At 48.8% G+C, this 69,753-nt stretch overlaps 4 protein-coding genes across 6 annotated transcripts in view; 2 read left to right on the top strand and 2 right to left on the bottom strand.

Moving 5' to 3' along the window:
• Positions 1-26,060: 26,060 nt before the first annotated feature.
• On the top strand, positions 26,061-38,413 carry NELFCD (negative elongation factor complex member C/D). 3 transcript variants are annotated; one of them, XM_082428317.1, is made up of 15 exons: positions 26,061-26,209; positions 30,887-31,002; positions 31,245-31,354; positions 32,226-32,335; positions 32,964-33,071; positions 33,550-33,702; positions 33,950-34,038; positions 34,710-34,875; positions 35,168-35,302; positions 35,711-35,850; positions 36,563-36,677; positions 37,009-37,104; positions 37,182-37,322; positions 37,614-37,743; positions 37,841-38,413. In XM_082428317.1, exons 1-15 carry the CDS (start codon positions 26,123-26,125, stop codon positions 37,873-37,875), a joined length of 1,731 nt encoding a protein of 576 aa, XP_082284443.1. In that variant the 5' UTR covers positions 26,061-26,122; the 3' UTR covers positions 37,876-38,413. The 3 variants fall into 3 exon arrangements, with proteins under 3 accessions (XP_082284443.1, XP_082284441.1, XP_082284442.1); XM_082428315.1 differs by having other exon boundaries at positions 33,908-34,038; XM_082428316.1 differs by having other exon boundaries at positions 26,081-26,209; positions 30,890-31,002; positions 33,908-34,038.
• A 1-nt stretch (position 38,414) lies between these two features.
• CTSZ (cathepsin Z) lies at positions 38,415-47,635 on the bottom strand. The gene is made up of 6 exons (XM_082428339.1): positions 47,363-47,635; positions 46,735-46,898; positions 43,051-43,230; positions 40,452-40,602; positions 39,898-40,060; positions 38,415-39,025 (listed from the first exon to the last, which is right to left on the bottom strand). The coding sequence occupies exons 1-6, from the start codon at positions 47,503-47,505 to the stop codon at positions 38,915-38,917; spliced, it is 912 nt and encodes a 303-aa protein (XP_082284465.1). The 5' UTR covers positions 47,506-47,635; the 3' UTR covers positions 38,415-38,914.
• Positions 47,636-55,435: 7,800 nt separating this feature from the next.
• Positions 55,436-66,512, top strand: TUBB1 (tubulin beta 1 class VI). The gene is made up of 4 exons (XM_082430776.1): positions 55,436-58,068; positions 60,402-60,510; positions 61,169-61,279; positions 61,390-66,512. Exons 1-4 carry the CDS (start codon positions 58,012-58,014, stop codon positions 62,466-62,468), a joined length of 1,356 nt encoding a protein of 451 aa, XP_082286902.1. The 5' UTR covers positions 55,436-58,011; the 3' UTR covers positions 62,469-66,512.
• The window catches only part of ATP5F1E (ATP synthase F1 subunit epsilon), a 3,993-nt gene continuing 614 nt past the window's right edge, over positions 66,375-69,753 (bottom strand). Inside the window, exons 2-3 of the mRNA XM_082430775.1 lie at positions 67,982-68,108; positions 66,375-66,532 (exon numbers count right to left, since the gene is read on the bottom strand). Of these exons, the coding sequence (XP_082286901.1) occupies positions 67,985-68,108 (124 nt within the window). The 3' untranslated portion in view covers positions 66,375-66,532; positions 67,982-67,984. The remainder of the gene's footprint in view (positions 66,533-67,981; positions 68,109-69,753) is intronic.

Raw genomic sequence — 69,753 nt, 5'->3', positions numbered from 1 at the left:
AATCAAAAACAATACCGCCAAAAAAAAAAAAAAAAATACCACCTAAGAAAAATATAGATTGTTGCAACCATCAAATAATTGGAAGGGGTTTGCTTGGTGGTTTTTATGACATCCGCACTGAATCCACAGTCCACTGCATAAGATGTCGGTGAATTAACACACCCTTAAAATCAGGTGGCCTCTCCTTATGGACAAAACCAACACAGCGTCTGGAAACTGGTGTTCACTTTGACTCAGCGAATGCATTAGATGTTTTCGTTATTCTTTTACAGTCCTTCCTCAAAGTCCTCTCTCACCCTGGGGCTTAAATTGGTCCCACTGAACACCTCGCATGGGCCTGGTCAGTTACATTGAAAGTGTCATGTTTGACAGACATGTAAGAAGGTAAGAAGTAACAGCTGCCCTGAGGATTTTTTTTTTTTTTTAAATGGCTTTTCTGCACCAAGAGATCCTTGGAGGAGTAGAAGTGTGTTCATTCATCATCTAGCACATAGGTTACTGCAGCAGGAGGAGTATTATTCAGACATGATCAAAAGCCATATATGTATCTCATCCAGAGAATCTGGGCTTGCAGCTGTGTTTTACTTGGTGGTGACTTTGCATTATCTTCATTTGGAAAATAAGTGAGATTCTGGAGTTATTTAAGAGATGCCTACGGAGGAATTTTAAACGTTATACTTATTGGGATTATGAGCAAGTGTCTGTGCAAACATACGTGTGTACATGCACACATGAAAGCTAAGGAGTGGACGCAGTCAGCATTTACTGGTTTGGCCCGGCCAGCGCCCCAGTGCCTTTAGGGAACCGTTGTCCTCAACTCCAGTCCAACGATGTGAATGGGGTGCCAATCAGAGAACCTGGTCCTGTAGCCACAGGGCTGGGCAAATGACTCAGACCAATCATAATTCTTTATTGGCAGGAACATCTTAAGGGGCAAGACACAGAAAACCCAACTAAAATGTCTTCTGAATGAAGAAAACCTAAGGGGCACTGATAGAACACCACACCCAACAAGAGGAGAACACACATTTTTTCAAGTACACATGGAACATTCGCCAGGCTAGACAATATTGTGGGAAATAAAGGAAACCTCAACAAATCTGAAAGAACTGGAATCACACAAAGTGTATTCTCTGACCACAAAGGAATTAAACTAGAAAGCAAGAACAAAGGGTACCTGAAATACCCTCAAATATTTGGAAATTAAACAGCACACTTCTAAATAACCCATGGGTCAAGGAAAAGTCTCAAGGGCAATTAAAAATATTTTGAATTAAATGAAAATGAACACACAACTAATCAAAAGCAGGATGAAGCTAACGCAGTGCCTAGAGAAAAAAATGATAGCCTTAAATACTTATATCAGGAAAGGAGAAAGGTATCAAATCAGTGATCTGAGCTATCACCTTAAGAAGCTAGAAAAAGTAAGCAGAAAGAAGCAAATAATAAAGAGGAAAGTAGACTAGAAACCAATGAAACTGAAAACAGAAAAATTATAGAGAAAAATCAATTCAACCAGAAAGTGGTTCCTCAGATCAATAAAATTTATAAAACTCTAACCAGATTAAGAAAAAAAAAAAGAGAGAAAGAGAAGATATAGTTTACCAACATAAAAGAAGAATGAAAGATCTTACACTATAGATCTTAGACATTAAAAGGATAAGGTAATATTTTAAACATTATACCTATAAATTTGACAAATTAGATAAAATGGACAAATTCTTTGAAAGATATAAACTTCCTAAGCTCACAAAGAGGAGACAGGTGATCTAGATATTCCTATATGTAATACAGAAATTGAATTGTTGTTTAAAATATTCAAAAAAACAAAACCCAAATCAAACCAAACCAAATGTCCAGGCCTAGATGGCTTCGGTGGTGAATTCTACCAAACATTTAAGGGAGAATACAAATTTTCACAAAATCTTCCAGAAAGTGGAAGAGAAAAAAATTGCTCCCCAACTCATTTTTGAGGCCATTACCCAGTATCAAAACCTGAAATAAATATTATAAGAAAAAGTAACCTTCAGACCAATATTCCTCATTAACTTGGATACAAAAATTGTAAACAAAATATTAGCAAATTGAATTCATCAACACATAAAAAGAATAATGCATCATGAAAAAGTGGAGGAGATTACCCTGGGAATGCAAAACTGGTTCAATATTCAAGAATCAATTAATGGGACTTCCCTGGTGGTGCAGTGGTTAAGAATCCGCCTGCCAATGCAGGGGACATGGGTTCGAGCCCTGGCCTAGGGAAGATCCCACATGCCTTGAAGCAACTAAGCCCGTGCACCACAACTACTGAGCCTGAGCTCTAGAGCCCGTGAGTCACAACTACTGAGACCGTGTGCCACAACAACTGAAGCCCGCATGCCTAGAGCCCGTGCTCCACAACAAGAGAAGCCACCGCAATGAGAAGCCCGTGCACCGCAACAAAGAGTAGCCCCCGCTCGCCGCAGCTAGGGAAAGCCCACGTGCAGCAACGAAGACCCAACACAGCCAAAAATAAATAAATAAATAAATAAATTTATTTTAAAAATTAAAAAAAATCAATTAATGTAATTCAATAAAGCAAAGAAGAAAATCCATATGACCATCTCAACGCAAGCAAAAGAGAAAGAAAGAAAAATTTTAAGTGTTTGACAGAATCCACATTAATTTATGACAGAAACTTTCCACAAACTAGGAATAGAATGAATTTCATCAACCCAATCAAAGGCAGTTACAGAAAACCAACTAACGTCATATCTAACAGTGAAAGACTGAAGCTTTTCTCCTAAAATCAACAATGCAAGGATACTTACTGTCATCACCTCAATTCAACATCATGCTGGAGGCCCCAGCCAGAGGAATACGGCAAGAACAGAAATAAAAGTCATTAGATTGATGATAAGAAACAAAACTCTTGAGTCACAGATGACATGATTGTCTATGTAGAAAATATAAAAGATTCTACTTTTAAAAAGCTTCTAGGGCTTCCCTGGTGGCGCAGTGGTTGAGAATCTGCCTGCTAATGCAGGGGACACGGGTTCGAGCCCTGGTCTGGGAAGATCCCACATGCCGCGGAGCAACTAGGCCCGTGAGCCACAACTACTGAGCCTGCGCGTCTGGAGCCTGTGCTCCGCAACAAGAGAGGTCGCGATAGTGAGAGGCCTGCTCGCCGCAACTGGAGAAAGCCCTAGCACAGAAACAAAGACCCAACATAGCAAGCAAGCAATCAATCAATCAATAAATCTTTAAAAAAAAAAAAAAGCTTCTAGAACTAATAAATGCATTTACCAAGGTCACAGTATTACAAGGTCAGTTCAATCAATTAAATTTCTATACACTAGCAAAGAACGATTACAAAATGGAAATTTTTAAAGTACCATTTACAAGGGCACAAAAAATCCTGAAATGCATAGGCTAAAATCTAACAAAATATGTGAAAGATCTGCATCCTGAAAAATACCAAACACTGATGAAAGAAATGAAATAGGACCTAAGTAAATGGAGAGAGATTTTGCGTTCACGGATTCGCAGGCTTGATTATTATTGAGATGTAAATTCCACCAAAATTGATCTATAAATTCAGTAAAATACCAATCAAAATCCTAGAAAGATTTTTGTAGAAATATATAAGCTGATTCTAAAAATTTACATGTAAAGGCAAAGGAACTATAAATGCCAAAATAAGTTTTTAAAGAAAAACATGGGACTCCTGGTTTCTGGCCCGGCATGTAAGGAGCTTAGACGTCATCACTCCATCCTAACAAGTAAAAAACTGAACACACTGAAAAAGCAACAAGTCTTAGAACCATCAGAGAAGTGAGATCACAGGGCAAATTGCTAGCTCCCAGGTTAGAAAGACACACAGGCTGATAGAATCACAACTTACTGGAGCAGAACCCTCTGTGGGAACCGGCACTGGGGTAGGTAAAGTCGAGGTCGTAAAAACTGAACTTTACTTGACGAATTGCTGGAGGCTCAGTGTAGACAATTCTGAGAGTTAAAAACTTAGGGGGACCAGTGGTAGGAGGACCCCAAGCTTTTGTGGTTTTGCCTCTGGGGGCAGTTTCTTCCTCCTTCCAAGCAGGGGGAGAGGCAAGTAGTCACGTTTAAATACCCCAGAGCATTCCGTTCTTAACAAGGCGTGCCCTCAGGAGAAACTACTTTAGCAGAGCCCAGCCTACTAGGTTTTTATCAGGCATAACCTACCTGGGGGAAGGGAAATACACAACTCCAGCCCCTCCAGCCAACCCAACCCACCTAAGAGGGGGAAGAAAAAGCCAGAGGCAATTATTAACATTCACAGTCTACCCGGCACTGGCTGACCAAAAGACTAAGACCAGGTCTAGGGCCAGAGAACCCTTCCTTTACGCCCACATCTTACCTCGGCCTTACTGAAGGAACCGCAGTTCCTTTTACCCAGGACAGCACGTTGAAAGGTGGCTTTCAACAAAAAATGAAAAGACATACTAAAAGGCAAAATATACAATTTAAGGAGACAGAGCAGACATCAGAACCAGAGTTAGAGATGGCAGGGAGGTTGGAATGATCATACCAGGAGTTTTTTTTGTTGTTGTTGTTTTTTAATCTGATTAGTATGCTAAGGGCTTTCATAAAAAAGAATGAAATAATGCCATTTGCAGCAACGTGGATGCACCTAGAGATTATCATACTAAGCTCGAAAAGAGAAAGACAAATACCATATGATATCACCTATATGTGGAATCTAAAATATGACACAAATGAGCCTACCTACGTACGAAACAGACTCACGGACATAGAGAGCAGACCTGTGGTTGCCAAGGGGGAGGGGGGTGGGGGAAGGATGGATTGGGAGGTTGGGATTAGCAGATGCAAACTATTACAAACAGGATGGGTAAACAGCAAGGTCCTACTGTACAGCACAGGGGACTATATTCAATATCCTATGATAAACCATGATGAAAAAGAATATTAAAAAAAGAATGTATATATATATATATATATATGTATAACTGAATCACTTTGCTGTGTAGTTGATTTACAACACAACATTGTAAATCAACTATACTTCAATAAAAAAATTAAAATTAAAAAAAATATGCTAAGGGCTTTAATGGAAAAAGTAGACAACGTGCAAGAACATAAGAATAATGTAAGCAGAGAGATGGACATTCTAAGAGAGAATATAAGAGAAATGCACCACAACAGAAAGGAAGAATGCTTTTGATGGAGTCATTAGTATACTGGACACAGCTGAGGAAAGAATCTCTGAGCTCGGGGATGTGACAATAGAAACTTCCAAAATTGAAATGCAAAGAAAAAAACATTGAAAAAAAAAGAACAGAGAATTCACAAACTGTGAGACAACTACAAAAGGTGTAACATAGTCATTGATGGGAATCCCAGAGGTAGAAGACAAGAACAGAAGAGATATTTGAAAAAATAATGATGACAATTTCCCCAAGTTAATATGAGACACCAAAGCACAGGTCCAGGAAGCTCAGAGAACACCAAACATGATAAAAACAACAACAACAAAAAAAACCCTAGGCATATGATATTGAAACTTAAGAAAATCAAAAATAAAGAAAAAAATTTGAAAGAAGCCAGAGGAATGAAACCACCTTACCTATAGAGGAGCACAGATACGAATTCTATCCACCTTCTTCTCAGAAACCATGCAAGCAAGAAAAGAGTGGAATAAAATATTTAAAGTGTTCAGAGAAAAAAACAACCTAGAATCCTGTACCCTCAGAAATGATCCTTCAAAAGTGAAGGAAAAATGAAGACTTTCTCAGAAAAACAAAAATTGAGAGTATTTGTTGCCAGTAGACCTGCCTTGCAAGAAATGTTAAAAGTTCTTTAGAGAGAAAGAGAATAATATAGTTCAGAAACTTGGGCATACATACAGAAAGGAAAAGCACTGGAGGATAAATAAGTGAAGGTAAAATCCAAACTTTTATTTTTCTTATTTTTTATTGATCTAATGAATCCAAATGATTAATCCAATTGATCTTAATTAATCCAACAATATCAATAATCACGTTAAACAGCAATTGTCTAAATCTGCCAATTGAGAGATAGAAATTGTCACAGTGGATTAAAAAACATTACCTACCTATATGTTGTCTGCAAGAAACCCATTTTAAACATAAAGACACATATAGATTTAAAGTAAATGGATAGGGGCTTCCCTGGTGGCGCAGTGGTTAAGAACCTGCCTGCCAATGCAGGGGACACGGGTTCGAGCCCTGGTCCGGGGAGATCCCACATGCTGCGGAGCAACTAAGCCTGTGCGCCACAACTGCTAAGCCTGCACTCTAGAACCCGTGAGCCACAGCTACTGAAGCCCACGCGCCTAGAGCCCGTGCTCCGCAACAAGCCACCTGCAATGAGAAGTCCCTGCATCGCAAGGAAGAGTAGCCCCTGCTCTCTGCAACTAGAGAAAGCCCGTGTGCTGCAAAAATAAAAATAAATAAATAAATAAAAAGTAAATGGATAGGGAGTTCCCTGGTGGTTAAGACTCCTCGCTCCCAGTGCAGGGGGCCCAGTTTCCATCCCTGGTCAGGGAACTAGATCCCACGTGCTGCAACTAAGAGCCTGCATGCCACAACTAAAAGATCACACTTGTGGCAATGAAGATCCCACATGCCACAACTAAGACCCGGTGCAGCCAAATAAATAAATAAATATTTTTTTTAAAAATTAAAAAAAAGTAAATGGATAGAGAAAGCTAGAGCCTGCTAACACTAATTTTAAAAGTTGGAGTAGCTATATTAATTTCAGATGGGCCAGACTTCAGAGCAAGGAAGATTATCAGGGATAAAGAGGGGCATTACATAATGACAAAAGGGTTAAATCTGCAAGAAGACATAACAATCCTTAATGTGTATTCACCTAACAACAGAGAATCAAAATACTTGAGGCAAACACTATTAGAACAGCAAGGAGAAACAGGCGAATCCACTGTTAGAGTTGGAGACTTTAGCATGCTTCTGTTACAAATGGCTACATTCACTAAGCAGAAAGTCAGTGAGGACAGAGTTGAACTTAACAGCACCGTCAATCAACTGGATATAAATGACATCTGTAGACTACTTCACCCAACAAGAGCAGATTACAGATTCTTCTCAAGCTCACATGGAACATTCACCAAAACAGACCACATTCTGGTCTGTAAAACAGACATTAAAAAGTAAAAATCGGACTTCCTGGTGGTGCAGTGGTTAAGAATCTGCCTGCCGGTGCAGGGGACATGGGTTCAAGCCCTGGTCCAGGAAGATCCCACATGCCGCGGAGCAGCTAAGCCTGTGCACCACAACTACTGAGCCTGAGCACTAGAGCCCGTGAGCCACAACTACTGAGCCCGCGTGCCACAACTACTGAAGCCCACGTGCCTAGAGCCCATGCTCTGCAACAAGAGAAGCCACCACAATGAGAAGCCCATGCACCACAACGAAGAGTAGCCCCCGCTCGCCACAACTAGAGAAAGCCCGTGTGCAGCAATGAAGACCCAATGCAGCCAAAAATAAATAAATTTATTAAAAAAAAATAAAAAGTAAAAATCATACAATGTCTTCTCTCAGACCCCAACTGAATTAAAGTGGAAATCACTAACAGAAATATATCTGGAAAATCCCAAAATATGCAGAGAGTAAACAACACACTTCTAAATAACACATGGGTCTAAGAAAAAAAAATCTCAAGAGAAAAAATTTTAAATTTGACCTAAATGAAAATACAACTTTTCAAAATTTGTGGGATGAAGTGAAAGCAGAGCTTAGAGGAAAATTTATAGCATCAACTAGATATATTTGAAGAGAAGAAAGACCTAAAATCAATCATCTAAGCGTCCACTTTAGGAACTAGAAAAAGAAGAGAAAATCCAAAGTAAGAAGAAGAAAAATAATAAAAAATTACTGTAGAAATCAGTGAATTTGAAAACAGTAAGTCAACAGAGAAAATCAACAAAACCAAAAGCTGATTCTTTGAAAAGATCAATAAAATTGATAAACCTCTATCCAGGCTAACTAAGAAAAAAAGGAGAAGATACAAATGACTAATATCAGAAAAGAAAGAGAGGACATCACTATATCTACCAAAGATATTAAAAGTATAATAAAGGAATATTATGAACAACTCTATGCTCACAAATTTTTTTTTTGATTTATTTATTTTATTTATTTTTGACTGTGTTGGGTCTTTGTTGCTGCACGCGGGCTTTCTCTAGTTGTGGCGAGCAGGGGCTACTCTTCGTTGCAGTGCGTGGGCTTCTCACTGCGGTGGCTTCTCTTGTTGCGGAGCATGGGCTCTAGGCACACAGGCTTCAGTAGTTGTGGCACATGGGCTCAGTAGTTGTGGCTCACGGGCTCTAGAGCGCAGGCTCGGTAGTTGTGGCGCACGGGCTTAGTTGCTCCGTGGCATGTGGGATCTTCCTGGACCAGGGCTTGAACCCATGTTCCCTGCATTGGCAGGCGGATTCCTAACCACTACGCCACGAGGGAAGCCCCCTATGCTCACAAATTTGATAACCTGGATGAAATGGACAAATTCTCTGAAAGATACAATTTGCCAAAACTCACACAAGGAGAAATAGACAATCTGAATGGGCCTATATCTATGAAAGAAATTGAGTCAACAATTAATACCCTTCCAAAACTGGGGGAGTTCCCTGGTGGCCTAGTAGTTAGGATTCTGGGCTTTCACTGCCGTGGCCTAGGTTCAATCCCTGGTCGGGGAACTGAGATCCCACAAGCCACGTGCCATGGCCAAAAAACAAAACAAACAAACAAACAAAAAACCCCAGAAAGTAGGGAATTCCCTGGTGGTCCAGTGGTTAAGACTCCGCACTCCCAATTCAGGGGGCCGGGGTTCAATCCTTGGTCAGGGAACTAGATCCTGCATGCCACAACTAAGGGCCTGCATGTGGCAGTGAAGATCCTGAGTGCCACAACTAAGAGCCGGCACAGCCAAATAGATAAATAAGTATTGAAAAAAAAAAAAGAAAGTAAAGGCCCAAGATGGGTTCACTGGTGAATTCTGCTAAGCCTTTAAGGAAGAAATCATACTGATTTTCTACAATCTCTTTCAGAGGATAGAAGCAGAGGGAGTACTTCCTAATTCATTCTATGAGGCCAGCATTACCCTAACACCAAAACCAGACAAAAACATTACAAGTTAAGAAAATTACAAGGACTTCCCTAGCAGTCCAGTGGCTAAGACTCCACGCTTCCAATGCAGGGGGCGTGGATTTGATCCCTGGTCAGAGAACTAAGATCCCACATGCCACGTGGTGTTGCCAAAAAAAATAAAAAGAAAACTACAGACCCATATCATTCATGAACATAAATGCAAAAAGCACCAACAAAACATTAGTACATCAAACCTAACCACGTATAAAAAGAATTATAAATCATGACCAAGTGAGATTATCCCAGGTATACAAGGAGGTTCAACATTCAAAAATTAATGTAATCCATCACATCAACAAGCTAAAAAAGAAAAATCACATGATCATATCAACAGATGCGGAATAAGCATCTGACAAAATCCAGTACCCATTCATGATAAAAACTTTCAGCAAATTAAGAATAGAGGGAACTTCCTCAGTTTGACAAAGAATATCTACAAAAAAAACCCTACAGCTGTGAAGTCAGACAAAGACAAATATCATATGATATCACTTACATGTGGAATCTAAAAAAAGCCTACAAATGAACTTATCTGCACAACAGAAATAGAGTTACAGATGTAGAAAATAAACTTATGGTTACCAAGGGGTAAGGGGGAGAGGGATAAATTGGAAGATTGGGATTGACATATACACTCTACTATATATAAAATAGATAACTAATAAGGACCTATTGTATAGCACAGGGAAATCTACTCAATACCCTGGAATGGCCTTTATGGGAAAAGAATCTTAAAAAGAGTAGATATATGCATAACTGATTCACTTTGCTGTACACCTGAAATTAACACAACATGGTAAATCAACTATATTCCAAAAAAAATTAAAAAAAAAAATCTTACGGCTAACATCATACTTCATGGTGATCATACCTGGCTTTCTCACTAAGATCAGATTCTAAGCAAAGATAACTCCTTTCACCACTGGTTTTCAGCATTGTACTGCAAGTCCTAGCTCATGTAAGAGCACAAGAATATAAAATAAAAAGGTATACAGATTGTGAAGGAAAACATAAAACTGTCACTGTTTGCAGATGACATAATTGTCTACGCAGAAAGAATCAACAAAAAACTCCTGGAACTAAAAAGTGATTATAGCAAGATTGCAGAATACAAGGTTAATGTACAAAAGTCAATTGCTTTCCTATATACCAGCAATGAACAAGTGGGTTTCGAAATTAAAAACACAATACCATTTGCATTAGCACCAAAAAAAAAAAAAAAAAAAAGAAGGGCTTTGGTATAAAACTAACAAAATATGTACAAGATCTATATGAGGAAAATTAAAAACTCTGAGGATCAAAAATCAAAGAACAGGGAGTTCTTTCACTGTCACTGGCCCAGGTTCAATCCCTGGTTGGGGAACTGAGATCCCGCAAGCTGCCTGGCATGGCAAAAAAAAAAAAAAAAAATCAAAGAACTAAATATGGAGAGCTATTCCGTTTTTATGGATTGGATTACTGAATATGGTCAAATTATCAATTCTTTCCAACTTGACTGAAAGATTCATTGCAATCCCAATCAAAATCCCAGCAATTTACTTTGTGGATATTTTCAAACTGACTCCAAAGTTCATGAGAAGAGAGAAAAGACCCAGTATAGCCAGTTCAATATTGAAGGAGATAAATAAGTCAGAAGACTAACATTACCTGACTTCAAGACTTAGTATAAGGCTACACTAATCATGACAGTGTGGTATCGGCAAAAGAATAGACAAATAGGGTGATGGAAAAGAATAGACAACCCAGAAATAGACTCACATAAATACATCACCTGATTTTTGACAGCGGATCAAAGGCAATATAATGGAAAAAAGATAGTGTTTTTAACAACTGGTGCTGAAACAACTGGACATCCACATGCAGAAAAAAAATTAATCTAGACACAGACCTTATACCCTTCACAAAAATTAACTCAAAATGGATCATAAACCTCAATGTAAAACACAAAACTATAAAACTCCTAGAAGATAACATAAGAGAAAGTCCAAATGACCTTGAGTTTGGTGAAGACTTTTCAGATACAATACCAAAGGCACAATTCATGAAAGAAATCACTGATAAGCTGGACTTCATTAAAATTAAAAATTTCTGCTCTGCAATAGACAATGTCATGAGAATAAAAAGACATGCCACAGACTGCAAGAAAACATTTGCAAAAGACATACCTGATAAGGACTCTTATTCAAAATATAGAAGGAACTCTTAAAACTCAACAATAAGAAAACAAACAAACAAACAACCCAGTTATAACTTGGGCCAATGGCTTTAATGGACACCTCACTAAAGGAAATATAGAGGTGGCAAACAAACATATAAAAAGATGTTCCACATCGTATGTCATCAGAGAAATGTAAACTAAGACAACGAGCTACCACTACACACCTGTGAGAAAGGCCAAAATTCCAAACACTGACATCAAATGCTGGTGAGAATGTGGAACAACAGGAACTAGCATTAACTGCTGGTGGGAATGTTAAATGGTGCAGCCACTTTGGAAGACAGTTTGGTGGTCTCTTATAAGACTAAACACACCCTTACCATACAATTCAGCAATCATACTACTTGTTATTCACCGGAAGAAGTTGAAAACTTATGTCCACACAAAACTCTGCACACAGATGTTTACAGCAGCTTTATCAATAATTGCCAAAAGTTGGAAGCAACCAAGATGTCCTTCATTAGGTAAATGTATAAATAATCTGGGGTAGATTCCAACAATTGAATATATTCAGTGCTAACAAGAAATGAACTATCTAGCCATGAAAAAACATGGAGGAGACTTAAGTGTGTATTACTAAGTATAAGAAGCCAGTCTGAAAAGGCTACATATTGTATGATTCCAAATATATGACATTCTTGAAAGGGTAAAACTATGGATACAGTAAAAAGATCACTACGATCAGGGGTTAGGGAAGATGGAGAGATGAATAAGTGAAGTATGGATGACTTTTAGGGCAGTGAAACTACCGTGTATGATACTGAAAAGGTGGATATGTAATTATAATTTGTCCAAACCTATTGAGTATACAACACTAAAAGTCAACCTAAGGTAAATTATGGACTTTGGATGATAATGATGTGTCAACGTAGGATCATTAGTTTTAACAAAGTACCACTTTAACGGGGAATGTTGATATTGGGGGAGTCTACAAAAGGTAGTGATTTTAGGGACTTTCCTGATGGTTCAGTGGCTAAGACTCCGTGCTCCCAGTGGAAGGGGCCTGGGTTCGATCCCTGGTCAGGCAACTAGATCTCACATGCCGCAACTAAGAGTTTGCATGTTGCAACTAAAGATCCTGCATGCTGCAACTAAAAATATCCCGTGTGCTGCAACTAAGACCTGGTGTAGCCAAATAAATTAATTAATTAATTAATTTAAAAAAAATTCTGGAAAAAAAAAAGGTAGTGATTAAAAAAAAAAAAAAAATGTTGTCAGTGGCCAGACCACGAAAAGCCTTATAAACCTTTAAGGAGACTGGATCTTATCCTAAGAGCATTAGGAAATGGCTGGTGAATGTTGTATTAGTTTCCTATAACTTCTGTAACAAATTATCACAAACTGGGGACTTAACACAAGAGGAATTTATCCTCTCATAGTTCTAGAGGCTAAAAGTCCAAAATCGGGACTTCCCTGGTGGTCCAGTGGGTAAGACTCCGTGCTCCCAATGCAGGGGGCCCGGGTTTGATCCCTGGTTGGGGAACTAGATCCCACATGCATGCCGCAACTAAAGATCCCACATGCTGCAACGAATTTCCCGAGTGCAGCAACTAAGACACGGTGCAGCCAAAATAAATAAATAAATAAATTTTAAAAAATAAAAAAATAAAAGTCCAAAATCAAGGTGTCAGCATCCTTTGAAAGCTCTAGGGGATTTTTTTTTTTTTTTCCTCTTCTGCCTTCACCTGGCTCCAATGTTCCTTGGCTGTGTCTGCCAAGGAATCCCTCCAATCTCTGCTTCTATCTTCACATGGCCTTCTTCTCTGTGTATAAGGAGACTTGACATTGGATTTAGGGCCCATCCAGCTAATCCAGGATGATCTCCTGGATTAAGTTAAGATCCTTAATTTAGTTATATCTGCAAAGACCTCTTTTGCAAATAGGGTCACACTCACAGATTCCGGGGATTAGAACATGGACATAGCTTTTTGGGGACCACCATTCAACCTACTGCGATATTAAACTACGTAACACACATCCGTAGGGTTGCTGAGTTAGTTAAGACTCTTTAAGTGACGTTTGAAACCTCCTCTGCCTAAACCAAGCAAAGAAAGGGGGTAGGGGAAAGAGGGTTACCGGAATATTACTGGGAAGGTCACAAAATTGAAGAAAAGTGAACAAGCTGGCCTTAGAGAGGCCCAGGGTAGCACCAAGGATCTCATCAGTGAGAATTCATGAATCATGCTTTAGATCAGGGATTGGCAAGTATTATTTTCTATGAATGACCATGGTCTATGTTAATATTTTCAGCTTTACAGGCTATACAGCCTCTGTTGCAACTCCTCAACTCTGCTGTTGTTTGTGAAAGCAGCCATAGAGAAGATGTAGATGAACGAGTATGGCTGTTTTCCAATATTTATTCCATGTTTATTAACAAAATTTTCCAACTTGATTTTTAAAAACAGGAAATGGTCTGATTAGTCTGCTGCAAGCTATATGCCCACAGTACTGTGATAGAGGCACCCACCAAGACCAGATGAAATGCTGAAGCAGTTGTTGCCCACAGAAAAAGTCAAGATGCCCCTACCAAAAAGAGAGGGCAAGATACTTCCCAGTATCCTAGTATCTGGACCAGCGAATGAGTGAAGGGATGTGCCAGGCATGGAGGACCCCATAAGAGTGAGAACCACCATAGTTGCAGCTCTCATGAGGCTCACAGTCAAACTGAGATGTACACCAATCAAAGATGTATACCATGAGTGTACAGTAATAACTGAGATACACACTCCAAAGGAGAGAACATAGGTTGACATCAGGGTTTCTCAACCTCAGCACTATTGACATTTGGGGCTGGATAATTCTTTGTTTTGGGAGCTGTCCTGTGCCTTGTAGGATGTCAAGTAGCACCTTGGACTATATCCACTAGATGCCAGGATCAAACCCCACCCTACCCTTCAGTTGTGACAACTAAAAATATCTCAAGACACTACCAAATGTCCCCTGAAGGGCATAATTGCTCCTGGTAGAGAACCACTGGTCTACAAGGAAATGTGGTAGGGCAACCTGCCTTCTTCTGGCGAGTCAGGAAGGCTACTCCAGGGGAATGATGTATGAGTTGAGGTCTGAAGCATGAATAAAAATCACCTAAACCAAGGAGAGGAGAGAATCACAAACCAAATGAGACAACAGCAAATGCAAAGGTGTCTGTGGCTGGAGAGAGCATATGGCATGCTGAGGAATTCAAAGAAGGGTTACAAGAGTGGACCCGAGCATGTGTAGTCTGGAGTTCTGTGAAGCCACTGAGAGGTTTTAGCAGAGCAGTGACAGTAAGATAGCTAAAACAAACAAAACGAGAGAGCTGAAAGCAACAAAAAAACAAAACACTTGTGGCAGTGGAACCAAAGAGAGCAAGAGAAGATATTTGGGAGGCTACAGCTACAAACTTGGTGAGAGGTGATGGACCAGTTTAGAAGAATGAAGACAGAGAAAAGTAAAAAGATTCAATATTAGAGGCATTAGGTGATGGATTGGAAATGAGGTAAAAGGGACAAGTTTCAGATGTGACTTTTAGGCTTCTGACTTGGGCAGAAATGGTGGTACCATCCACCGAGGTCAAGAGCATCGAAAAAGGACCAGGGATGAGTAAGGATGGGTGAGGGAGCCAATGATATCAACCTTGCACAGGTTGTGTCTGAAATGCCTTCAAGACAGACAAGGGGAATTGTTGATTGGGAGGTGGCTATAAAGACCTGGAGCCCAGAGGAGAAATCAGGGCTGGGGGAGATATACTTGGGAGTCATCAGGGCAAAATGATCACTAAATCTGTGGGTGCAAATATTGAGTGAGAGAGAAGGTCTAGAACCAAGCCCTAAAATCTCCAACATTTAATGGCCAAGAGGAGGAGACAGTATTGGCGAGAGAGACCAGAGACCAAGGAGTGAGACAGAAGGGCAGCCAGCAGAGTGTGGGGAAGCGTGTGTCCTATGAAGGAAGGCATGGTCAACAATATCAAAGGCTGCTGATGTCAGAGAAGAGGCAAAAGACTGAGAATGGACCCCTGGTCAGTGACCTTGGAGGCCTGGGTGACCTCAGCAAGAGCTTTTCCGTGAGTGATGAGAGTAAAAGCCAGACTGGAGGTGATTGAGGAATGAAGGGGAGGTGAGCCAGTGTAGACTTTGCTGGGGAGGAAAGAGAGGTGGAGACAGAGATTAGTGTTGGGGCTGCTGGTGGGAATGTAAACTGGGGCAGCCTCTGTGGAGAACAGTATGGAGGTTCCTCAGAAAACTAGAAATAGAACTGCCATGTGACCCAGCAATTCCACTCCTGGGTAGAGATCCAAAAAAAACCAAAAACACTAATTCAGAAAGATATTGATACATGCACCTCAGTGTTCACAGCAACATTATTTACAATAGACAAGATATGGAAGCAACCTAAGTGTCCATCAACAGATGAATGGATAAAGATGACATGATATATATATATATATATATATATGTGTGTGTGTGTGTGTGTGTGTGTGTGTGTGTGTGTGTGTGTGTGTGTGTGTGTATAAAATGGAATACTACTCAGCCATAAAAAAGAACAAAATTTCTGGTGGTGGGAGATAAATTAGGAGTTTGGGATTAACAGATACACACTACTATATATAAAATAGATATACAACAAGGACCTACAGTTTGCACAGGGAACTATATTCAATATCTTGTAATAACCTATAATGGAAAAGAACCTGAAAATGAATATAGATCTATCTATATATGTATATTCTTTATACATATATATGTATAAATATATACATCTCTTTGCTGTATGCTTGAAACTAACACAACATTGTAAATTAACTATACTTCAATTTAAAACTATTTTTTAAAAAAGGACAGAATTTTGCCATTTGCAGCAACATGGTTGGATTTGGAGGGTGTTATGCTAAGTGAAATAAGTCACACAGAGAAAAGACAAATACTGTATATCACTTATATGGTGAATCTGAAAAATACAACAAACTTTTGAATATAACAAAAAAGAAGCAGACTCACAGACACAGAGGACAAACTAGTGGTTACCTGTGGGGAGAGGGAAGTGGAGAAGGGCAATATAGAGGTAGAGATTTAAGTCGTACAAACTATTATGTATAAAATAAGCTACAAGGATGTATTGTACAACACAGGGAATACAGCCAATATTCTATAATAACTATAAATGGAGTATAACTTCTAAAAATTGTATATAAATAAAGTTAATTGCTGAAGCTGGGTGAGGCTGGGGAGGGTTGGGGAGTTCAAGTCGTGGGTATTGGGGCATTTAGAAATGTCAGTGGGAAGGATCCAGTTGAGAGGAAGAAAATGATCATGAAGAAGGGAGGGGTACGGTGGATGGTGTGAGACCTCTGAGAAGGAAAGAGGCCATGGAACCCAAAGTCCTGCTGGAGGAATTCTCATGAGACAGGGGAGCTCCCTCTCAGATAATGGGTGAAAGGAGAGAACAATAGTGAGGTTGGCCTGGGTGGCAGGAAGTTAATGAGAAGAAAAAGATGGGCAGACAGGGGTGGAATACAGTGGACCCATTCTGGGGAATGGCTACTCAGTCTCTTTTTTTCCCCTCTGGAAACTGCCCCTTCTTCAGGTCTACATGGGAAACAAAAATGGCGGAAAGCTGAAGGCCACTTTGTCCAACACAATACCGTCCCCTGGCCACTTTTGATTAGTCCAGGAATAGACACTGCATGCAAACTGGGTCAGTCAGAATCCCTGTAAACATGGTGGGACCCTGGCAGCCAGTTTGCATCATACCATAGCCCTCTCTTGTCCCAGGCAAAATAATTTTCTTGATTCACAGATAGACACCTCATCCAGTCCATGAAATTGGACGTGAAGCTAGGATATTCAGTCTTATCCTGGACAAATTTTTGCATAGTGGGGATGGAAATTTAGGAGATTTTGATGGTCACAATTTCTCACATGTAATGCATAGGACCTGGAAATGCATACGGCATTATTTTGTCGAGCGGGAGATCGAAGCAGAGGCAGAAGGAGAAGCATTTATGAGAAAGAGGGTCCTGAGAGCTCTCCAGACCCTAGTTTCAGTCTTTCCCTGCCTATATGTTCTCGCTTCCACAAGACTCCTCATAGCCTTATGATAAATTCCCTTTCTTTCTTAAGCTACCTTCTAGTTCTTGCATCCAAGTGTCCTTACCAATTCAGCAGGGGAGTAACAAGTTGAAAATTTTATTTGAAGGAGTCCCTGAGTCATTTAGTCATATGTATCCATAAGATTAGGTAAAACTCAAATAGCGTGAAATTATAAATAATTAATTTCCGCCAACAAAACTGAATGTAATGATAATATACACTGACATTATAATATTAAGAATAAAATAACTGTTGGCTTTTTCTAAAAGTTTCTTAGGCTCTTAGGGTACATTTGATCATAAGGAGGCACTCGTTCAAGCTAAGTCAAGCAAAAAGAGGAATTCATTGGAAGGACACAGAGATGGGGGCCTCATAGCAGCAATGGCTGCAAGTACAGCTGGTACTCATGAAGAATCGGGGCTGGTCCATCAGAAGTAGAGTGTACTGTCTCTCAGGAGCCAGAGCCACTAGATAGATCCCTCACCTCTGCAGTTCCCCTGTATCTGATTCCCCAGCTCTAGCCCTACACCACCTCTTGGCTGCAGCAACCAACACCCTTGAACTAGTGTCTCTGGTCCTAGTTCCAACACCTGGAAAAGAGAATTAATGGCCCCATCTTGGGGCGTGTCCACTCCAGTCCAATCTACCACGACAGGTGAAATTGGGGCTAACACAGAAGCTGACACTGTCCCTTCAGAAAGGGCGAGGGGGATGAGCAATTCTCAGCGAGGGCACGAGCTGGGCAGGTCCCCCAAGAGGGACCCTCTGCACCCACGTGCAGCACGTGGCAGCACCCACGTGCAGCACGTGGCAGCACCCACGTGCAGAAACTCTAGGGGTGCCATGCCCAAGTCTCCCTTCAGAGCGACACTTCTCGGGGTGCTTTTGTCCAGAGAAGCTGCCTTACTTTCTGTTGTGTGACCCTCGCTCCCAAACCACACCTGATTGGAGCAAAAGGTGGTCCCTGTAATGGTCAGGACACTGGTAAGAAATTCAAACGACCCGAAGCAGAAGAGACAAAGGGCGACTGGGAGGAAATTAACAAGCTCACTCAATGAGGAAGGACAGAAGTCACGGTGGCCTTGAGGATGAGTGGACCCAGGGACTCGGGATACTCTGTCTGGACCTCTGTCTCTCCACCTGTCCCTTTTGCTTCTTCCTATGGGGTGTTTTCATTCTTACCTACGGCAGACGTCATCTGTGTTCACGCAGGGAGCATGGCAGCTGGTTCCACCAGCCCCACAACTAAGAAATAGCAGCCTTTCTCCAATTTGAGCTTGAAAAATCTTCCATAAGGACACACTGTAGTGTATACCACATTTTGTTTATCCAGTCATCCATCAGTGGACACTTGGGCTGCGTCCACTTCTATTCTTCACTATTGTGAATAACGCTGCAATGAACATGAGTGTACAAATATGTCTTTGAGACCCTGTTTTCAATTCTTTCAGATATATACTCAGAAGTGGAATTGCTGAATCATATGGTAATTCTATGTTTAAGTTTTTGAGGAACTGCCATACTGTTTTCCATACTGTGCTCCATTTGACAATCCTACTTTTGCTGACTTTTTTTGTCCAGTAGCCCATCAATTGTCAAGAGTGAGGTACTGAATTTTCCAACAATTGTTGTCGAATTGTCTATTTTTCCTTTCAATTCAGTCAATCTTTCCTTCACTCACTTTGGGTTAACCAACAGAGGTTAACACGTACATATATACATTTATAATTGTTATACCTAACTCTTGTATTGACCCATTTATCATTATGATTTATCTTTAAGTCTTCAAGTCTCTTTGTCTGACATTGGTAAAGAAACCCCAGCTCTCTTATGGTTGCTGTTTGCATGGTATATTTTTTTTCTATCCTTTTGCTTTCAACCTATTTGTGTCTTTGAATGTAGGGTATTTCTGTTAAAGACAGCGCACAGCTGGGTCTTGCTTTGTCATCCAGTGTGACAGTCCCTGCCTTTTGAGGTTTTTAGTCTTTGCACATTTAATGACATTCCTGATACGACTGGATTTATGCCTATCATTTTGCTATTTGTTTTCTATTTGTCTTATGTCTCTTTTGTTCTCCTTTACTGGCTATTTGACATTAAATATGTTTTCATAAACCACTTTATCTGTTGATTTTTTTCTATTTTTCAAAAGTTATTTTATTAGTGATTGCTATGAGGGATTACAATATGCATCTTAATTTAGCACAATCTGCTTCAAAATAATATCAAATTAATTTCAGTAAAATCTGGGAACTTTGCTCCATTATGGTCTCATTCCCCCCCCCCCCCACCAATCCTTTGTGCTATTACAAACCCAACCATACAGTGTTACAATTATCACTTTGTCCAATCTTATATATTTTTTAAAAGGCAAGAGAAGAAATGGGACTTCCCTGGTGGTGCAGTGGTTAATAATCCACCTGCCAATGCAGGGGACACGGGTTTGATCCCTGGTCTGGGAAGATCCCACATGCTGCAGAGCAACTAAGTCCGTGTGCCACAACTACTGAGCCTGCATGCCACAACTACTGAAGCCCGCGCGCCTAGAGCCCGTGCTCCGCAACAAAGAGAAGCCACCACAATGAGAAGCCTGCGTACAGCAACGAAGAGTAGCCCCTGCTCGCCGCAACTAGAGAAAGCACGTGCGCAGCAATGAAGACCCAATGCAGCCAAAAAAAAAAAGGCAAGAGAAGAAATGGAATCTACTTATAGAATCTTTTACATTTACCATTTCCGGTATTCTTCATTTCTTCTTGTGAATTCAAGTCACTGCCTAGCATCGATTTCAGCTCGAAAAACTTCCTTTAGTATTTCTCGTAAGGCAGGTCTGCTAGCAACAAATTCTTTCAGTCTTTATTTATCTGAAGATGCATTTATTTCACCTTCATTTTTTATATTTGCTAGACTGAGAATTCTTGCTTGACAGGGTGTTTTATTTCAGCATTTCAAGTACGTCATTCTGCTGCCTTTGGTCGCCATTATTTCTGACGAGAAGTCAGTCGTAAATCGTATTCCCCTTGTTGCTTTCAAGCATAGGAGCGTACATGGGCAAAAATGTCAGAGATTGACGCTGTTCTTACCTGAAGTTCGGTAATGTTCATTAAGAAATGCTTCTCAGTTTGTTGAATGCCTTTGGTCAGTTTGCACAAGGCTGCAGTGGCTATTTTTGACAGTTTTGTCCAGCTTTGGGGGACAGGATTTGTTGATCCCGCTCTGTCGTCATGCCAGATGTGAGAAAATGGTTTGTTTTTCTTTCATGTGAAATGGAAGCCGCTGAGGGGTATCAAACAGAGGAGGGACATAATCTGATTTTAAAAGATCACTCTGGTTACTTGTATTCATTAATTTTTGCTTCATAAGAAATCACCCCAAATTTATTGGCCTAAAGCGACACACATTTATTATCTCATTGTTTCTATAGGTCAGAAATTGGGAAGCAGCATAGCTTGGTGTTTCTGATTCAAGGTCTCTCGCAAAGCTACAGTCAAGATGTCAGCTGGGGTTTGAATGGGAGGGGAAGACACACTTCCAAGTTCACTTTCTTGGCTGGTGTAGGATGCCTTAGTTCTTCACCACGTGGTTCTCTCCATAGGTCTGCACACACCTTGGTGTCGGTCTTCCTCCAAAGCAAGTGACCCAAGTGACAGTGTGACCAAGATGGAAGTCACAGTGTCCTTTTATGACCTACTCTGTGAAGTCTCACCCTGTCCCTGCTTTATTCCATTCATTAGAATGAAATAGCTACGTTCAGCCCACACTCAAGAAGAGGGAAAACTAAGCTCCACCTCTTGAAGACAGGAGTATTCAAAAACTTTGTGGTGGCCGGCGAGTCACTTTGGAGAAGCAGAAAGGAAGTTAAGGGATGAAAACTGTATACCCTCTAAATCGTTATACGCACCATTGCCAGATCATTCTCATCAGATTAAAGTTTGTTCATGGGATACTCTTGCTCAAAAACCATCATAGTTTTCCATTGCCTATACCCCACAGGAGGAAGGTTAAACTCTTCAGCACGTAACTCAAGGCATTCCACGATCTCACTCTATTTCCCATCCTTCTCTCCCACGGCCCTTTTCTCTTTCCTATGATCAACCAAACGGAGCCATTCCTTACTTCTCACACCTTCCCTCTTGGTCCTTCCCCTTCAAATGCCCTTCCCTCTAATCTCAACGTGCTCAAATTCTGCCTACCCCTTTAGTATCTGCTCAAAAGCATTTCTCCCAAGAAACAGCGCCTAACCATCTCAGTCAGAAATGAAATAAAATGGGCAGGAGGGAAAAAAAAAAGAAATAAAATAAAATGTCGTTATGATATCACTTATATGTAGAATCTAAAAAAATGATACAAATGAACTTATTCACAAAACAGAAACAGACTCACAGACACAGAAAACAACCTTGTGGTTACCAAGGGGGAAAGAGGGGAGGAGGGATAAATTAGGAGTTTGGGATTAACAGATACACACTACTATACATAAAACAGATAGTCAACAAGGACCTACTGTATAGCACAGGGAACCCTACTCAATATTCTGTAATAACCTATATGGGAAGAGAATCTGAAAAAGAATAGACGTATGTATATGTATAACTGAATCACTTTGCTGTACACCTGAAACTAACACAATATTGTAAATCAACTATACTCCAATATAAAATAAAATTTTTTTTAAATTAAAAAGTAAAAGAAATATGAACATAAAAAAAGAAATAAAATCTTCCTTTTCTGAATTTCAGGAAAACTTTGTCAGCACTTCTGTCACAGCAAATGTCATTTTCACCTTCATATTTAAATGATCTCTCTCCTTAGTGGATTTTCAGCTTCTTGATGGCATGGGTCACAGTCACCTTGGTCACCTTGCTCCCTCTGTGGTATGTAACCTTGCATCTAGAAGTTCAGTAAGTATTTGTTCATTTTACTTGCTTCATAAGGATACAAATTATAGCCAAAAAATAGGGGAGTTTTGCAATCTTTGGATTTTTTTCCTTTATGATAAAGTGATTCAGCAAAATTAAAAAAGAAAAAACTCTGTGGATGTTTGGAGAATAGACTGAGAAAGGCTCCTGCAGTGTCTAGGTGAGAGTTAGTGGAAACCTGGACCAAGACGGTGGCAGTGGAGATGGGGAGAAGTGGAGAGATGTGAGGTGTGTTTTTAAAGTGGGACTGATACAGGATTTGCCTTTGGACTGGATGGTGGAGGGGAAAGAAGTTAAGGATGACTTGCAGGTGTTTGGTATTGGTAACTGGAGCTGGTGGCCCCATTTCCTGAGAGGGGAAGAAGGCAGAAGCACCATGTTGGGTGCTAATGGAGATGTTGGGATGCCCATGGAGAAGCCTAATGGTGAGGTCAAGGGGCAGTTGGGTCGGTAGATACACGAGTCCAGAGATGAGAGCAGATACGAGGGATGCAGGTACAAATTTGAGTTCTCAGCATAGAGATGGCTTCAAAGATGGGGGTGAATGAGATCCCCTAGGGAGAGAGTGGGGAAGGGAAGAGTCCAGGCCTGAGTCCCGAGGCTCTGCAGTGTCTAGAGAACAAGTAGACGGACAAGAGGGGAAGAAGTCTGAGACAGAACAGCTGAGCAAGGAGGAGGAAAACCAGGAAAGCGTGGGGCTGCCGATGCCGAGGAAGGACAGTGTTTCAAGAAGGCCAGAGCTGCCTGTGCATTTACTCTCGACAGATCAAACAGACTGAAGACCCAGCGGTGTTCTTTAGGTACGAAAGAAAGGTTGACATTGGCAAGTGTAGTTCAGTGGCATGAAGGAGACGGAAGACAGAGAGGAGTGGGCTGAAGCAGGACTAGAAGATGAGGAATTTAAAGATTGGGGTGTTTATTATACACTCACCGGATAAGACCCTTCAGCCTCTATCTGTCCAGCCTCTCCCAAATGTACTCACTTCATCCCCACACCTGCCTCAATCTCAGTTACCATCAAGTCTCACCTGCATGTCTCATCCACAGCACCCTAACTGGTCTCCCAACCTCTACTTTGCACCCTTCAAACCCTTTCTCTATGGCGGCCAGAATGACCTTCCGAAGACCCTACATCTGACATGTCACTCTCGTGTTTAGAAGCTTTCAACGGCTACCCATTACCCCGGGGATAAAGCCCAAACCACTTGTAAGTTTCTAGGTCATATGGTTCCTGCTTGGATCTCTGTCTCTCTGTCTCTCTCTCCCCATTTCATCTTTGCTCTCCAGTCATTTTCTTTCACTGTCATCTTGGATTTTTTCTACTGTGCCCTCTTTGTATGGTCGTCGTCCTCCAGGTTCAAGTCTGAAGTCTCAGATTAAACATCATTTCCCTAGAAAGGCTTCCCTTGACCTCTCTCTTTGAGGTCAAGCCCTCTCCTCTCCGCACTTTCCCTATCATCAGAGACGACATTTCTTTTCTCTTTTCTGCCATTAGCACTAGATAAACAGCGTCTGTGGTTTACAGCCCATAACCCCGAGTAGACACCCCGTAAATATTTCTTGAATGGATTAAGTGAAACCAACTTCTCATTTCCAAGGAAATTCTCCACCAGAATTTTTCTGAAATAGGAAAATATCTTAAAAGACTTTAGAGTCCTTGTTTTCAGTAATGCAAGCTAATTTGGACATTTTAGATGAGGCTTTTCAAAAACAACAGGTCAACAATATCTCAGGAGGCAAGACCTATAGACTCAATTATTCTAAATCATTGCTACTTACAGACAGAATGTAATGCTTTCACTAGGGGTTGTTTGTTAATCCATTTAATAATAAGTAACTTTTTGGTTGAGAGAGAAGTGAGTTAAATAATCCCCAATTCCATAGAAGCAATTAGTTATACATACATTAATGTGCCTGCTTTCAATTCAGGTACTGTTAAAAAAAAATTCCAAGAGGAAAAGTAGTGGGAGTTTGACAGACATCCATTTTTGCAACATTTTCAGAAAGCAAATGAAAATGAACCCTGAAACAAGCCAACAGCAGGGACACTCATTAACTTAATACACTTTAATCTCGTGAATAGAAGCTGGAGCCGAGTCACTTAATCCAGAGCCGCGGACTCCCACCTCTGGACACCTGCAAGACATCCAGGCATGGGGGTTCCCACGGCACCTCCAATCAGCACGACCCAATCTGAACTCATTATTGAACTCATTAGGGTCCCGTGCAGAAACCAGCCCACCCCCTGGGCTCCCCGTCTCCGTGGTGCTCCACCCCTGGCACACAGGCTGCAAGTCTCAGGAACATCTTCCCGGGCCGTCTCCTTAACCATCCCCAAGTCTGCTGCATCCTCAGGACTTAACCTCAATCTCGCAGCAGCAGCCCCGGCCCCTTCTTAGCCCCCGTTTACTCTCCCTGAGGCCTCTTAATTTGCATTCCCAACTCCAAGTTCCCTCATCCTCATCATAATGACTAATACTTACTGAGCACCTACTGTGTGCAAGCTCCACGCTTGGTGCTCTACATACGTTAATGCATTACATCTTTCCAAAGAGTCCTCAGTGAAAAACCCAACTCCCCACCACCATCTCCCCGAGCCTACCTCTCCCACTTCATCCAGGCTTCTCGCTGGCCTGCCAGGTGCCAGTCTCAGCGGCCTTTGGGTTCCAAGGACACACGACCAGCCTCTGTCCGGCAGCTCTGCTCTCCTAGTGTTCTCTCCTTGGTCCAGCTTGCTTCGATTCTTTTGCCATATGACTCTCAGCTCAAATATAAGTTTCTTAGAGATTGCCAAAGTTGGGCTCTCCTATTATCCCAGAATACCAACCAGCACTTGTCACGCTCTGTTATTGTCTCATTTGTTTGTTCCCTCAGGTGAATACAGGCTCCCCCAGGGCGAGGGTGATGTCCGATTTGTTCACCAATGAGCTCCAGGAGTAGCATAGTGCCAGGCACTTAGGGACACGCAATAAGCAGTAGTCAGATGAGGAAAGAAGGGATGCATGAAAGCACAGTGCTGATGAGCCCTCTGTAAGTGGTGGCTGTGATCTATATATCTATACCTGTACATACATATATATTCTTTTTCAGATCCAGAATATATATATACTTTTTCAGATTCTTTTCCATTATAGGTTATTACAAGTATTGAATATAGTTCCCTGTGCTGTACAGTAGGTCCTTGTTGATTATCTATTTTATATACAGTGGTGTGTATCTGTTAATCCCAACTCCTAATTTATTCCTCCCCCTTCCCTTTTGGTAACCATAAGTTTGTTTTCCATGTCTGTGAGTCTATTTTTTTTTTTTGTAAGTAAGTTCATTTGTATCATTATTTTAGATTCCACATATAAGTGATATCATAAACCCCGTGCCCAATAAGTTGGCCCTGCCCTTGTGCCCAGGTGTCAGATGAGGAAACTGATGCTCAGAGGACCAAAATTCCCAGTGAAAAAGACCCGGAGCTGGGACCGGAAGCCAGGACACGTTCCAAACTTCTACCCCGATCCAATATCCCTGGGGCCCAAACAGGTTGCGCTCCTGGATCAGTACGGGTGGTTCCCTCTGCCGCGTGTAGGCTGCCCTCTGCGCCCCACCCCTCCGCGCCGGCCCCGCCCCTCCGCCCCGGCCCTGCGCTTCCCGCCTGGGATGAGGCGCGCGACCGTAGGGGGCGGGGCCGCGGAGCCGCGCGTGCGCTCACCGGTCCGCCATGCGCATGCGCCGTGCTCGTGCGCGCGCTCGCGCGAGAGGATGGCGGGGGCCGTGCCGGGCGCCATCATGGACGAGGACTACTTCGGGAGCGCGGCCGAGTGGGGCGACGAGGCGGACGGCGGCCAGGTGAGGGGGGTACCGGGCGCCCCCGACGAGGACTGTTGGTCTCCGTCGCCGGCGGGCCGGCCCCGCCCCCGCCGCGTGGTCCAAGCACAGCCCGCCCCGCCCCCTCCCGCTGCGCGACCACCCCCCGGGCGCGCGGCCTCTCGGGGGGCACGGGACGGGGATGCGGGGCGAGGACCCGGTCCCCCCCAGTGACGGGCTCCGGCCGCAGGGACACCGCCCCCCACTCGTGACCCGAGCTGACCTTCCGACCACCCTGGGGCGGCCTCGGGGCCGGGTCCTGGGACTTCCTCGCCCCCCCGGGAGGGTCAGACACCACCTCGAAGGTGGAGGATTGGGCATTTCACACACAGTGTGAAAAGTCGTCATAATCTTTAAAACAATCCAACTCAGCATCATGAGGGGGAAGAGTGGAACTTTGGACTTTCCCACATGTGCTTTACTGTTTGTAAACCATACTCCTGGGCGCTCTGACTGATGTAATCAGTCCTCGGCCTGAGTGAGGAGGAAAGGATCGTCCATCCTTGACCTTCAGGGGTTTTGCTGTGGAAGCTGAGGGAGGCTCAGAACCTTCTCCCCTGAAGCCAGGGGTTGCACAGTCGGAACGGGGCGCTCTCGCTCGGCCAGGGGACCCCAACCTGATTCTCATCCGGAGACCCACCCGAAGTGATGGGTGAAACCCAGCTTCCCAGGCCCCTGCCCTGGGAGGAGTTGGTCTGGAGGGGAGCCTAGGAACCTGCCTTTTAACAAGAGTCAAGGCTAGGTGTTTGGGGGACATACTGAAGTGGTATTTTGAAGGAAGAAAGCCTGGAGCGGGGCGTGCCCCGTTGAGAGGGGCTGGCGGGGCACTGAGGGCATTGAAGCCGGGGTACAGGGATGCAAAGGTGGGCGCTGTGTTCCAGGAGCTGAAAGGAGGCCTGTGTGGTTAGTTGCCTGGTGGAAGCAGTGGGTTCTGAAGGGCCTTTGAGAGCTGCTGAAAAGCATGACTTGTTCAAGAGTTGGGGGCAGGGAGTGACACTCTTAAGCTTCACGTGTTGGATCATTCCAGGGTGTTGGAGGCTTAGAGTGGAGAGATAGAGTCAGATTTAGCTAATTGAAAATCTGTGCTGGCTAGGTGCTTTCATGCATTACCTCATTCCACGCTCAAGATACTGAGTTGGGTGTTAAGCTCTGCTCATTTTGTAAATGAAGAAAGTGAGACGGGAGGACCTAGTGACCTGCCCAAGGTCATGAAACTCATACAGGAAGGAATGGGGATCCCACTTAGGTCCTTTGTCTCCATCTCCACTCCAGCAAACCGCCGGGCCACCAAAGCCTTCCGGTCGCAGTGCGTTACAACTAGGGCATATCTAAGGGCCGTCTACTCCAGTGCCTTCATTTTATAAACTGAGCACGCCAGTTGTTCGCTTTTGCTTAAGCAGTTAGGGATGGCAGAGCCAGGCCTAGACGCCCACAGACAGGAGGCTGGGGAGTCTCACGTTTGGGGAACTTTAAGCATGATCCGGATTTGGCCCACTGACCCTGATAGGCTCTCACTGATGAGAGGGGTGGGCTAGATGTTCATTTCATGTTCATTCTAACTCTGACCTCATGGAGGACAGAGAGAAAGTCAAGAAAGGTGACAGGAAGGGTGGCACGAGCTGGATTTTGAGACAGTGGAAGATCAATTTATGTGATCCAAATTCTGTTCACTTAACCCCATGGTGGGTGGATTTGGGGGAGGCAGGAAGATGTGTAAGGAGGCTGCTGTGACATTCAGGCCAGACGACAGAAGCTAAGGGGTACTGAAACGCAGATAGCTTAGTCCGGCTGCGGCTTGCCAGTGGGGAGTGCCGAGGGATGACACTGGGCAGGCAAGCGAGTGGAAGGTTGAAGTCCTGCTGGAGCCTGGATGTCTTTTCTGAGGGAGATAGGAAACTTTAAGCAAGAAAGAGACATCAGATTTGTGGCTTATTAAGGTCATGGTGGCATCAGTGTGAAAGATGACTGAAAGGAAGGAATGAGACCACGCCACTGGGGGACCATTGCTACTGCGAGCGTGCCCAAAATAAGGAAGGGCGGAGGGAGAGAGGGAAGGAAGGGCCAAGTTGGTTAGACATGTGGGAGAGAGAATTGATGGGTCTTTGGACGGGATGTGGGAGCAGAAATTGAGGACCTCTTCTAGGTTTGTGAGTTTAAGGTAACAGGTGAAGATGATGGAGTCCTTTATGAAAACATGGGTTGTAGGAAGCAGATCTGCTTAGAGGGAAAAGAGGAGGTCAGTTTGGAATCTAATGAGTTTGCTGTACTAGTGGGACATGCGAATGGAAGTGAGAATAGACAGTTGAATACTTGAGTCTAGAGCTTGAGAGAGAGAGAGAGATCTAGGCTAAATTCTGGATTTGTGAGCAGGGAAGTGGCATGACCCAGGAGAAGATGTAGTGGAAAAGATGAGTGCCCAGGGTAGAAGCCCGAGAATCCAGACACCCAAGGATGCCTCTTGGGGCAAAGGCCGGCCTTCCTTCACCAGTCTCGCTCGAGGCTCCCACTCAGATAAGGTCTGAGAGGAGACTCCCCGGTCCCCCTAGTGCAGGAGTCAGGTTCCTTCTGCCCCCAGAGCACCGCTGTCAGGGTGTGAGTCTGCGTCAGGGGTGGGCACGCTTTTCTGCAAAGGGCCAGATAGTAAATACTGTTGGCTCTGCAGGTCTCTGTCACAGCTCCACTCTGCCCATTTTATAGGGGGGAAGCAGGCACAGACAATATGTTTTTAAAAAGGGGGCTGTGTGGCTGTGTTCCAATAAAGCTTTATTTACAAAGACAAAAGGAGGATGGATTTGGCCCTGGGCCATAGTTTGCTGATCTCTGGCCTAGCTCTTACCCCATCATGTTAGGGGCAGTTACTAGTTTGTAAACTCCTTCAGCAGAAAAAGCCACCTCTTGTCTTACAGTTTCTTAGGTTTCCTGGTGGGAAGTATAGCACCCAGTATAGTGTGAGTGTTCAAAAGCATCTGCTTGTTGGTAACAGCGTTAAAGCTGGACAGGCCTTGGGGTCATTCAGTCCATTGTCATCACATCATCATCCTGTTCTGCCCTTAGATTCAGCGACTTGCCTAAGGTCGCTGCCATGTAGAACAGGGACTGGTATCCAGGCAGGCCTGCTGACTTGAGGCAAGCCAGTGAGCTTCACTTTCTGACAGCAGATGGATGGCTTGTGCCTTCAAGAATAGCTGCTTCAGTCTTTGTTGGAAAGCCTTCCATGCATGGCACATATGAAATAGTAATAGTGAAGACAGTAATAGTAGCTAACATCTACTGAACTCATACTGAGTGTCAGGTGCTGTGCTTGGCTCTTCCAAAAATTAGCTCCTGGAATCCTCACAGCAGCCAAATGGGAGTAGGTCCTATTGTTGTCTTTGTTCAGTGGAAGAGAAAAGGATGCCCAGGCGAGGTGCCTTGCATGAGACGCGGTAACCTGTATGACCGCGTACACAAGTTCGCCAGCATGGAGTCGCGACACAGTCTCACTTGGTATGATTCTGGATTCCGTTTTCTTAGCCACTCGTTACTTGTCCAGCGTACTTCATGAGATTGTCGTGAAAGTCAAATGAAATGACATACGTTGAACTTTTTTTTTTAATTAATTAATTTTTGGCTGCATTGGGTCTTTGTTGCTGTGCGTGGGCTTTCTCTAGTTGCGGCAAGTGGGGGGCTACTCTTCATTGCGGTGCGTGGGTTTCTCATTGCGGTGGCTTCTCTTATTGTGGAGCATGGGCTTCAGTAGTTGTGGCACAGGGGGCTCAGTAGTTGTGGCTCGCGGGCTCTAGAGCGCAGGCTCAGTAGTTTTGGCACACGGGCTTAGTTGCTCCGCGGCAGGTGGAATCTTCCCGGACCAGGGCTCGAACCCGTGTCCCCTGCATTGGCAGGCGGATTCTTAACCACTGCACCACCAGGGAAGTCCGTGGAACTTTTTTTTTTTTAAGAATGAGATTAACCACCAGACTCTTTTTTTTATTATTATTATTTTTAAATTTTTATTTATTTATGGCTGTGTTGGGTCTTCATTTCTGTGCTAGGGCTTTCTCTAGTTGTGGCAAGCGGGGGCCACTTTTTTTTTTAAATGAGAGATTTTTTTTTTTTTTTTTTTTTTTAACTTAATTTATTTTTGTCTGTGTTGGGTCTTAGTTTCTGTGCAAGGGCTTTCTCCAGTTGCGGTGAGTGGGGGCCACTCTTCATCGCGGCGAGTGGGCCTCTCCTGTTGCGGAGCACAGGCTCCAGACGTGCAGGCTCAGTAGTTGTGGCTCATGGGCCTAGCCGCTCTGCGGCATGTGGGATCTTCCTGGACCGGGGCACGAACCCGTGTCCCCTGCATTGGCAGCCGGATTCCCAACCACTGCGCCACCAGGGAAGCCCGGGGGGGGCCACTCTTCATCGCGGTGCATGGGCCTCTCACTATCGCGGCCTCTCTTGTTGCGGAGCACAGGCTCCAGATGTGCAGGCTCAGTAATTGTGGCACATGGGCCCAGTTGCTCCGCGGCATGTGGGATCTTCCCAGACCAGGGCTCAAACCCGTGTCCCCTGCATTGGCAGGCAGATTCTCAACCAGGTGGAACACTTTTGACATGGACAGCGTTATACGGGTTTAAGGTGAGATTGCAGGATATTTGTAGTAATGAAGAATAGCCTGGCTCTTTTTGCCAACAGCAGGAGGATGATTATGGAGAGGGAGAAGATGATGCCGAGGTCCAGCAAGAATGCCTACATAAATTTTCTACCCGGGATTATATAATGGAACCCTCCATCTTTAACACTCTAAAGAGGTATGTGAGAAAGGTTGTTTGCACTGGGAGGAGAACGTTGTGTAATAGACCCAAAAGATGATATGTGAAATTTTATACATGAAATTCAGAAGAATGTGGTACGGGAATGGAAGGCCTCTAGGGGTCCCCGCACTTTAAAAGCCTGAATAACCTGTCTTCCTCCTCACCCTGCCGTGGCTGTCCATCCCCATGCCCATCTACGTCCATTTGAGTGTCACAGCTTGTTTGTTACTCTTTTCTAGGTATTTTCAGGCGGGAGGGTCTCCAGAGAACGTTATCCAGCTCTTGTCAGAGAACTACACTGCTGTGGCCCAGACTGTCAACCTGCTGGCCGAGTGGCTCATTCAGACAGGTGCTCTGGGGGGGGCTGGGTCCTGGCTCTCCCCCAGCCCGACCTTTACAGTAGACCGCTGGGGCGTTATCATGCTGATAAATTGGAAAGGCCTTCTTTGTTTTCCTGGTTCTTTTTGTTTGTTTGTTTGTTTTCCTGGTTTTTAAGACCTCTGTCCGTAAAAACTGAACTTCTTACCCATTTTCATTGGCTTGATTTTTATCTTTGATTCAATAATTGAGGTTTACAGATAACCTGCAAATGTGATTCTCATTGAGCTGTTTTCCCCACCATGTTGTCGAAGTAGAGGATTATACAGTGTATGTTCAGTGTGTCATTTTTAAGAGGTCTATTATAGCAAGCAGGAACGATGGATAATTTAGGACTGGGCATGATTATGGCTTTCAGCTAATACGATCCAAGTGGAGCCTTACTGTAAATCCTCTGTGCTGAGTACAGATGACATCGTGGAGTAGGTGCTGCCCGGAAGCGAGCTGACTCCCTGCTGTCACGTGGTCACACATGAGTGTGCCCCTTGGCTGGCATCTGCTTTGTTCTTCCATGGGGGAGGGGGGGATGTTTTTCCATTTTGGCAATTTGTCCTTGTTCCTAGCGAGGCTTCGAAGATGTCCTAGCGAGGCTTCGAAGATGTCACTGTCCTTTCCACGTAAACAAGCATCCTTGTGTGTTTTGCCCTGGACTCCTTTTTGGGTCTTACCATCGAATATGAGTAATATTAATTTTTATAAGAGGCCCCAGATCCTAAGTGGTCAGAAGCAGTTCTGTGATATTTGATTTGCATGGAAACTTTTGATCTGTCTACTTTTTCTAAAATAACACAGTGAATTGAGAGATTGCCATTTTCCATCTCGTGGCTTTCATTTTCTTTCAGGTGTTGAACCCGTGCAGGTTCAGGAAACTGTGGAAAATCATCTAAAGAGTTTATTGATCAAACATTTCGACCCCCGCAAAGCAGATTCTATCTTTACTGAAGAAGGAGAGGTGAGGAACCTTTTTCCCTTTTTTAATTCCAGCTCCTGGAGTCTTTTGCTGATTCCCCCTGCACGGTGGAGTGTGGTGCGTTGTGTCAGTCATGTAGGAGTCGGGGGCTGAAATCAGGGTGAGACCGAACTTGCATAGAGTCCGAATGTCCTGTTAAATGCTCTACTCGGGGCAGGGAGATGTTGTGCGCTCAGAGCGCCGGGCGCTGGGTGTGAGGTGGACTCGGGGCCGCCCCGGGTCCGTCAATCGCACAACCAGAGAGCAGGGGACACATTTTTGTGGCCGCTGCATGTGGTGACGGACGAGACCGCCTGCCTCTCTGCTGAGGGCATGCAGCCCACTCACCATGAGTCGGTGCATGGCCCCTAGCCTCAGACGCCCCAGGAAGCGCCTTTCAGCGCCCTCTCGTGAGGGGCTGGAGCTTCCACACGTGCGGGGGAGTTCGGGGCTCTGGCTCGGCCGCCCGGCCACCAAATGGTCTCAGCAGCCCGGGGCCTGCTTCGTCCTGTAGGGGACCGCGGCCAAAGCTAGGAGCCCAGGGGCTCTTCCTGTGCCTGCTGACATGACGTACTCTTCACTTAGGCTCAAGCCAGGCCTCTTACCTCGCTGTTTGTTTGTTTGTTGTCAGACCCCCGCTTGGCTTGAACAAATGATTGCACATACCACGTGGAGAGACCTTTTCTACAAACTGGCTGAAGCCCACCCAGACTGTTTGATGCTGAACTTCACTGTTAAGGTAGGAAGAGTCCTAGAGTCCGAGAAAAGATGAAAGTATTTATGAATGAGGGTGATTTTGACTTGGTTGTTGGTCTGTGTCCTTTGAAAAGATCCTACGTGCTTTTTTTGTGAAGGTTTTCGTCGTTTCACTTTAGTAAGTCATAAACATTGAGAAAGAGAAGCGTAGACTCTGTGTTTGGGGATCGACGTGGACTGGGCTGTAGGGTGTGGCGGGAACGTGGCACAGCCTTGTGTCCGGAGGGGGGCCTCCAAGAGCGCCTGGGCCGTCTCCTCCGTCTCACACACGAAGAACCAGGGGTGGGGGCTTTGACTGGGACCACCAGCCTAGTTAGTGGTGAAGCGGGGATCCGAGCAGAAGTTTGAGACCCGCGACTGGTGCCAGCCCCTCCTCACCCCCGCTCGGCCAGCGGCTACCTTCCTGTGGGCGCGGGGCCACGGCTCGTCAGCGCTGGGTTTGGCTGACATCCGTGTCGCAGCTTATTTCCGATGCAGGATACCAGGGGGAGATCACCAGCGTGTCCACGGCCTGCCAGCAGCTGGAGGTGTTTTCTAGAGTGCTTCGTACCTCTCTAGCTACGATTTTGGACGGAGGGGAAGAAAACCTCGAAAAGAATCTCCCTGAGTTTGCTGTAAGCGCTTCCCTCGATGTGGCTCCGCTTAGGAGGAGGCCGTTTGCCTGGGGTCGTGCTCTTTACTGGGGAGAATGTCTGGGTCCCAGGGCGCCCTCCCAGCTGGGGACCTCCGTGCACAGCTGTCGGAGTCGGACTCTTCTGTCTGCCTCTGTCGTCGCTGTGGTCCTGAAACCCCACACTCTCTCTCCCTGCCGTCTTCCAGAAGATGGTGTGCCACGGGGAGCACACGTATCTGTTCGCGCAGGCCCTGATGTCCGTGCTGGCCCAGGAGGAGCAGGGGGGCTCGGCCGTGCGCCGGATCGCACAGGAGGTCCAGCGCTTCGCCCAGGAGAGGTGGGAGGCTGGCTCTCCGCTCACTCTCGCCCCTACCGCATTGCCCCGTGTCCACAACCGAAGACTCTGGGTCCTCCTGTTTTTGACAGATAGGAAACTTGCTCCAGTTTTCAGCTCCAGTAGAGCTGAAAAAGTCGGGCTGATTTTAAATACGTGAAGAGAGCTTGGTTTGTAAAGTTTTGCTTCCATGAATATTTGGTAAACGATTTGCTCATCGTTTAATTCACTGTATTTATGAACCTAACTGTATTTATGAACCTAAATTCCCAATATATTGGGATTCATCCATGGCGCATGGCAGCAGTCCTGAAATAGTTCTTTACCAGTCTGATTGTTAGATCGTGGTCCATATTTTACAGAACAAAACTAGCTCTAATTAGCTTCATTTTCTACTAATGGAGTCTAAGATACTGAAAAAGTGCGTGGTTCCTTTTAGGAAGCCTGCAAGCTGTACTGAACCATTCTTTCCCAGTTAGCTCTAAATGTTGTTTTCATGGGTCAGTTAGTAAACGTACCAGTGGATGAGAGAAATATGAAAAAACAAAGGGACCGCAACAGTTCAAAGCATAAATCTGAAGGAAGGAAGGAAGGAAAAGGAGAGAGAAGGAAGGAGAGGGCGGGACAGGGAGCCACCTTGTCAATGATGGGATATACGATTTTTTTTCATCAAGAGGCCATGACGCCAGTCAGATCACGCTCGCTCTGGGCACAGCTGCCTCCTACCCCCGGGCGTGTCAGGCCCTTGGGGCGATGTTGTCCAAGGGAGCCCTGAATCCGGCCGACATCACAGTCCTGTTCAAGATGTTTACAAGCATGGACCCGCCTCCTGTTGAACTCGTGAGTTGCTTTTCATTTTAACCTAAGATGGGACACCCTCAGTGCCGATCGGAAGTATATGCTTTTGGAAAGGTGGTGTTCCTTTTAATTCTCTGAAGTCAGCGAGTGCACATTCCTCTTGAAGTGTTTCTGTCCTCCCCCGGTCCTTCCTCATCACATCCTCGGCCCTCACAAGCCCTGAGGCACGTGCAGCGGTGGACGTGAGCGGGCCCTCCTGCCACGGGTGCGTGTGGACTCAGCTGCCGTCTCACTCCTGTGTTCCTTCTCAGCGTGTGTGTGTGTTTCTCTTCAGATCCGGGTGCCGGCCTTCCTGGACCTGTTCATGCAGTCCCTCTTCAAGCCAGGGGCCAGGATCAACCAGGACCACAAGCACAAGTACATCCACATCTTGGCGTATGCGGCGAGCGTGGTGGAGACCTGGAAGAAGGTGCTGTCGGCTCGGAGAGCTCGCGGACGTTTTCAGGGAGCTGGCAACCTCCTCTCCTTGGGGTTATTTGGGAATTTTGGCTGCAGGGAATCACGGGCCCAACTAGTCTCAGAAATGTCTTTTCTAATGTTTCTGCATAAAATAAGTCAAAGTGCTAAATGTCTCAAGGAAAGGCACACAGCATCTATGATACTAATCTAAACTGTAATTTGAAGTGTGACTAAAGAAACGAAACCGATTCCCTAAGCCACCGACAGACGCCGGTCTCCCTGGCGGACGGTCTCGCTGTGTGACGGGGACGCTTCAGAGACGGGGACGGGGGTTTGCAGAGAGAAGGGCCGAGGCCAGGTTACCCCAACTGCAAGGACGCGGGCACCGTCGGGATTCACCGACTTCGTGTGTTTCCAGAACAAGCGAGTCAGCATCAATAAAGACGAGCTGAAGTCGACATCGAAAGCTGTTGAGACTGTTCACAACTTGTGTTGCAATGAGAACAAAGGGGCGTCTGAGCTTGTGGCCGAGCTGAGCGCCCTGTACCAGTGTATCCGGTGAGCGCGTGGGGTTCTAAGCCTGATCCTCGGGGGCGGGGCTTTGAGCTTCGTATTAAAAGCTCAAAACATATAACAGGTTCAGAGATACTTATTCATCGCATTTATTTTCTCTTTTGTAAATACAGAGAGAGCACATTAAACTGTTCTAGCAGCATGAGTAATTTTCAGGTATTTACTTGCCGGAAGTCCGTTTGCAAATTAGACTAAGAAAAAGGAAGACCAACCAGAATTACCAAAATTGATTTGAAGAAGAGGCTCTATTTACAGTAAAAGTTAGACCAACGAAGTATCGCCTAGATAGAAATGGTGTGCGTCATGCCAATTATATAAATAAGCATTCACTAGAAAAGCTTACACACAGGGTGTCCTCTTAGGCATTTGAATATTCCTCTGTTAATTTGTACTAGTGACAAAGAAGGGTTTGCTAAGTAAAAGTAAGCTTCAGCCCAGCCCCCCAAGCTCATGGAGTGCTGCATGAATGGTCTTTTCCTTTCAAACCAGCACGGTTGGTCCACAGTCAGCTGAGCGTGGGATTCGGGTTCTCGAGCAGCGCGTCTGAGAGGATGCTGGTCCCGTCAGCCTGTTCTCACTCGTCGCGTCTCCCTGGCAGACGCGCTGAAGAGTGACTTGATGCGCTGGGTAGAGTTGGTGGTGTTTACCCTGTAGAAAACTTTGGTTAAAGGAAGCGCTCTGCCTCGTCTACCTGCAGGTTTCCGGTGGTGGCCATGGGTGTGCTGAAGTGGGTGGACTGGACTGTGTCCGAGCCGAGGTACTTCCAGCTGCAGACGGACCACACCCCGGTGCACCTGGCGCTGCTGGACGAGGTAGGGGCTGGGGGCCCCCAGCGCCGGGCCCAAGGCTCCCGCCCGTCCGCTCCATGCCTTCAGGAGACAGTCTTTCCGGAGCTGGTTATTTCTGTTCCAAATGAGGAGTTTCCTTTTAAGGAGCTAGTTTCGTTGACTCCACAGATCTCTCAGTTTTTATCAAGCGTCCCTGAAAGGATGAGGAATGGGACAGAGGCTGACCGGCCCCCGGCCGAGCGCTGGGGACCGCTGTCAGCCGCGAGCTGTCTTTGGTGGCGGTTCTCGGGGGCTGACGGGGAGCCCGGAGACCCAGCCGTGGCGCTCAGGGCGGCTCCCTTTGGCCTCTTTGTAGATCAGCACCTGCCACCAGCTCCTCCACCCCCAGGTCCTGCAGCTGCTGGTGAAGCTCTTCGAGACGGAGCACTCCCAGCTGGACGTGATGGAGCAGGTGAGCGGGCGGCCCTCGGGCTGGGCGGCCCCGCGGGGAGGCGGCCCCGTCTCAGCCTCGTCGCCCCGCCCGCGCAGCTCGAGCTGAAGAAGACCCTCCTGGACAGGACAGTGCACTTGCTGAGCCGGGGCTGCGTGCTCCCCGTGGTCACTTACATCCGCACGCGTCTGGAGAAGCTGGACACCGACATCTCCCTCATTCGCCACTTTGTGACTGAGGTCAGCGCGCGCCGGCTCCCGCGTCCCCTGGCAGCGCCCTTCTGGGCTCGGTGTCATCCTGCACCGAACTCTGGGAGCCGTGCCTTCGGAGAGTCACGGTGATGACAGTGGCACGGATACCCGTCTGCCAGGCACTTCCTACCTGCAGGAACAGCGCTTCACCTGCCTGAGCCCCGGGCGTCTTAGTGTGGGAGATGGTGGGCAGGAAGCAGGGTGGCGGGGCGTGGGGGAGGGTCTCGCGCACAGCTGCTGTCTGACTCGTCGGAGCCGCTCACGGCTGTGCTGCCCTAGGTGCTTGACGTCGTCGCGCCCCCCTACACCTCTGACTTCGTGCAGCTTTTCCTTCCTATCCTGGAGAACGACAGCATCGCCGGCACCATTAAAACGGAAGGTGAACACGACCCCGTGACAGAGTTCATAGGTAGGGTTGGCCTGAGCGTCTCTTGGCTTCGGTTTTCAATGTCATTGTTTCCCTCCCATTTCTAACCCAGTGCCTGTTTTCCTTCTGCTTGTTAAAGCTCACTGCAAGTCTAACTTCATCTTGGTGAACTGATTCAGCGCACCCTCCAGAGTCGGAGCAGAACATTCCAGGAGACCCGCTGTGGAAGAACCCTTTCCAGAAGCTGTTGTTGAAGAGGCCCCATCAGCATCTTGGAAATGGGCTCTGGTGGGAGGAGGCGGATAACTTTGTTAAGAAGGAAGATGTTAGCAGTGTAACGGCCGTCAGGAACAGTCCCCGCTCATGAGTCCAGGGCCGCCCCCGAGTCCTGTTTACAGTATTCGTTTCCCCCAGTAGCGGAACTAGGTTCCCATTCCCTCTTGGGATGTAGCCAACTGTCAGCCCCAGGGGTGGTGGAAATTCAGAAACTGAGACTCTTAGGTGAACTATTTTCAATGGCAATTCAGAAACTGAGACTCTTTGATGAACTATTTTCAAAGTTGATTTAAGTTTTCTCACAAGGCTCCACTGATTAGTTCATATTGCAATTGCTTTCATTTTCCGAGAACAAATAAAAAGCCCTTCTGCGGTTGGAAGGTGTAGGTCCCGGTGTTAATGTTGTTTTCGTGTGTAAATAAAGCACTCAGATTCAGTTCTGGTGTGAAGTGTGCATTTTATTCATCCCTTGGGCAACTTGAGATCGCCATCCCCCCTCGGCCCTACCATTGATTTCAGGGTGACAGAGGAACTGGTGATGACAAATCTGAAATGTTCCACCTCGTAAATACATCACAGACCACAGTTGCCAAATCATTTACTGAAGAAAACGGAGGTCACATCATTCACCGCCTGGTGGATCACTCTTCTGCAGGTAGATGGTGCGCTGCCGTCCTCCCGGCAGGAAGCGGTCCTGTGTGGGTGCTGGGTCGTCCCCTCTGCGACTCCCCCCCCGGGAACGCTTTCAGCCCGTGCGGCATCGCGTCAGCCGTCCCTTCTCGGCGCCCAGGGCCGTCACCGGCCGTCACGTATGTGACCGTCAGCCCCCAGTTCCTTCAAACCACGGCAGTACCACCCCAGTGCCCGTGAAGGTGGGATCCCCTCTGGTTACGGCTCATGCGGTCATTTAGGAGCCGCTCCTCTGGAGACGTCCGCCTTAAACGATGGGGTCCCCAAATGTGCAGTTCTCCTCGACGGCAAGGTTGTAGTCGGCGCCCTTGCCGCCTCTGTAGGCGCTGGTCACTATGCGCATCCAGCCTCGCTCACCCTGTGAGGAGCGGGACCTGCGTCAGCTGGATCCTGTCTGCGCTCTGCGTAGACTGACCCCCGCCCCTCCTCACTCAGCCTCAGGCTCGGGGGGCCCGCAGCGTCCCCGCCACCCGCTCGGCTGCCCCTTCCCTTTCCTGGGACCCCTGTTCGGAAATAGCTTTTGTGAAATATCTAACTTGGTTAATATTCAACACGAGGGGTACGTGGCCCTGTATGCCGAGAGCTAATTAATGTAACTAAAATGTTGATCAACTCTTTAGACCAGATGACTCGACTACCTATTAATATCCCCATTTATAGTCGTTTAATAAAAAATACTGACATTTCATCACTTCGACATAAATCACCTTCCCTGATTTCAATAACAATGAATTTGTGTCTTCAGCTGTTAATGGTTAATACTAGGTCTTAGAAATGAAAATTCTGGCAGTTAATTTAATTCCCCTGGGTTTTTGACTCAACTCAAAAAGTATTTTTGAAGAAACTCCACAGTATTACTTAGGAGAGCCGAAAGTATGGCAAGAAAAAGAATGAGATGGCTGTAAAGGAATAAAAGCTAGCTAAACGGAAACTTCTAAAGCAGCACTTCTCAGCCCCCATCCCCCTCGGGAGACATCTGTCAACATCTGCAGACGTTTTTGGTTGTCACAGCTGGGGGGCGGGGAGGAGCATCTGGCAGCTACTGGGTAGGGGCCGGGGATGCGGCTACACGTGCTGCGATGCACAGGACGGGGACGGCCCCCGTGCAGCGCAGAAGGACCTCACCCCACAGGTCTGGAGCCTGAAGCCCCTCTGCTCAGGGCCGCAGTTCTCAGCTACAAAACCCCCAGAACCATCCGAGTGAGAGGAGTCACAGTGGAAATGTCTTACCCATGGTTCGCCCCACGAATTCCGGACGATCCAGTACTCTGTCCCATGGCTGACACCCCAGCCGGCCACGGAAACTATGTGGTTTATGTAGGCCCTGTCGTGGTATTCAGCATAGATGCCACCGGTGTAGTTAGACATCTTATCCGTTGCCATTATACCGCAGCTGAGAGCAAGCAGGGAAAGAATGAGCGCTTTCAGTGGCCATCGTTGACCATCGTTAGGAAGAGCCGTGTGGACCCAACTCAGATAACGCACACCTGATGATTCTGCCCAAACTTCCGTTACTCACTTGCGTCCTCCCTACCGAAGCTGTACCAGCCGCCCCAGAGCGCTGGCTACACGCTGGGAACTGTCCATGGCTGTGTCCTTCCCTCACAATAATCCTACGAGGGGCACATGGGCTATTGAGCTTTACTTTTGAGAAAACTCACGTGGCAGCTGTGTCTCCAGCCTTGTGGGTAGAGTTGGCCAGAAGGAAAGGGTGAAAATCACCCGGGTCCCGTTTACTGGAAGCGTGCACGCCCTCCGCGGGCAGGGGTCTCAAAGCTCCTCACCTGATGGGGCCCTTCGCATAGATTTCTGCCATCATCTTCTCCCTCCCGGAGAGGGAGCCGTAGTCGCCAACTTTCCAGAGGGTGTAGTTCTTGATGACATGGCACTCTCTGAATTCAGTGCATGTTCCACACTGGTTAAACTTGTTGCACTCTGGGGACAGCACGGAAAGTCAGCGTGAGGCCATTTCCTCGTTAACCCGTGAACAAAGAAGCACGCCCAGACCCAATCTCCACTTTTCTAACTGAACGCTCCATCCATCAGCTAATAATGGAAATCTTCTTGCCCTTGGGTGTTTAATTACCCTCTTCTTTCAGCTGCAGGAGTTATAAAAAGCCTTTCCCCAGGCCTCAGTGGAAAGAAACGTTAATTAGCACATAGTAGGTGCTCAAAAGCTCCACTTTTCCTTTAAAGCCAGGAGAAAGGCCTTTGCACAATACTCTACAGCTGAGAATAGAGTGTAATTAAATTATTCACTTTTAATAAGATTGTATTGTTGGCTAGTGAATAGGCCACACGTTTGGGGAAAAAATAAGCATTTTCTTATTCTTTCGGTCTGAGGAGGTATCAATAATTAGGCCTCAAAAAACAGTGCAGCTATGAAATCTGGAAGACTCCACACCGTCTCCTGCGTCCTTCCTGGGCCCTAGACAGCATTACTTCTCACCTTGTCTATCCTGCCTCGGCCCACGGCACCACTTTTTACTGCTTTCATGTTACCTATTTCTGTTATAGTTTTGTATCTATCCAGACTCCTCCCCCAAGACATGAAACTCCTTGAGGATTAAACTGTTGGTTTAATTTGTCCCTTGGACACCAAATGCCCAGGACAACCTGAAAAAAGGTGGATCTGTGGCCACACTTGCTAATACAAAGACAGGACTACTGGGATTTGCCTGGTGTCGCAGTGGTTAAGAATCCGCCTGTCAGTGCAAAGGACACGGGTTCGATCCCTGGTCCGGGAAGATCCCACATGCCGCGGAGCAACTAAGCCCGTGCGCCACAACTGAGCCTGCGCTCCAGAGCCCGTGAGCCACAACTACTGAGCCTGCACGCCACAGCTACTGAGCCCACATGCACCACAACTACTGAAGCCTGCATGCCCTAGAGCCCGTGCTCCACAACAAGAGAAGCCACCGCAATGAGAAGCCCACGCACTGCAACGAAGAGTAGCCCCGGCTCGCTGCAACTAGAGAAAGCCCGTGCGCAGCGACGAAGACCCAACACAGCCAAAGAAAAAAAAAAAAAAGACAGGACTACTTATTGCAAACAATCAGGTGCTGATGAGTTCCATCTGGCCCTGTTGTACTAGGTGGGCTGGAGGGGCCTGGCCGAGGACAGACAAGACCAGTTCTGGGCGGATCAGGGCTCCAAGGACCACCTGGTTCCCGATTCTGAGCCCTTGGGGGCCCTCCCTGCTCCCCTTCATCCTGGACACCTCTCCTTGGTTCTCTGACCCCTGCTGCATCTATCACTTCAACAACTCACTGGACCAGTTTGGGGAGATGCTTTCTGGCTGGGCAATATGGCCTGGGAGGCAAGGCGGGGGCAGCCTGTGGGCGTGGGATGGCGCCTTCAGAAGGTACAGGGGCCTGAGCACACCTTTTACAGATGGAAGGGGGGCAGAAAAGCCCCCCGGGCTCTCCCCACACACCGCCATCCTCCTCGCTCCTGTCTCAAAAGGCCTTTTGAGTTGGTCTCAGCTCTCTGCTCTGGTTACGAGGGAGCTCAGACAGGTGACTTAAAACTAACCACTGTGGCGTTAGGGTTTGGACTTTTTCTTTCCTTGGGTTTCCAAGGGGAGCAGCCTGAAAGGACCGTGCCGACTCCAGGGCCCCAGGCCAGCTTGCATCCGCTGGTCCGTGCAGCGCCCTCGGCTCCGAATCCACCCAGATGCAGGCGGCTGGGACCAGGGTCTCGAACCAGGCCGGGCCCGCCTGCTTCCTGCCTGCTCACCACACCCGGCTCCTGGAAAACACTCTTCCCTTGATGAGCGTTCCCCTTACAAAGGGCCATGAAACCACCAAAATGCCAACGTGTCAGAACCCAAACACCAGGGCCTGGCCTGGCCGCAGGGCACGCAGGCTAGAGACCCCCATCCCAAGTCCTTTTTTGTTGGTCTTCCCACCAAGGAGGCCAGGCCCCAACTTTCCTGTCGCCCCGCCCCACGAGGCACACGGCGGCAGGGGGCTCCCAGCTCCATCCTGCCGTCCCCCAGGGCCCCGGCCACTCGCGCTGGGAAGAGGGCAGAGAGAGAAGGGGAGAGAGAGAGAGAGAGAGAGAGAGAGAGAGAGAGAGAGAGAGAGAGAGAGAGAGAGAGAGAGAGGGAGGGAGGGGGAGAGAGAGAGAGGGAGGGAGGGAGAGAGAGAGAGAGAGGGAGGGAGGGAGAGAGAGGGAGAGAGAGAGAGAGAGGGAGGGAGGGAGAGAGAGAGGGAGGGGGGAGAGGGGGGGAGGGAGGGAGAGAGAGAGAGAGAGGGAGGAGGGAGGGAGGGAGGGAGAGAGAGAGAGAGAGAGGGAGGGAGTGTGTGTGAGCGTGTGTGTGCGCGTGTGTGCGCGCGTGCGTGTGCGCACACGCGCGTCTGGGGGGTGAGCAATCCCTACCTTGGTCCTTGGCCTGGTAGTTGTTACAGGTCTCGTCGGGGATGCCGTGCCGGTGGGCGTACTCCCACACCGGCAGGTCGTTGCCCCCCTCGCACGAGCCGGCGTTGCCGCAGTCGATCACGTGCTGCACGGACAGCAGTACGGAGGGCCACGCCCCCTTCCTCTTGATGTTGATCCGGTCTGCGGGGGCAGCACCCATGCTGGTCAGCACCCACCCCACTGCCTGCCGCTCCGGGGGCCACGCATCCCTCTCTGGAGGGCCCTCCCCTCCTCCCTGGGGTCCCTGCTCTCCACAGAGGCCTCCCGGGCCCTTCCTGGCACCGATGCCCACCCTCCCCCCACTACAAGTGCCATCCAGGCAGGGCCGGGCGTGTCCTGCCTGAAGGCTGGTAGATCCCCGAGGGCACTGGGGAGCCAGACTAGGGGCCGGTCGGCGACCCCACTCTCACTCCGCACGCGCCTGGGCCCACACGCCCCACGGGGCAGCTGGGGACGGCTGAGGGCAGCCACGGCCCCCCGCGCGGCCCTGTAGCCAACACTACCACGGGCCGCCACCTCGCTTTCCACTCTCCCGGAGCCACGATCCCGCAGCCACCCACCTCGTGGCCGCATCCCGAGATCCCCCCTCCAGGTCAGAACTCACCGCAGCTGCGCCTGTTCCTTCCCTGATGACGGCGAGCAAGCGGCCAGGCCCTCCACCCACCAGCAGCCCCCTCCAGGCGCCCCCTTCCTTCCCTCCTGCATCCCCAGGCCCCCTACAGCCCTGGGGTCACCTCCTAGGCCCTTGGGCCCACAGGGCTCTACATCCGGCCATGTGACCAGCCCCGGGCCTTCTGGAACCCACGGCCAGTCACCAGCATGCGCCCCAGCCCTTCCCCCAGCGCCCCTGGACGCACCCCCCCCAGTGCTCTTCCGCGGACAGCCCTCTGCGGACCCCCTTGTGCGGGTCAGCCCCGCCCTCCACCCCCCCTGCAGGTCTCCCCAAGCTCCTTCTCAGCAGCCTCCGGCCGGCGCTGCCCCGGGCGCTCAAGCCTCCTCCCCGGCCTTGCTGACCCTCCAGCTGACACCACTTCACCCAATAACCCCTCCCGGCTGAGGGTGCCCCGCCCCATTCTTCAGCTCTTGGTGTCCAAACTGGGTCCCAACATGGAACAGGGAGCCAGCTTACACAGGCTGTGCGGGCGAGGCAGGGTTTTGTTTTATCTGCCTGAAACCTTGGAGGGTTTCCAGCAGAACAGAAAAGGGCCCCGGCCTGGGTCTGAGCTGCTGCATCAGGGCAGCAACAGGCGGGCCGGGGAGGCAGCTCCGCAGCGGCGCTTTGAAGGTGGGGTCCAGCCCTGCGGCCGGTGGTCTGAGGGTGAGAAGCAGGAGGCCGGCGGCGTGCCTCCGGGCCTGGGCCCGAGTGAGGGAGGGATGGCATTCTCCTGGAGCCATCAGGGAGGCTGGGGAAGGACTGGTTTGGGGGTGAGGGTGGTGGCAGAAAGGAGGAACACCTGAGGTTGGAGGTGTCCCGCGCGGGGACGTGAAGGCCGAGTCCAGGTGCAGGGTCCTGGGGAGCCCAAGGTCCAGAAGTTAAGCGGGGGGGTGAGGAGCCGGTGAGGGGGGTGAAGGAGGGGCCGGTGAGGCAGAGATCGGGGGCCTGTGGCTAAAGCCGAGGAAAACATTTCGGGGAGGGGGTGATCAAGCACAACCGGGCAGGGCGAGGCTCGGGGGCAACCCCCAGACCTGCCCCTGGCGGCCCCGTGCCGGTGACCTTGGCGAGGAGCTGGCAGGCGACTGGAGGGGGTCGGGTTGGCAGGGAGGAAGTGGGGACTGCAGGCCCCTCCAGGAGCCCAGAAGTGGGGTGGCGGCTGGAGACGGGTTGGGGTTCAGCGATGGCCAGGTCTGAGCATCGGCAGGGATGGCCTCGTCCAGGGGCTCAGACGCTGGACGCCCGGGGACGGGAGGGAAGGCGAGCTATGACCAGCTGCAGCACGTGGCAGCTGGGCCGGGCACCGTGGAAGTCCCCTTCTGGGGGCTTCTGTTTTCTTGGTGAAAGAGGAAGAGGATGCCTGCTGCTAGGGAGGCTGTTAGCGGTCGGAGAGCAAGAGGGGGGAAGCAGTCATCTATCTGCCCAGGAGACTTCACTCCAGCAAGTGGAGGGCTGACCTGTGAACAGGGACACGCCATCCCCTCCAGGCCCCCGCACTCCTCTACAGATGCAAATCTTGGCATGTGACTCCCTCCCTAAGATCCCTCAGGCTTCTGCCTGGCCCCTCCCCCTGGGGGTAGGGCCCCTGGTGACCTTCTCAGCTTCCCCCACCCACCCTTAGGCCCCTGCCACAAAGGCCCTCTCAGTTCCTCCAGGCCAGGGAGTGCGCCATTCCTGCCAGGCCTTTGCCCTGAGCCTCTGGCTCGAGGCCCGCCCGCACCCTGCCTGCCTGCCTGCCTGCGGGGCCCTGAAGTCTCCCAGCGGCTCCAGTGGTTAAGCCTCTTCTCCAGGGGCCCTGTCCATCTCCTTCCCAGTCAGGGGCCTCCCCACCTGCCCAGAAGAGCTCCTACACCCTAAAATGGGGCTCAGGGAGTTCCCTGGTGGCCCAGTGATTAGGACTCGGCGTGTTCACTGCTGTGGGCCGGGGTTCAACCCCTGGTTGGGAAACTAAGATCCTGCAAGCCGCGGGGTGCAGCCAAAACAAAATTTTTTAATAAAATAAAACAAAATAAAATGGGGCTCAGCCTACCCGCCCCCGCCCTCCTCCTTCCTGAAGGGTCAAAAGTACAACCCAGGAGAGATGGGGCAGGGCCACCACGAGACCCTGCCAGGTGCCCCCAGTACAGCTGGCTGGCCCTGGGGTCCAGATGCCACCCCTACTCCTCATCCTAAAGACAGCCCAGCTTCCGGGCTCTGCTCCCGGCTGTCACTCCCACAAAGGCCTAGTCTCCTGACCTCCCTGCCAGGAGCCTCAGTTTCCTCATCTGCAAAGTGGGAGCAATCACAGGGCAGCCAGGAGGCTTAAATGGGATGAGACATCGAGCGTAGGCCAGGGGCGGTAGCCACACATTGGCTTAACACAATGCCACAGGGCAGGAGTTCGAAAGATTCCGGCGTGACTGCAGGCTCCCGGAACCCCGAGCTGAATGAAGGCCCAGGCTGGTGTGAAGTCCCCCTCCCTCCCCTACCAAGGCAGGCCCAGCAGCCTTCTAGAGCGGCGCTGACTTCGGATCCCCCCCCCCGCGGCCCCACAACCCTGGCCTCGAGGTTTCCCGCCCTCGCTGCAGCCAGGCGGCTAAGGCCCAGATGAGAAAACGGCCAGCCTTGCTCAATGTTCCAAGCCCAGGGCAGGCATTCATTTCAAATATTAACTACGCTGAAAAGCAGCTTCACTTCCGCATACCCAAACACCAGCAAGGGGTTCGGTGAGTTTGTGGTTTGATCCCCAAGAGCCCAGGTCACAAGCTTCGGGACAGATAAGGCTCCTGGGAGCCGTTTGTCACAGGTCTTCAGTCCTGTGACGGCCGGGCATCCGCAGGCCCCGGGTCCACTCCCCTAGGCCTGAAGCAGACACCGCCCCATGCCAGGCTGAGTCCTGGCACAGAACTGCGGGCCCCCGGGACCCTGGGCTGCAGCTGCCGGGACTGACAAAGAAGGCAGCTGGACGGGCCCTCCTGGCCCACAGTCAAGAGGGGCCGCAGTCCCCGACCTACCCGCCATGGCACTGGTGCTGCCGTGGGCCCAGCAGGAGCCACAGTACTGGGGGATGTGCTGGTTCCTGGTGACACTGGCGTAGTTGACCCCATTCACGTTGCGCCAGTCCCAGCTCTTGGGCAGATCCGATGGGGACAGGTACTCGTGAGGCCGGGGGTATGTCCTGGGAACAGACCACCACCACCGGAATCAGCACTGGGGCCCCTGGGGGTCCGGCGCGCAGGCACCTTCCCCAGCGCCCTCTCCCCTCCCCAAACTGAGAGCGAGCGGGAGCGGGCCATCTCAGCCAGGAGACGCCCCTGCCCGCTCAGAATCTGAAGTAGGCAGGGCACACACCCGCCCCACTCCCCGCCCCCAGTGCAGGAACCAGACCGCTCCGCCAGCAATGCCCCAAATGCCAGGGCGGCGAGGCTGGCCTGCCTCCTGCACCGGTGCGCCTCGTCCAACCCCGCAAATGTGAACGAGCGCGCCCCCAAAGCAACGGGGCTGGCCCTGACCCTCAGAGGTCAAGCGAGGCTGGGCGTCCTGGCTCCTGGCACCCCAAGGAGGCGGCAGGGTCCCCAGGCGGGAGAGGGCGCGAAGCCCCGGGAGATGGGCAGCCCCTCCCCCCCCCCCAGCCGCCCCGACCTGCGCCCCAGCTGGGTGAGCTGGTCCCCCCGCAGGGGCCGGTAGCAGCCGCGGCCCGGGCGGAAGTGGAGGCCGGCCCGCGCCGCGCTCGCCGGCAGCACGAGCAGCAGCAGCAGCAGCTGCGCCGGCCCGGACGACGCCATGGCTCCCGCGCCGCTGCGGTCGGACCCCGACTCGAATCCCGACTCGGATCCTAACTCGGATCCCGCGCCGGCAGCTCCTCCGCCAGCCTCCGCCCCGGCCGCCCCGCCCGGTCCGGCCCTTAAGGTGGCTGCGCGCGGGCGGGACACTCCCCCGGGGCGGGGCGCGCGGCTGCCCCCGGTGACCCGGCCCCGCCCCGCCCGGCCGCACGGCCCCGCCGCCCGGACTCGGGTCACGCGCCAGGCCTCGGCTGACCCCAGACCCGACCCGGCCGCCAGCCGGGAGCCTCCCATCCGTCAGACCTCGTTCACTCTCAGGGGCATCCCCAGCCTTGGGTTCTTGGGACCCTTGGCCCCGGAGAGGTGCCCCTCTCCCCGCATCCCACGTGGGCCCAGGCCTCCGGGGATGGGCAGGGGGGTCTCCCCGCGGGACTGTGCTCTGGTCTAGCTTTCTGAAGGCCATTTCCCGAAGGCCCAGGCCCTTTCTGGAGAGACATTTTCCCTACATAGTGAAGGACGACAGGATCCTCCCAGGAAGTGCCCCTCGAGGAAAGTTTCACTTGGGCCTGAATCATTAATTCTACATTCCAACTCCCAAAGCTTGCTGGATGAGTTTCTGCTAACAAAGCGTTTCATCTTCAAACAGAGAAACAAAAGCAGAAGTGGGACCCTGGGGGCCTTGGTTTCGTAACTCAAGAATTTCCCCTCCTCCTGCCCCTCCTGAGTGGTGGTCACCTGAGCCGACCACAGAATGGCCTCCGTGGTCCTGGGAGAAGAGGGCCCAGGATTTTTGCTCTAGGGCCCACAGCCTTGGCTATAGGGTCCTCAGATGCGGGGACCCTGCTGTTCCCTGGACTACATGGGCATCCCCACACACCCACCCCCTCTTTCCCTCTGCCGGCACCAAACCTGCAATCAGAAACCACGGTGGCTGGCCCAGGGACTTCCAGCCATTTCTGTGACCACCCTTGGAAGCCCTGGGGCACCCACGGAATCCCAGCAGGGCTTAGTCCCTGCTCCTGAGACGCTATTGCTGAGGCAACATGTAGACACGGCCTCTAACTGTTGAAGTCTATCTGTTGAGGTGTCTTTTATCTTCCCGGAAAGTCGGCTCCTCGGAACCCTTAGTGTGAGTCAGTTCCTGGTTAGGAGGTGGGATGGGGCTGCCCACCCTCCACCCCGATCCCGTGAGAAAATGTGCAGGTTTGAGCAGTGGGGATGGGGGCACGGAAACCACGTCTGCAGAGGCTGATTTGCTCGAACAGGTGTCCTGGCCCTGGCGCCAAAGCCCTTCCCTTCCCTCGGGTGTAGCAGGTGTGGGAAGGGAGTTGCCAGCCAGGACTTCCCCTTCCTACCCCTCTTTCCTCCATGGCCACGGTGAGTCGGCCAATCTGTCCTCCATCCACGTGCGGAAACAAGCCGGCATGGTTGTCCCCGTGACCCCCGTGACATCCGTCATCCAGGTGGGGTCTTCCTAAGAGGTGGGTGTTTGGTCTCCTCCGAAGAACAAGCTAAAACCTCCTAGTTGCTGAAGAATGACCAGAATGGTCCCAATATTGCAGGGTGACAAATATTTTGGGGACCCCCAAGTCCCCATAAGCGGTCAGGGCCCAAGAGGTGCAAAGTCCGACCACAAGTTTTACAACACGGGACACAGACGGTCCCTAGGCCCAGCCTCTGATGACTGCTGTGAGGTCTGGGGCTGCATCCCTGATGCTGGGTGAAAATGATGTGCCGGGTTACAAGCTCTTCGGCACCTGCCGTGTTGGGAGACCTGGATGTTCTGCAGGCGCCCCGGGATTCTCCGAGGAGGTCCCCACGCGTCAGTGTTATGACAGGCAGGGCCGGCGTCGTGGGCTTGTGACCCCTGCCGTCAACAGGGCCCCGAGCACTTGGGGTGATGCCGGGCTGCCCAAGGCGCCCTGTTTTCGTTTTGAGCCGCAGATTGCAGAGCTGGGCCTGCCCGATGACTCAGCCTCCGTAGGCCAGGGCCTGCAGCAAGGGTCAGAGTGGGGCTTGGGGGTCAGGGAGCATTCAGCCCTGGAGAATGCAGGTTAAAGGGAGGGGCGGTGACATTTTCAGGCTGGAAACGAATAGGACATCCAGCGTTGACAGGTGGTGATACACCAGGGTTTTCCTGTCCTAGAAGCAACTCAAACTCAGAGAGTGACAGGAAAATCGGGCAGGAAGAGGGGGAGGGAGGCCAGACATTTGAAACCACAACTTTCAAGGTAAGAAGAAGTAAATGAGTTCTCCTGTGACCCACTCTGCTTCTTCAGCACCTGTGACGGGTCCAACACGCGGAGCCAAGCCCCTGGACCCTTTCTTCCCCTCTGAACTTGGCTGTGGTCCGCCGAGGCACGTCCACCTGGCCCACGGCTCTGAGGGGTGAGCTAGCCGCGTCACTTTAGGGGTCACTGAAACCACACTGGGTTCCTTAGAGCTGTGTTCTGTTGAGGGAGGGGACCATGGCCCTGACCGCCTCTGTTAGCCGAGGGCATTTGGCCCTAGGAGGTCTCTGAAGGCGCACAGATGAAATTCAAAGGCCGCTGGGACGGAGGGAGAGGAGAACCTGCTGGACCGGCCGCCCGTCTCTCCCCGAAGCAGATGCACCTGAGCGGCAGGTTGCGCGGTCCCTTCCGGACACCGCTCTGCATGCCTGTGAGGGCATCGTGACTCATCTTATCTGCCTGGAACAGAGGAGGCTCGGGCAGGGCCCCAAGGTCGGCTCCCCCCAGGCCATCCTCACCTGTGTGTCCCCATGCGGAGCACATCTAACGCATACTTGAGACTCAGACCCTTCCCTGAAACCAGGACAAAGGCCTCTCCCTGGGGAACTGAGTCACCCCTGCGCTCCCCTCCCGCTCCCTGGGCTGTGTCTACAGGCAGAGTCTGACAGTCTAGAAGGCTCTCCCGCCTGGGAAAGTCTTTTCTCATTTGACCCTAGGCACAACCCCATGAGGTGGGAATCAGATGCCGTCACCTATTTTATAGGTGGGAAGACTGAGGCTCCAGAGAGGTTGAGAGACCGGTACTCAGCCCAAGGCTCCCGGGTGGTGGGTTTGAGTCTAGTCCCTTTTTTCTTTTTTAACGCTCCGTAAAGTCTCCTGGCGAACATGTGATCCAAGGCCACGACACAAAAGCCTATTTGCTTCTAAAAATAAGGTTGAGGGCTTCCCTGGTGGCGCAGTGGTTAAGAATCCGCCTGCCAATGCAGGGGACACGGGTTCGAGCCCTGGTCTGGGAAGATCCCACATGCCGCGGAGCAACTAGACCCGTGAGCCACAACTACTGAGCCTGCGCGTCTGGAGCCTGTGCTTTGCAACAAGAGAGGCCGCGATAGTGAGAGGCCCGCGCACCGCGATGAAGAGGGGCCCCCGCTCGCCGCAACCGGAGAAAGCCCTCGCACAGAAACGAAGACCCAACACAGCCATAAATAAATAAATAAATAAATTCATTAAAAAAAATAAAAATAAAAATAAGGTTGACTTGTCCCCTCGTCCCAATAAAGAAATCACACACTTCACAGGTAAGCCAGGGCCGGCCCAGTCTCCCAACCTGCAGCATAAGAACAAGGTGAGTTTTTGTTTACCGTGGAATTGCCTCGAAGTCCTCTCCTCTCCTTCCTTTGTGCCGTGTTGCCTGCCCGCACCCGGCAGGCTACAGACATTTCCTATGGTTCCACATTCCTGAGTTGAGCCACATCCTGGATACCGCATCTGTCGTGAAAGACGCTGGCGGTGACAGAAGGCAAGTCTGGCCCGCGGGGCACCGTGGTCCTCTCGCCAGCTGCAGGCTCGTCTCCATCCACGCGGCCACTGGGTCAGACGCTCACGCTGACCCTCTGCAGTGAATGTGGGTCAAGTTCGTGGTCCCCAAATGCCATCGCCACCACACCCTCTGCTGGCCGCACAGGCTCACTTGGGAGGGAACTCGGCTCCTGGGGGTCACATTCGTGAGTATCGCCTGTCAGTATCACCTCAGAACACGCTGGCCACCGCCCACCAGGCAGGTCACATCCAGCCCACCCAGGTGCTGGCCCAGGAGCCCTTGCAGAGCGGCCTGGGCCTTTCACCCGGTCCAGTCTGCTGGCGCTCTAAGGACAGTCGGCAAACATTGCTGAGCACCTAGGATGCGCCATGCCACTGACCCAGCCCTGGGGACACAGGAGTGTCAGTCCCCGCCTGCCCAGGGCGAACATTCTGGTAAGGGGCCACGTGGAAACAGAAAGAGGCTCGAAGAAGAACGTGCTAGATACAGAGCAAATGGGGCCTGGTAGCGACAGGGCCTCGGGAGTCTGCTCTGGGACGTCCTCTTAGCCATCCAGTGAGTTGGGATTGACTGATGAGGACGTAGCCATGGAAAGTGCTGGACCTTTCAAGCAGAAGGGAGAGTGTGTGCAAAGGCCTTGAAAGGCCAGCACCCTTGGTAGGTGCGGCCAAGTGGCAGCAGAGGTGGTTGGAGAAGAGGGCGGCAGGGAGAGGTCACCGGGCTGTAAACGCGCCTCTCAGCTGCCGCGCTCTGCGATCTAAGACCATGCTTCCCGCTGCCCGAAGGCCACTGTCCTCAAGGTGCAGGGCTCCTCCTCCTCCACCGGTTCCCACCCAGCCCTCCCCGTCCCTCCCTCCCTCTCGGCCTCCTTTGGCTCCCTCCCTGCTTCCGAGCGTGGGCTTTTCCCATCAATCTGAACAACACATCAGCTGCGGTAAGAGGGGTGGTTTTACCCTGGTGGCCGCTCGTTTCCTTGGAGAGCCGTGGGCATGACCTTTTGCGTTCTATGAGCTCGCTCTGGGAGGATGGATGGAAGGTCAGTTAGAGGCCATTGCGGTCGTGGACAGCAGAGCTGGCGGTGACGGGTTAGGGATTCTGCTGAGAGATGGTGAGCGTGCGCACGTCTGTCTGGGCGGCAGGGCTGGCAGGACCCAGTTATGGACCAGAGGTGAGGAGGAAGGCCCAGCCGGAGGCTGTCTGGCCGGCCCGCCTCTTGACACCTGGAATCATCCCTAGATGTGGAGGTCGGCAGACCTGCGACCCACCTCTGGTTCTGCCGCGTCATCCTGGGACTTGAGCTGTCGGGTCCGTCTCCAAGCCTTAGTCTCTTCTACCAGATGGAGAGGAACCATCCCCTTGCCCAGAGGTGGGCTAAAAGAGGTATCAAGAGAGATGGTGGCAGAGAACTTGGTAACGGCCAGAGAGAGGGAACTCGGCAGGTGTGTCTCTCATTCCTGGAGGGGATTTCCTACTTCGCCGAGGTCCCTCGAGCCCCCCAAACAGTACTCAGCCAATATTTGTTGGATAAACGAGTGGATTTCTGAGACAGACAAAATGGAGATTTCTTGGACAAACAGGGGGCTGGAAGAAGTATATATTTGTGTTTGATTTCACATGTTATGCTTATCTCTCTTTCTGCCACTGAACATTGTGAATCGGGAGCTGCACACCTTGAGAGATGGGAGAGATACAACCGAGAAGGTTAACGTCTCCATACACCGTCAGAATCACGGCAACTCACGGGAAGTGTGTGTGTGTGTGTGTGTGTGTGTTTCCTCCTGCAAGTCAGAGATGCCACAGCCCAGGACGCTGATTCTCAATGTACCCAAAGAGATGGCACATTGTTCCCACCCTGGGCTTGGAAGCTGGAGAGGGATGGGGCGCCGTCGGCGTGGGGCACCCGAGGGGGAGAAGGTCTCAGACTCCTCCGTGGACCTGGGCAGCCTGGCTTAGTGAAAAACACTGACTAGTTTTTTAGTTAGTCCCTTTCTTCTTGCAGTTACTTATTCATCCTCCCCGAACTTTCTTTCACAGTAAGAGAACGCACGACGAAGCGGAGTACAAGCAAGTGGAACTCAGTTCATCTGATGATCTGCCCACACCCGGCTGAGTCACTCCTAATGGCCCCTCAGATGTCATTTTCTTGCTAAGACATTTGGAAAAATTTCTACCTCTGAATCACAAGCAAACACTATAATTCACCAGTCTTCTCTAAGTTATGCAAGGAAGTATGATGCACTAAGAAGTGGAAGATCAGGGGCGGATGAAATCAATGAATTCTCCGAGAACTTTGTGTTTCTCCTAATCATTCATTTGCCGAATGCAGGGCTGGGGGAACCCCATCTGACCACCGGGGTCATCTCCAGGGGAAGTCTGGCAGCAGCCGATGTGGCGTTTCTGGATGACACTTGGTTTTCCTTATCGTCTTGGTCCTGTTCCCATAATAGACCCGAGTGTCATCCAGGAAGGGGCTTGCTGCCACCCCATCTTCTTGAGGACTGCTCCTCGCGACGAAGGGCTGGCCGCTGGTTCCTAATCATTTCAGTGTCCTTGGGCGAGTGGGGTCTCCCCCCGTACACAGGGCAGTTTCGCTCCTGCCCTCTGCCCCGCTGAAGCTCTGCTCAGGGTCTGTCACCATCACCTGCCTTTGTCACAGCCCTTCTCAGGGGAGATGATTTTGTCATTCATCACAGATGGCCACTTTTAATCACTTGCTGTGCTTCAGGGCAAGGGGTCACCTTCAGCCTGACAGGAGAGCAGACCTTGGGTCTCCCGAGGGCCCACGTTCACCTGTGTGGCGGGAAGGGGCCAATTCTCGGGGACTGAAAAAGGCACTGTGTCATCACCTCCTCACTGGCTCTCGCTAACCTGGCAGCCAGAGAGGCGCACATTCCCCAGGGAGCAGGTACCTTCATGAATAAGGACAGAGGAGCAGAGACAGGCTGGTGTCAGACCTGCTGCGTGTCCGGCCACTCTGTGCTACCCGGACGTGTTAAATCCAGATGGAGGGCTCTGTGTGCCCACAGCTAGCTTAGGCCAGATACATAGTAGGTGCTCAGTACCCAGGGTGCTGGTGCGTCTACGCAGTCAGCTGCATCGCCACCTTCCATCCTGTGAAGCTGACTTGGAAAACACTGCCCGCCCAGGGGTGTTGAGGGCTGCTCAGTCCTCAATGCAGACCTGGGCCTCGGGACCGTCGTCTCGCTTTCCAGCTGAGACGGCTCAGGTCTGGGGAGAGGTGGGCCCTGCTGAGGCGCAGCCTCCCTGACTGGCATCCGCCCCCTACCCCCAACCCCCGCCCCTGGCAGCATCCCCAGCTTAGCACATGCCGCCCAGGCTGAGTAAACACTGCTGGCCGCGCCGGAATCAAAGCAAACAGGGTTCCTCTTCTTCCCCCTTTTTGCCAGCTGCCCCATTAACAGAAAAACCTTTTAAGCGCTCATCTGGAAACCTGGCAAACTGAGGTGACCAAGAGAGGTGTGCTCCAGGGTGGAGGCTGGCATGCCCAGCCCGCCGGACCCTGCTCCTCTGGCATGCAGTGAACACATGGAGATCAAGGGTGTCCCTCAGGCCAGCCCCTGGGCCCCCCCAGCAGTTCTGCCCCCCACCGTGTCCTGCAGTGTCCCAAAATAGCTCGTGTGCTGACTCCACGTTCGATCCTGACCTCCTTGTTCTTTGGAACAGTTTACGCTTTCAGCCTGGACCACCTCTTAGGGGACGGAGGAAAGAGCCCTCGGCACCGAGCCCCACCTATTAGGGCACACTCGAGAATAAATACGTTCTTGGCTCTAAGAAAACTCGCCCTTCTGAGCAGGGCTGCTCAAACTCGCCCAGCTGTTGGTCTGCACTCAACAAACATTGACTGAGGCCCTGTTATGTATCAGGCACTTTGGGGACTTAAAGGTGAAATGACACAGCAGCTCCCGTGCTGGTGAGGAGATAAGGCAGGAGTATAAGTAATGAGCAAACACGACCTTATGTGGAAACTGCCACTAAAGCTCTGGGGCCGCCAAAAGGGGGGGGGGGGTGTCCCTGACCCCCCAGGGTCTGATCTCCTGCTCCAGCCTCGGAGTCTGCTGGGCAGGGGAGGGCGGGCTGGGCAGGTGGGGACACAGAGGGAAGAGGAAGGGGTGAAGGCACCGGGGGGGTGACTTCCTTGGAAACCGAAAGGTTCATTCTGTGTATGTATATGCATATATTTTCTTTAATTGAAGTATAGTTGATTTACAATATTGTGTTAGTTTCAGGTGTGCAGCACTATATATATGCATATATATATATACTTTTCTTTTTCAGATTCTTTTCCCTTATAGGTTATTATGAAATATTGAGTATGGTTCCCTGTGCTCTACAGGAGGTCCTTGTTGGATATCTATTTTATATATAGTGGTGTCTATCTGTTAACCCTAACCTCCGAATTTATCCCTCCCCTCTGCATATTTTTTAATTTGTGAAAAATACTGCTAAGCACATGCAGATTTCTTCCTCTTGGATTTACCCGGCCTCCTCGTCCCCTCTTTACCTTGGGGAGAGGCCGAGTTTGGACCTGAAGCAGCTGTGGATCATGCGGTCATTCAGCTTTGAGTAGAAAGAAATGTCCAAACTAAGAAATGTTGCCAGAGTCCTCACCTTGTTCTCAGTTTGCAAAGATTCACCCATTGTTAACATCTCCCCACGTTTGCTTAACCTCTCTCTCCATGTATCACGTTGTTATTGCTGCCCAGCTGTTTCAGAGAAAGTTGCACGGTGACCTTGAATACCTGGCAATATCTCCTGAAAACAAGGATTTGCATTTGCGTAGCCCCTGGGCTAAGATGGATTTCAGAGATTATAACGTGGCTACACGGTTATTATCCAATCTACACAGTCTGTATTCAAATGTCCACAATTGTCCCAGGCGTGTCCCTTACAGCAACTCCTCCTCTGGTCCAGGACCTGACCCAGGGTCACACGGGGCTCTTAGTCGGCACGTGGCCGGTGAGGTCACCAGACAACGGACAGGAGAGGTCCTGCTGCTGACTCCGCGGGACAAAGTCCTTCTTCCCCACCTGTGGGCTTCCCTCCCAGTGTTCAGCTCAGGTCTTTGCTCTGCGGTTGAACTCCTGGGAGTACTAGAGGCTATCTTCCCCAGAAAGTCCTTTGGCAGTAACTTCCCTGCCCATGTCACTGACCTCACGTCGTGGGCCCCCAGAGGCCTGTAGAAAGGCACGGGGTTTAGGAGTTGACAGTCAGGCTGGGGCGTGCGGGGTGAGAGGTGATGGGTGGGGGGCTGCTGGTGGGCGTGGTTTGCTGGGAGCCCTGGGCTGAGCACCTCCTGTGTGGCCAGCCCTTGCTGGGCGTCAGGGAGGTGTGGCTGGGAGTCCGTTTGGGTCTAGGGGACTTCATCGTCTGGTAAAGGACCCAACGGCAAACAGTGAGCCCCCCGTGACAAGAGCAAAGGGGCAACAAAGCACAGAGCTGGGGGGCGAGGGGGCAGCCAGGCCCTGGTCTGGGCAGAAGGCCCGACAGAGCAGCTGCAGCCTCTGCATGAACAGTGGCCTTGGCATGTCAGGGAGGGGCTCGTGAATGCCAGTGTGAACACTGGGCTGGGCGAGAGCAGTCGTGGGCTGAGAACCCGACGGCCCAGCGTCGAGGGAGGTGTCTTCCAGAACCGTCACCATACAGGCTTTCTCAGGACCAGAGTTTGGAGGCGGTGCTGGGAAGGAAGCTTGGGGCCAGGTTAGCAAAGGCTTTGATGGCAAGCCGGGGAGTATATTTTATTTATTTTTTAGAAGTTTTTTTTTAAGTTTTAATTTTTTTTTTTTTACTTTTTTGGCCACACCTTGCGGCATGTGAAATCTTGGTTCCCACACCAGTGATCAGACCCACATCCCCTGCATTGGAAGCGTGGAGTCTTAACCACCGGACCGCCAGGGAAGTCCCAAGCCAGGGAGTTTAGATTCTACGTCTTGACTGCGGTTTCCCAAACTCCCAAGAATCCCATGTCACCCAGACAAATTTGGCCAAGTTCAAAAAGCAAACTTTCTCTTATTATCATTTTACTACTACACATATTAGTCATTTTTTCTATTAACATCCAAGTATACAACGTAAAAACTGTCCACCCGGGTTCCCCTGACAGTCACCTCAGCGCCACCAGTGGCTTTCAGACGAAGCACGGCTGCAGGCGAGGGAGCCATGGCAGGTTCTTGAGGGAGGGTGGGGAGACGTCTTAGTGGTTGTATGTATGACTGTGGTGAAGCCACTTCATGCTCTGGGATTCGTGCCCTCATCTGTCAAGCGATGCGTTTAGACAACAGGATTTCTAATAATACAACTGGCTTGGATGGGAAGGTTCTCTGGAGGTGGTCCTGGTCACCCCAGTAAGCTAGGAGCCTCACCAACTTGGGGCCCGGAGCCAGCGCTGGGGCCCAGAGTCCACCATGGAAGGCCTAGGCCTGGTGCCAGACTTCCACGCACCTTGCACAATGGCAGCCTTTGGTCTTGAACTCTAGGAAATGACCGGGCAATATTCCGTGTTGGGAGAGGAAAAAACTCCCCCTCCACAAGGACGATAGGGGGAGGGCTGGGGTTGGGCCTCTGGGCTGGACACACCCTCGGGTCACACTGGGAGGTAGCCTGGTCAGCTGGTCCCATTGCTGCGATGACCAGAGCTGTGTGGGGCTCACAGCGGTGACGGGCGGCTCTCCCAGAGACTGGGGACCCTGTGAAGATCTTGCCCTTGGGCACAAAGCAAGGATGCGTGAGATCGTACACATTCAGATCGGCCAGTGTGGCAACCAGATCGGAGCCAAGGTAAGGAAAGTTCTATGACTAGTGCTGGCCTTTCCGTGATCCACAGTGCAGCCAACTCAGAAAAACCCCCTAAGTTAGCAGGGAGGACCGGGAGCCCAGCAGATAGAGGCGCTTGCCGGGTATCTGACTTACTAAACGACACCGGTAGTTCAAGAGACCCAGGAAATAGTAAAGGCTTAAAGGGTTAATTTAATTCATGTTAATTTTGTTGACAGTTACATGTGTATAATACACCTGTCAACTATTTTTACTTTGATCACCTTAGCAATGAACTTTTCATATCTAAAACCAGTAAGTTGTCTCAAAACAGTTTTCCAAAGTTTCTTGGGAAAATTTTTACATCGTATCACTAAGATATCTTTCCCTCCCTCCCATGTTTATGTTATAAAGTTAAAAAAGATCAACTACTATTTTATTTCGAATGCAACAGAAAATGAAAGAGGTAAACCTAAAAGTTTTTTGGGTCCAGCAGCAGAAATAATTAAAATATATCCTCTGGAATATAAAAGTTTTTCTCCTTCCCCCTTAAATTTTTCTAAAAAAATACCTGGTACTGTTGGCCAATGCTAAAAAACAGATGCCAGAGCCCAAGGTCTCCAACCCTAATTTTAAGATGATCAGTTCTACTATATAACAACTATCTCTTTGCTATTTTGAAATTACTTTTACTAGTACGAATTGCATTAAAAATTTAATTGCATTAAAACTTTAAAAAATTTAAATGTGATAAAATGGTATAAAATTTACCATCGTAACCATGTTTAAGTGTACAGTTCAGTAATGTTAAGTATATTCACACTGTCGTGCCTCCAATCTCCAAAATGCTTTTCTTCTTGCAAAACTGAAACTCGGTACCATGAAACACTAACTCCCCATTTCCCCTCCCCCTGCCCCTGGCAGCCGCTATTCTACTTTCTGTCTCTATGAATTTGACAGCTCTTGGTGTCTCATGTAACAGTGTTTGTCCTTCTGTGAGTGGCTTATTTCACTCAGCATCGTGTTCTCAGTGTCCATCCCTGTTGTAGCCTGTGTCAGAACTTCCTTCCTTTTTAAGGCTGAATAATAGTCCACCCTATAAAGAGACTGCCTTCTGTTTATCCAGTCATCTGTCAATGGCCACTTGGATTGTTTCCGACTTTTGGCTATTGGAACTAGTGCAGCTATGAAAAAATGAAAGTCTTTTAATACAGGTGTTTAAAACCTGGGGCAAAGAAAATGACTGCTTGCAAAGGAGTTGTCATCCTTCCTTGCCGAGTGATAAGACGTTCAAAACTAAAACACACAGAGAAGTGGGAGGCATGGGCCCCAACTGCTCTGAAGTTGGAAGATAAGATGGAGAAAGGACCCCAGGAGGGAGTGGAGGGTCTAGACAGGGTCTCAGCTCTGAATCCAGATCCCAGCAACTACTTATTATTTGGGGCCATAAGAACTTTAAGACACATTTAATTTGTGGTGTGAGAGAACTTAAATTTCTTTCTTTTCCCACACCCTGAAGAGTGCTGATAATTTACTATAAAGTAATCTTGTTCATAAGACCAAGGCCACATCAGAGCCATCATTTACAAGATGTGGCTGGGAAAACACCCTTGGGGATTTTAACATAAATGAATGTATTTTCATTGCACTTTACTAGGTGCTCCTTCAGGGTAATGAAAAGGGGTTATCTCAGTACCTGTTTCCATTCCATATAAAGAGCTTGGCACCTACCTATATTAATAAACACTGTAATGTGATTGAAAGTGTAGTATGTTTCAGATAGTTACAAGAGAACAGCTATGCATAATTCTGAATTGAGTGCATACCTGACCACCCAAATGCACACAGTTTAAAAGCCTGCATAGGTGTCTTAGTGATGGGCTTTTGGGAAAACTGCATGAAAATAAATCTGCAAAGTGAAATGAGATATTACTGTGAAATCAGATAAGAATTCAGTTTATTTTCATGTAGTGGGATCTATACTTTACTAGCTGCAAGCACCGTAAGGCCAAACTAGAGATACGCTTCTGATGTGAAATTCTAAAAGGACAGCATTAATGTACACAAGGGCCTGCATTTAATAGGAGCAAAATCCAATTTAATATTTTATGTGTTGACATTTTTATTGAAGCAGTTCAGGTTGACATAAAACTCAGTCTTCACTTCATGGTGAGCAGAGGTAAGGAGTACGTTACGCCATGGGGTGGGCAGTTAGGGAAAGGGCCCCCGAGATCATGCTGGGGAGGGAAGCAGGCCCAGGAGCCCTCACTTCCTGTCTTTCTGCTCAATGCGCTGTCGCCGACCTGGCGCTCGTCGGGGTCCCTCTGGACACTGACCTCCCCTCCTTCTGCTTTCAGTTCTGGGAGGTGATTGGCGAGGAGCATGGGATCGACTGGACCGGAAGCTACCGCGGGGAGAGCGCCCTGCAGCTGGAGAGGGTCAGCGTGTACTACAACGAGGCCCATGGTAGGCCCTCACTGTCAGCCCCCGTCACCAGCCCCAGGGATGCGGCAAAGAGAGGAGGTCCCGCGAGACCAGAACGCCAGACGGGGGACGTCCCGAGTGACCGAGGGCAGGACTGCCCACTGGAGGGTCACTGGTCTCTGGTCACTGGAGGGGGGCACACTCTCAACACAAGCAGTTTAGGCCCCGGCCTTCCTTTCTGGGTTTTATTTTATTTAATGAATTAATTTATTTTTTAATTTTTAAAACATTTTATTTCAGCTGTGCTGCGCAGCTTGTGGGATCTTAGTCCCCCGACCAGGGATTGAACGCGTGCCCTCGGCAGTGAGAGCGCGGTAGTCCTAACCACTGGATCACTGGGGAATTCTCCCTTTCTGGTTTTTAAATAAAAAGTAGAATCATTTCGAATAGGAACAAAATCCCTGTCATTGGCAAGACAACAAACAAAACGGACAACGATGGAAAAAGTTACTTCTGCAGCATTCTACAGATTTGTGTGAATTTTGTTGCAGTCCAAGATATGATTTCCAGTCTTTCTACCAAAGACACCTTCTAGGAGGGCTTTTTTCTTCTGGACCCGTGTCACAAGGGTCTACTCTGATGCAACATTAACCTTTAGAAAAACAGCAGTTGGCTGACTTCTTCCTATTTTTCCACGCAGGTAAGAAATACGTGCCCCGAGCAGTCTTGGTGGACCTGGAACCTGGAACCATGGACAGCATCCGATCCAGCCGACTGGGGGCCCTCTTCCAACCGGACAGCTTTGTCCACGGTAGGTTTTCCTGGAAGGTTCCAGCGGGAAGAGAGGAGCGCCTCCTTGTGTGTTGCTGCCAACACCCTTCCCCCGACCCCGGCGGGCTAACCGAGTCCCTTGTGCCGCAGGTAACTCTGGGGCCGGCAACAACTGGGCCAAGGGCCACTACACGGAGGGGGCCGAGCTGGTGGAGAGCGCGCTGGACGCGGTGCGCGCCGAGGCCGAGGGCTGCGACTGCCTGCAGGGCTTCCAGCTCGTGCACTCGCTGGGCGGGGGCACGGGCTCGGGGATGGGCACGCTGCTCCTGGGCAAGATCCGCGAGGAGTACCCCGACCGCATCCTCAACTCCTTCAGCGTGATGCCCTCGCCCAAGGTGTCGGACACGGTGGTGGAGCCCTACAACGCCGTGCTGTCCCTCCACCAGCTCCTGCAGAACTCGGACGCCTGCTTCTGCATCGACAACGAGGCCCTCTATGACATCTGCTTCCGCACCCTCCGGCTGGCCACGCCCACCTACGGCGACCTCAACCACCTGGTGTCCCTGACCATGAGCGGCGTCACCACGTCGCTGCGCTTCCCGGGCCAGCTCAACGCCGACCTGCGCAAGCTGGCCGTGAACATGGTGCCCTTCCCGCGCCTGCACTTCTTCATGCCCGGCTTCGCGCCGCTCACGGCCCAGGGCAGCCAGCAGTACCGCGCGCTCTCAGTGGCCGAGCTCACCCAGCAGATGTTCGACGCCCGCAACACCATGGCCGCCTGCGACCCCCGCCGCGGCCGCTACCTGACCGTGGCCTGCATCTTCCGGGGGAGGATGTCCACCAAGGAGGTGGACGCGCAGCTGCTCGCCGTGCAGACCAGAAGCAGCAGCTGCTTCGTGGAGTGGATCCCCAACAACGTCAAGGTGGCCGTGTGCGACATCCCGCCCCGCGGGCTGAGCATGGCGGCCACCTTCATCGGCAACAGCACGGCCATCCAGGAGCTCTTCGGCAGGATCTCCGAGCACTTCTCGGCCATGTTCAAGAGAAAGGCCTTCGTGCACTGGTACACGGGCGAGGGGATGGACATCAATGAATTTGCCGAAGCCGAGAGTAACATCCAGGATTTGGTGTCCGAGTACCAACAGCTTCAAGATGCCGAGGCAGTTCCGGAGGGGAAGGAGGAGGTCGGGGGGGAGGCAGAAACGGAACCAGGAGATAAGGGGCATTAACCACGAGAGAAGCTGTGCGGGGCCGGCCGCGGCGTGGGGTCAAGTCCAGTGTTCTCACCTAGGAGGAGTGAGTCCCCGCGGCCGGCCCCGGCCGGTTCCGCACCGCAGCACCGCGAGCCACACGCAGCCACCCAGTATTAGCTTCGACACAGGACTGCGCGGGTGGGGCAGTACTCGTGGGCAGTAGGGTCTTCTACTGGCACCGACTAACCTTGAAGGGCTTCATATTGCCTGCCCACTCTAGTCGCTTCTTTTTAATAGCCAGGTGAATTTATGGTAAAGCGCTCCCTCTGTTTAAAGATCTGGATTGGCTATTTGCTGTATGCCTAGCACCACGCCAGGCATCAGGGCTCCACACGTGCACGCGTGGGGAGCCACTGCAGTTGAGGTTAAATTGTAAACGCTGTAGCTACGCTGGTAAGCGTCCCGGGATCTGTACTTGGCATCCCGGGCTGCTAAGGCTCTTCCTGCAGGTTCTCTCTTAACTCGCTGCCCGCAGCCCACCTGCTCACACCTGCCGGCCTCCAGAAAAGCCAGGTGACTGCTTGGTGTGCGGGAGGTTCGCAGAGGTAAATGGGCTTCAGCGTCCACTAGTAAATTGTGGAGACCGTGTGTATGTTTCAACGTACCAACTGCAAAGGGCAAAAGGGAGGAAAGGAGAGTGGCATTCCTTCCCTCGAATACCCGGGCAAAAAAATAAAAACCAAAAACCAAAAAACGACAAGCAAAACTCGACAACTCCAATCCTCTGATCTTTATGTCTGAAGAGCTAACTTTTAACATACGTGTATTTACATACTTTTAAGTTTCTTATTAATGTTTGATTCTGGGAATTCATTAATCATCATCTTTGGTTTTCCTTGTAAAGGCTATTTCGAAATGCCCATTTCACTTTCATGCGGCGATCACCTCCTGAAAGCTCTCTATAGCTGCTCTGTTCTTTAAAAGGGCACAGGCGCGCTCGGCAACCATTCAAACGGAGGAATTGAGCAGCGGTGGCTGCGCTGTCCTTTGCGGTTACGGAGGACATCGTCTCATTAGGGAACTTCTACAGTTCAAATTAATTTGCAGCAGTTGCCATAAATGTTTGCATGATGATGCAGCTTTAACCATTACATGATTTTAATCTGCTCACATTACAATAGGACCAGATACGCAAAAGCGTAATCAGATCATCCATAACTTCTTAATTACAGTTTACCTGTTCCTGACATACAGCACTACCATCCCTGCCGGCGCCGTAAGGGTTTTAATGGCCTTCTAGAATTACCACGGAGCTGTCCTATTTGATCCATGGGTAGCTGGTAACAGGAGGAAATATTTACTTGCAGGCAACTGGATTTGCTCTGTAATCTGCAGTAATGAGGTAGCCGGTGAATGGGTGACAGCAGCTCATTTTGAGAAACTTCACTCTTTTCATGTATGTCTCATGAGGAAGTAACTAAAACATGTACCAAGAGAAAATTAAGTCTCACTGTTGGTATCGTGACAAGTCTTCTATTTCCAGAATTACAAAAAAAAAAAAAAAAATCAAATACTTTCTACTTGTGGTTCAAAAAGCACTAAAAACAAAAGTAGATTTAAAAGTAGATTTAAGGAACTGCACCTAAACTACTCCTAGTTTGAAGTTCATAACTTCCTTAGATGCTAAAAAGACTTATAACCTGTGATTACATAAGAATTTACACACATGATTCCTCTAGCACTTTTTTTCACTTTCTCAAATCTAAAAAGGTAATTAAATAGATACAAGAAAGGACAAAGATCTAAATTAAAAAAAAAAACCCTGCTAATTTATATTACTGTAAAGATTTTTGTTTGCTCAACAGTAATCATTAAAATAAAAAGAAATGCAATTTTAAATGGCTAAATTGCTTTATTTCTGACTAAATAAATTCCTTTTCTTGGAATTCTAACCGTCCAGACTGATTAATGTGAGTAGTTAAAAATATTTTCAGAATGCATCTCACCATCCTACTCTTTCGTATGGTAGAAATAGATTAAAAAAAAAAAAACCAAAAAAACACTAGAAACCAAAAGAAATCTGTCCCCTTTGATTTTGAAGAGCCTATTCCTTTAGCTGTACGGTTGCTACAGCGACATTGGTCTCTCGGAGACCAAGACGGTAGAATCCGAATTTTAGAGCTTGTCCGATTCCTTCACTTCACACACAAGAACACTGCTTGAGTGAAGAGACTGAATCCCTCACAAATCACTCAGGTGGTTAGTGAAATACCCGCAACAAGATCTGATCAGGGCCCCCTGGTAATCCGGACACAGTGGTCCTGCCAGCTCCCAGCAGGGCATGAGGCAGTGCATCACAGTATCGGTTCAGGATTTTTTAATCACAAAGAGCCTCAAAGAATCTTTACTGAGCAGTGAATCTGTCCTTTACTCAGTTGACTTTTAATCCTTTCCATACCACAAGCCCTGTCCCTAAGTCTCATCTCTAATTATCCCATTTGCCTCCCCAATAATTGACTTCTCTCTAATTAACTTGGCTGGAGAGAATTTAGCCCTTTGCCTATCAGTTACTTTACTTGCCTGCTACCAAAAAGGCCCCACGGCCTTGTGATCCATTTAGTCCTGTCCCTGTAATGAAAGATGCCTCCTGGTATCTTAACTGTGGGGACCGGCAGCATGACAACTGAGGGGCCTTGACTTCAAAAGAGCAGGACAACAGCCTGAGGCACAGGGGCACAAGGGGCTCGGAGGCTGCTTCTGTCCAGCCCTGCAGCTCCTCCTCGTGTGCCCCATGCCAAGAACGAGATAAAGCCTGTAGGTCAAGTGTCCAGGGCAGGAAGTCCTCTCCAGAAGCCAACAACAAAGGCGTTTTCTTGCACTCATCCTTGGCATGGCGGAGTGGCCGTGATAAATTATTGTTAGCTTAAGTACCAAGCTGAGAACCTGTCCTGGGGCAGAAGCTGAACGGTGTTTCAACATTTCCTGTCCAAGTGTAATTCTCTTATCTCCACAAGTGGGTAAAAATCAAACAGTTAACTTTGCAACTTTGTAAACTTTGGGGTTTTACCGCCAAGTGCCTTCAAGTTTCAAAGAAAGAGAAAAACACCCCACTGGCAACAATTCTTCAACCCTAAATATTTAATAAGTAAATGAATCACCATGAAAACACCATGCACCTGCTGTAATGATCACGCCCTAGACCTGCAGTCCAGAAGCTTAGCTTTTCACCTCAGCTCGGCCATCAACTCGGTAAGCAAGTTCCTGAGTGGCTTTGCCTCACTTCCTATGAGAAGTGCTCCCAGAATATAAAGATTCACTTATAAGACAATGTGAAAAGTTATCTTGTGTTTAGTGAATTTCAACAATAGTACTTCTCGGTAGCTTTGAAGTGAACGGAAAATGAATACTACAATTTAGTATTTCTTCTTCTCATCTATGCTTTCCACAATTATCCGCACTCAGCCTGCAGAGTGGCACCCCCTGGATACGCCTGCCTGCGCAGAAGGACGAGGCCAGCAGACAACCCGCCCCACCCCTGACCCCAACCCACTGCTCTGACATGACGTCTGCAATTCAAAGATAAGGGGCAAGACAGCCTCAATGACGGTGCCCAATTCTGTCAATTATGTCACGAAGAAGAGAACTTTCTCTTTTGAGACGTTTTCAGAATGTCTCCTGGATCCCTCTGGTCACTAGATATGATATCTGTTCTCCCTTTAACTTTTTTTTCTTTTTTTCAGCTGCGCGTCTTGCAGGATCTTAGTTCGCTGACCAGGGATCGAACCCGTGCCCCGTGCAGTGGAAGCTCGGAGTCCTAACCACTGGACCGCCAGGGAATTCACTGTTCTCCTTTAAAAAGCCCTGGTTCATATGATCATAATCCTGCAGTTGTGTGGTAGTTCCCAAACAGAAAAAGTCCGAGAGAAACCAAAAACCAACAGCAAGAGTGAACTGTACTTTAATTTATTGGCATTGTCCATCTATGAACAAGATAGGTTTTTTTTTTTTTTTCCACGAAGGGGGAGCGTTTTCAATCTGCCATAACACGTGCCCACACATCTTCACCATGAACATGCAGCATTTCAAGCTGTAGTCAGGGTCTAGGAGGAAAAGAGAAATAGCACGTTGCCAGTCCTTCATGTTTTCTTAAAAATCCAACACGAATAGGCAAAGTAACTTCCTTATAATGAGCAGTATAATATGACTGCAGATCCAGTTCACTCGGTTGGTGATAAACCCTGGCTCTCAGCTGTAAAATGTGCAGGTTCACATGCACTGCCTTAGCCGAAGAGGCACTTCCCTGCTAAGTAAAACCAAACACTCTCCCCGCAATAAAGAAACACTCTGCCTTTAAAAGACGCTAAATCCCCCATGCTGCGGCGGTGGGGCTGCGTCCCCAGCACGATGGATAGGGAATGGTCACTGCTGTGCTTACCGGAGCTGGACACTACTTCCTGGCCCAAAGCACATTACAAGGTGGAGGGAGTTCGATGCCGAGTCTGGCTCGGCCATGCTGCAGGCAGAAGCTGGGTGATTTTTCTCAGTTAGCTCGTTGTTAAAACAAAATAACCCAACCTAAAACCAGGTCTCATTCCTCAGAATTATGAGATCAGACAGAGAGCCCCAGAAAAAGGGCTCAACACCGCATCTCCAGACTTGTAATAAAATATTTACTAATTCAAAATGAAAATGAAAAGTGCTTTGGAAAGACAGTTCCAATAAGTAAAATCGCTCATAACCACAAGCTGCCAAAGGATTACTATTTATCACATTTCCCTGAAACTGCGGGTCTGAAGCTTTTTTAAAGCTAAACAAGAAAATTAAATCAGAAAAACATTTTTCTGGTAATTTGCCTCGCTTGATCTTCGAAATAATGATGTCAAGAAAGCAGTTTAGAGATCAAATCACTTTAGTAGTTTGGAACACAAAAGTCTGAACTTATCAACTGTACGAAACTGTCTTACTTTGCATTGCCAACATCAGAAGTAAAATGAACCAAACTCTGAAAACATAAATTTAGCAAAACAGTATTCACTGCAGGGTCCTGCTGATTTTATTGCTTGATAAAATAGCAGGACCCTTGCCTGTACTTGTAGCCCTATGTTCGGGAAGTAGTGATTTGTGAGAACATTAGCTAGCAGATGTGGGGGAAATAAAAACTCAAAGAACTGTAATTTTTCATGCTCCTGAACTGTTACATAACTCCAATAACAAAGTGGGGAGTTTATCCTCCGAATTATTTGATTTTGTGCAGACACATGAAAACAGGTTTAATTAAAATAAGATGGCTTTCTACCTAGCACTGCTCAATGAACTGAAAATCAACGTGGCAGTTACTTCCGCTTGTCAGGGCCTCGAAATGACATTATTTGATGATGCCATGGGGCTTCCACAACCTGTATGCCTGCCATTATCATCTCACTAACTAACTTCTAAATGTGCTGATGGACCAAATGCGGACAGAAGGCAGAACTAAAATTATTTTGATTTTTAAAAGCTCTCTAAAAACTTAAGATGCAACTCTTTCTCTAAATCCACCAGCAACTTACAGATTATTCCTTTTTCACTTTCACAATTTTTACGCTGCTGCCAGAAGTCTTCTCGGTGTTTGCTTTGAATTCCGTCTTCAGTGCATCCCTCACTGCTTTTGCACAGATCTGGGAGTATCGGATGTAGCTGGAGGAACACGAGAGACAATATAAAGCTAATTATCAATGATCCAGCCAGACTGGCTGTGTGACTGTGCTTTTGTTTTTCTTCCTATACTTTTCATTTTCGTTGGATTGTACATCATCGTAGAACTGAACTTAAAAAGTACTAATGCAGGGCTTCCCTGGTGGTGCAGTGGTTAAGAATCCGCCTGCCAATGCAGGGGACTTCAGTTTGAGCCCTGGTCTGGGAAGATCCCACATGCCGCGGAGCAATTAAGTCTGTGCGCCGCAACTACTGAGCCTGCGCTCTAGAGCCCACGAGCCACAACTACTGAGGCCCACGCGCCCCAGAGCCTGCGCTCCACAACGAGAAGCCACCGCAATGAGAAGCCTGTGCGCAGAAACAAAGACCCAACACGGCCAAAAAAATAAACAAATTAATTAACTAATTTAAAAAAATGACTAATGCAAAAGGAATCTATACAAAGAAAAAGAAGTGCAGAAAGAAATGTATCAAAGTCTTAATTGGGATTAGGTGATTTTTGCTTTTTCTTCTTTGCAGTGTTTTCTCTTTAATACATATTAATTTGAAATAAAAGATGCATATATTAGAGAAAAAAATCCCACAGCACAATAAACAGTTCTAAATGTTAACAGAGGGTATAATATGAGTGTTTTTTTTCCACTTCTCTATTTAAAATTTTTTCTTCTATTATTCTTACAAGGTAAAGTATACATAATTAAAAGAGAAAAAAAAACTATTTTGAATTAAAACAGCTCTACTTCTGATTATTTAAAGATTTTCCTGAGAATACTGGATTCTGCTTCTCAGGTCTGCCATTGAAAATACTTCCCAACGAAGGTTTCTAAATTAAACTGAGAAGTCCTTATAGAACATCAGCAATTCTAGCAAAATATCTAACAGCCTGCTTCCTGTTTGGTAGATGGACTCCCATCAACATCTTATTTTCCAAAACATGTCAGCTCACTTTTTACACTTTTTGAAAACAAGAAGGACAGAGGGGAGGGGGCTGCGACTATTTCCTCATGTTTTTCAGGTTTGTTTTTTTGGGCCAGAAGTAGGAGTTCCAATTCTTGCTTCCACTCCTACTAACTGGTGAATTTTAAGCTGTTCCCTCTTTTGGGCTAATTTACTCTGTAAAAACAATAGAACAAAGCAGAAGGATAATAGTATTTGCCCCACTGGTGGTAGGGAGGAGGAAAGACAAAGTGTGGAGAGCAGGACTGCCCCACCTGTCTCGTACTAGGTGCTTAATACATGGTCCCTCTGACTGCGACCATCATCCTTCCAACTGTACAAAACTCTGCTTGACCTTGGAAGTCAGCACACACGTGCGCTGCCCACAGGCACACACCCACAGACGGTCACTACTAGGAGGTGCTACTTAATCTGGTCAAGTAACAAGGTGTGTTAACCTGAGCCAGGTGAGCAGCTCAACTGGGTGCACGGGCAAAGAAACCAGGTGTGACACCTAGATGCATGGTGTCTCCATTTCACCAGAAGCCATGTCCTCCAGTGGGCTCCATAGTTTGGCTTCCCAAGAGCCACCACTCACCTTGTGGCAGAGCTTTTTACACCTTACCAAGGGCTTTCACCCGTTTTACCGATAAGGAAACCTGAGAGCAACAGGAGTTAATTAAAAAAAAAA

This window comes from Balaenoptera physalus (assembly GCF_965194825.1).
Source record: "Balaenoptera physalus genome assembly, chromosome: 16".
Lineage (NCBI taxonomy): Eukaryota > Metazoa > Chordata > Mammalia > Artiodactyla > Balaenopteridae > Balaenoptera > Balaenoptera physalus.
Note: the sequence above shows the minus strand (reverse complement) of the source record. Positions and strands in the feature narration are given on the sequence as shown.

What these genes read in the sequence shown, in the direction of transcription:
- NELFCD (XM_082428315.1), top strand. Translation starts at nt 26,123, where the DNA reads ATGGCGGGGGCCGTGCCGGGCGCCATCATGGACGAGGACTACTTCGGG. An exon ending in CGAGTGGCTCATTCAGACAG is followed by an intron (nt 31,355 to 32,225) that starts GTGCTCTGGGGG and finishes ATTTTCTTTCAG; the next exon opens with GTGTTGAACCCGTGCAGGTT. An exon ending in AGCTGGACGTGATGGAGCAG is followed by an intron (nt 37,105 to 37,181) that starts GTGAGCGGGCGG and finishes CCGCCCGCGCAG; the next exon opens with CTCGAGCTGAAGAAGACCCT.
- CTSZ (XM_082428339.1), bottom strand. Translation starts at nt 47,505, where the DNA reads ATGGCGTCGTCCGGGCCGGCGCAGCTGCTGCTGCTGCTGCTCGTGCTG. An exon ending in CTCACCCAGCTGGGGCGCAG is followed by an intron (nt 46,899 to 47,362) that starts GTCGGGGCGGCT and finishes GTCTGTTCCCAG; the next exon opens with GACATACCCCCGGCCTCACG. An exon ending in ATTCGTGGGGCGAACCATGG is followed by an intron (nt 39,026 to 39,897) that starts GTAAGACATTTC and finishes CGCTCCTCACAG; the next exon opens with GGTGAGCGAGGCTGGATGCG.
- TUBB1 (XM_082430776.1), top strand. Translation starts at nt 58,012, where the DNA reads ATGCGTGAGATCGTACACATTCAGATCGGCCAGTGTGGCAACCAGATC. An exon ending in GTACTACAACGAGGCCCATG is followed by an intron (nt 60,511 to 61,168) that starts GTAGGCCCTCAC and finishes TTTTCCACGCAG; the next exon opens with GTAAGAAATACGTGCCCCGA. An exon ending in ACCGGACAGCTTTGTCCACG is followed by an intron (nt 61,280 to 61,389) that starts GTAGGTTTTCCT and finishes CTTGTGCCGCAG; the next exon opens with GTAACTCTGGGGCCGGCAAC.